Source organism: Hyperoodon ampullatus (genome assembly GCF_949752795.1).
Source record: "Hyperoodon ampullatus genome assembly, chromosome: 16".
In the NCBI taxonomy this organism is placed as follows: domain Eukaryota; kingdom Metazoa; phylum Chordata; class Mammalia; order Artiodactyla; family Ziphiidae; genus Hyperoodon; species Hyperoodon ampullatus.
The window spans coordinates 62,555,800-62,616,747 of NC_136929.1; the positions used below are offsets into that span (position 1 = coordinate 62,555,800).

At 39.3% G+C, this 60,948-nt stretch overlaps 1 protein-coding gene and 1 long non-coding RNA gene across 2 annotated transcripts; both read left to right on the forward strand.

Annotated features, from left to right (window-relative positions):
* The first annotated feature begins 4,586 nt into the window (after positions 1-4,586).
* On the forward strand, positions 4,587-14,965 carry LOC307065110. Its single transcript, XR_013811321.1, has 3 exons — positions 4,587-4,656; positions 13,617-13,667; positions 14,839-14,965. It is a non-coding gene; the product is annotated as an uncharacterized lncRNA (long non-coding RNA).
* Positions 14,966-59,316, forward strand: LOC307065109 (phosphatidylinositol 3,4,5-trisphosphate 3-phosphatase TPTE2-like; the record flags this gene model as incomplete). The annotated part of the gene is made up of 15 exons (XM_079721909.1): positions 14,966-15,000; positions 16,496-16,615; positions 18,098-18,197; positions 18,340-18,403; positions 19,162-19,226; positions 25,433-25,493; positions 26,265-26,346; positions 26,451-26,539; positions 31,545-31,606; positions 33,290-33,370; positions 36,679-36,784; positions 42,587-42,678; positions 53,901-53,999; positions 55,296-55,366; positions 59,077-59,316. Coding segments are annotated over 15 exons (1,254 nt in total), but the record flags the coding sequence as incomplete, so codon positions are not given.
* Between the last annotated feature and the right edge of the window lie 1,632 nt (positions 59,317-60,948).

Below are 60,948 nucleotides of genomic sequence, written 5' to 3' on the forward strand. Positions count from 1 at the left end.
TGTAGCCATTTAAATGACAAAAACCAAGTCAGTCAATTACATGTGATGTCTGACAGTGTAGCTTTTAAACTCTTTAGCCCATATCTGAATGAATTGATTGATATCAGAATCACGAGGAAGCCACCAGCAAAATATGAGATATAAAAGAATCAAGATATATATATAATTAATATACATACGCATATACATATTTCTATAACACAAACACACACATGCTCGCAGACAGACATACAACACAGAGAGAGAGATTGAAATTTGTGAAATTTACTCTGAGGAGCATTCACAGCAATAAGAGTGTGTTTGACACTGTTTCTAAGTCGAGTCATAGTAGGATGTGTAGGGAACTCTGTCTGCTCTGGGTCCAGTTGGAAAAAAGTAGCAAGTCATAAAAGGGCTGCTGCTTTCTCTAAGTGTGCTACCACTACTTACAGGCCTAAGATCATCATTACCACCTTATATAAGGTCTCATTTCTAATAAAAATGACATAGCAGGCTCAGTTTTGTGATATATACATGAATTGTTAAAGATCAACCAGTTCAAAAGTTGTAGAGTAACTGTAGCTATTTGAATGAAAAAAAGTAAGTCTAGAATTACGTGTGGTGTGTGAACCATGTATCTTCTCAATCTTTTAGCACTGCCCGGAATGAATTGACATCAGAAACCGATAAGGATGGCAACAATGAAACGTGAGATATAAATGAATATTAAAGATAAATGTTTTTTACGTACATGTATGCACATGTATTTATATACTCTTATCAATATGAACACACAAACACATAAACATAAATACTATGGAAGAAAAAGAGGTGCAGTTTTCAAATTCATTCTTAGGAGTATCCATGACAATACAGTGTCTTTGACGTTGTTATTAAATCTTCTCACTGTAACACCTGTTAGTAACTTTCTATCTTTTTTGGATCTAGTTGGATAAAAGAGCAACAGGTCATAAGAGGAAGGCTTCCTCCTGCTAATAACTACCAGCCAATTCCTGAGTCATGAACTTTTCTGATAGGTCAAAAACATTTATTACAAATGTATATAGAATCATTTCTGGGCAAAATGAGATATCAGATTTCAAATAATTGATTTACATGTGAATTTTCTAAGAGCCAACCAGTTTATGAGTTCAAGGGTAATTATAGCCCACCTGAACTAAAAAAGTAAAAGTCTAGAAGTCTTGTGGTATCTTATTTTGTCTGTTTTTACTCCTTTAGCACTTCCCCGAGTGAATGGACAGCAGCGTCCTCTGAAGGACTCTCCAATTCAAAGTGAGCTCTGATGAATAAATATGTATGTAATATGTACACACACACATATGTGCATAATATACATATACAGAGAGATTGAGAATTGGGATGTTCACCCTTAGGAGCACCCATGGAAATATAGAGTTCCCTTGATACTGTTTCTAACATCCTCTCATGGTAAGGTTCTATGTGGAATAGTCTTTGTCTTTTGAATTGAGGTAGAAAAAGAGGCACAAGACATAGAGGGAGTCTTCTTACTCGCAGTCTTGAGTGTCAGTTACTGGCAGCCAGACTCTCGGGAAGCTGTCAGATTGCCTGTGCATGAGACTGTCCTGGAGTGGGTGTGGGGAAGATGAAAGCCGTCTGGAGCAAGGAGAATAATAATACGTTGTATCAGCTACCATGTGAGGCTGATAACCCAAATCCAGACCCATGTTCACATCAGATGGAGCCCCTGCCTCAGGCCTGTAGTTACTTGACCCTGTGTGAGGGGCAGGAAAGACGAGCATGCTTCCTGTGGAGCACAGACGTGGTCAGGGAGTTAGATTGGTCAAGAAAGTTGGGTACCTACAAGCTGAAGTTGAATTTGAAATTAATTCCACCCCAAAAGGTTGTTACACATTGGATGAGATTCAGTAGGAAAGAACTGTACTTCAATCTTGAGTCATTACCTTTTTGACAAGTGTAAGATATTCATGAGAAATACATAAAGCCTCATTTCTGGGGAAAATGACCTACCAGGTTTCAAGCAATCGATTTACATGTCAGTTTTTAAAGGGTCATCTAGTTTTATAAGTGAAAGCATTAATTGAAACTAATTTGAACCAGAAAGTTTAACTGAGAAAATTATAGGGTGTCTGACCCTGTGCCTTTTTAATCCTTTAGCACTGCTTTGAGTGAATTGACAACAGGAAGACCTGATGGACCCACCACTGTTGGACCCACCCCGGATACGTGAGACAGAAATAAAGATAGAGAGATGTCAACAAAAAAATACATATGTATAGAAATGCAGGGAGGGAGAGCATGCGAGAGTGAGAGAAAGAGAGAGAGAAAAGGGGAGAGAGGTTGATTCTATTTGGGAGGTTCATTTTTAGGAGTATTCGTGACATAACAGAGTGTCTTTGACATTGTTTCTAAATCTTTTTACTGTAGCCTATGTAAGTATGTTTCTTTCTTTCTTTCTTTTGTATCTAGTTGGATAAAACAGAAACAGGTCATAAGAGTGATGCTTCTTACTCATCTGTTTATCACTCTTAGATGCAGCCGAAACCCCTAGGGAAACTATCCAAATGCTTGTGTATGAGGCTGTACTAAAATGGGCCAAGAAAGGAGAGAAACTTATTTTGCAAGGAGAAAGTTGTACTCCTGAAGGGGTTCAGGAGTCAAGAAATGTGTATAAACTTGATTCATGACTTCCCCCCGCCCCACCCAGGACGAAGATTTTCATTACAAATGTATAAAGCCTCACAGGGGAAAATGAAATACCAGGTTTTAAATAACTGATTAGAATGTTATTTTTAGGACAACTAGGTTATGAATTGTAAAGCAATTGTAGCTAATGTGCATTGAAAAATAAGTCTAGGGAGAGGTGAAGTCTTACCATGTGCATTTATAATCCTTTAGCCATGACCAGAGCCAGGTGGAAAAGGTAACTTGTGTTGAACCCTTCAATGAAAGGTGAGATATAAATATATAGAGATAGTGTAAGGGGGGGTATTGAGATTTGTGAAATTTATTCTGGGGAACATCTGTGGCAATACAGAGTTTCTTCGCCGCTTTATCTAAGGGTTCTGTTTGTTTGTTTTGCCAGCCTCAGTATGTTACTTTCTTTCTTTTTTGGATCTATTTGGGGGGAAAAAAGAACAGGTCATAAAAGGGAGTGTTCTTACCCCTGGTCTGTTTGTTACCCCGAGTTAGGAGCAACCCCTATCTGATACTTTCCCTTAGGAAAGTATCAGATTGCCCATGCATGGGCCAAGAGAGGACAGAAATATAATAGGAGTTAGGAGAAGGTCTGGGTGGATGGAGAGCAGAGGGGAGCCCTCAGCAGAAAAAAGTGGATCTGATAGACCCTGCATGTGTCCCTCACCTTCCAGAGCTCTGCCACCATGTGAGGCTGGTGCCCCAAACCCAACCCCGCCATCACATTGGAGGGAGCCCCTGCCTTGTCTTGACCCTGTCTGAAGGGCAGGAAAGACATCTATGATTCGTGAAGGGTTACTAGGTGTGGTGTAGGGACTTGAGAAGGCAGGAAGTTATAGGACAAGTGAGATGAGTACCTACAAACTCAAGCTGAATTGGAAGTAAATTTAATCACAAAATGGTGTTACACTTGGGGATTAGGTTCGGGAGTAAAGAAATGTACATAAATTTGATTTATTAAGTTTTCCCACAGGACTAAGATTTTTATTACCAACGGATAAAGTTCATTTGTACAGAAAAATTAAATACCAGGTTTAAAATAACTGATTAGAATGTTATTTTTAGGGCAACTAAATTATAAACTGCAGAGTAATTATAGCTAAATTGCATTTAGAAACAAATCTATAAGACGCATGGAGTCTTACTATGTCCACTTTAATCCGTTAGCCCTGACTCATGTGACTTGAGAGGCAGAGGTGAAAGGTGAGATATAAACAGAGAGAGAGGGGAAAAGGGGAGGATATTGAGATTTGTGAAATCCAGTTAGTTATGGAGTCCTTGTCTCAGGCAGTTATTTGAATCCTATTCAAGGAGGAAACAAGATATCCATAATATGTGAAACGTAGGTGGTGCAGGGACCCAGGTTCCAAATAACTAATTGACATAATTTTTTTAGAGTTCAACCAGTTCATAAGTTCTAGAGCAAGTGTATCCAATTTCAGCCAAAAAAAGTGAAGTCGTTTCGTGCTATGTACATTTTTAATCCTTCACAATGACCCAAATAAATTGACATCAAAGGTCTTTGACTACTTTGATATAGCTTGCCTTTTAATTATGGTGCCTTCCAAGGCTGCTGATATAATTTACTTGCATCAGTGCTATCTATGTATTATGAATCTCTATCTTTATAGAAAGAGTGAGACAGAAAGAGAGAAGCAGACACGGAGACAAGAGACATAGGGAGAAACAGAGAGGGAAAGATTTGCAAAATTCAGTCTTGGAAGTATCCATAGGAATACAGAGTTTTCTAGACAATGATTCTAAATTTCTTTCTGTAAGATTGGGTCATCCAGTGAGCTAAGTCGTGGTTCCTTTAGATTTAAGGAATTCTTTTTCTTCAAATAAGTTTCTCACATTACTGTTCCATGTAGCAAATCTCTAATGATATATTTTTGCATTTGTTGGCGGTTAAAGTATGATGGGACTGCTGTCCAAGATCGATGATGGTGAAGAAGACAGTGACTCTCTCAATTCACATTAGTAAGTCAGTTTAAAGTTCGGAGGGAGGGAGCTGTTGATGGCTTTCTTATCTTTTAGAAGATGGGGCTCATGCTGAGGTGAAAAAAAAAGAGCTATGGAAAGATAGCAAAATGTTGGGGAGGGAGGGTATACAATGATTCCATTTGAATTTGCATATAAGTACCATACTTGAAAAAATATTTCCACGTATTCACAAGTAAATGTTCTTCTAGTTTGAAAATGTGAAAATATCCTTAGTAGAGACTAATTTTATGACAAAGTTTCTTTCTAAACAGAGGATTGCTGAATGCTACTTGCTCTTCACTTGTGTTCCTTTCTCATTTTTCTTGGATATGTTCTGATTCCTAGTTTTGTTGATTTTGTCTATGAGCAAATGGGACTGAGAGCCAAAGCAAACATGTTTTGCTGATTAAAGACCGCTTCATGTCCATTGGGATTTTATGAATTTTGACTTGCTCCTGAGTAATCTCATGAGAGTACTTCCTGTTGCACTGATCTGAAGGCATTTTTACCTGTACTCAATGACAAGGACACGATACCTTCTTAAAATCACACACGTCTGACTCTCCCTCCCGCAAACGACTATGTATAAAATAAGCATCAAGGATCTATTGTACAGCCCAGGGAAATATAGCCGTTATTTTGTAATAACTTTAAATAGAATATAATCTATAAAATTATTGAATGACTATGTTGTACACCCAAAACTAATATAATATTGTAAATTAATTGTACTTCCAAAAAAAGCCCATGTGTCTGGACTGCAGAATTATTCCTGCAATTTTTCTTCTGCTACTCTCTTGGTCAGTTACTTAAGCATTCACCGACTTGAATTAATGTTGGGGAGTGAGTATTGCTAAAGAGGCATTGAATTGGTTACTGTTGTAATCTGTTGGTGTCTAGACAAAAACAACGTGAAAACTAAAGGGGCGACTAATGAATACAAATAGTTCTTCAAATTACCCATGAATTTCCATTTTCTGTTTTTTTATCATGGGCCATCAATGAAGAGTTCACGCTGCTACTTAATTAAATGATATGTCTGCCTATTAACTATATATTTTCTGCAATGAGGCTGCCCAGGGCAGGGGCAAAATTTGAATAGACTGAGCAAGGCAAGCATTTCCTTCTTCTTACAAACAAAAAGTGTTAGTTTAGTTTTGTTTTTTAAATTACGAATGCTTATGGTATAGATTTGGGTGGCATTTGCAATACTCCCTGTGTGAGAGACACTGGTGTTTCAGACCAGGGGATGGTATTAGATTTGGAGTAAGACCTGGAATCAGTGCTTGGCTTTGGCATCTAATACGCACTGGACACTTGGCAAAATACTAAACTACTTTAAATTTTAGGTCTTTTATCTGTAAACTGGTAATAATGCTATCTACAATATCTATCTACTGGGTGCTAGGTGTAGTATAATAAAAAACTAAAACTAAATGTGGAGTAATATGTGCACACATATTATTCAGTGTGAATTTAAAACTCCAAAGCACCGTAAATAAATTTTATACTAAAAACCAAAACTAAAGCAACAAAATTTCACTATTAGGAAAATCAGAAAATACAAGCAGTAAAACCTCCCATGAAGAGGCATTCCTAATGTTTAATAGATGCCCTTCAAGGTTCTTTAGGCTTATACATTTTTTGTTTATGGATATGGTATCATACATTGTTTTAAAAATAACCTTATTACTTAGTGACATATCATGACTATATTTCCATACATTTGCATTTGCAACATTATATATTTTTTAATTTCAGATTTTTTATTGTTGCCTGAAGTTCTGCCTATATTTGACTTTAGATTTTTAAATTTGCAACATTCCTTTTGACAGCTGTATAATATTTCATGGTATAGATGTTTAAATTGTCATTCATTTAAATTGTCAGATATTTCTGGACATTTCAGCTGTGACTGATTACAAAAAATGATGAATAACTTTGAGACCAAACCTCTGTATATTTGATTTCTTTATAATACAAATTCTCGGAGGTGGAAATTGTGTGTCAAAAGGAACGTTTGTGAGGCTATTGATTTTGCTACTTTCCACACCAAGATGCAGTGTGCATTTCTTCCCCGTTCACGCTAGCCATCGCTCATCTTTTCAATGTTAGTTAATCTGTTTGTTCTAATGCACATTTGACATTGTTTTTGTTTCTACTTTTTTCATAGAACTTGTATTTCATTGTTTTCAAACTACCTTTGCCCGTTTAAAATTGGGGTATTTATCACTGCCATTGGATAGAAAAGTTAAATATATCCTTTTTATATCATAGATAGGGCAAGTATTTTTTCCCAGGTTGCCTAGCTTTTCACTATATAGAAGCTTATAATCCTCATACAGTTGAGTACATCTGTCCTTTTCTTTATGATTGATGCCTTTAGTGTCAGAAAGTCTTTCTCTACCTAAGATTTTACTATATTCACCGAAATTCATCTATGTTTTGAATTTATTTTCTACATTGAAAGAGAACATCTGCCCAGGATTTATTTTGTATTAAGGTATAAAATGTAGGCGTCTACTTTTCTCCCAGGTGACTACTTAGTTTTCCCAGCATCAAAGTTGCATCCCCCTCCATTGTCCTTACCCTAATTTAATGATCCTTATTGCATTTATCACCTTCTAACTTACTACCTTATTTACTTATTTATTATATTTATGGTCTGCACGAGACAGAATTGAAACATCATGATGGAAGAAAATTTTGTCCATTTTTTTAACTGCTGTATCTCCAGTGCCTCAAACAGTGCCATGGCACATAGTAGGCACTCAGTGAGTTTGGTTGAATGAATGAACCCATTATTGAAAACATTTATATCTTGTTCAAAGATTTTTAAATCCATCTCTATCACGTTGTGAATCTTTATACGCTGGGTCTTTCCAGAATCTATTTTATTTAATCATTTTTCTAGCCTTCTGATTTCAGCATGCTTTTCACACATGATGATATAATTTATAGTGAACTAAAGCATTTTTTAAAAACATAAGGTCCATCCTTTTCCTCTTCCCCTTTTGTTTTTGTAGTCTCAAATTACCTGTTTTTGTTTAGTGAGTTTGTTACCAAACTGTAGATAGCTATAGTTATTTTTCTGCTTTCTTTTTTTGTCTCCCTTTAACCTTTATACTCTAATAAAGTATTTAAAAATCTATCTTGGTAAAGAGTGGCAATTTTCTGGTTCTATTTATCACCTTGCTGAAAGTTTTGTGTATTTCTGTCATTTTGTTTGTGATAGAAGAGTTCCTTTCAACATGTCTTGTAAGGCAGGTCTAGTGTTGATGAACTCCAGCTTCTCTTTGTCTGGGAAAGCATTTATTTCTCCTTCATATCTGAATGATAACTGTGTTATATAGAGTATTCTTGGGTGACTGTTTTTATCTTTCAGTATTTTGAGAATGTCATTCCACTCCCTCTTGGCCTGTAGGGTTTCTGCTGAGAAATCTGCTGATAGCCTAGTAGTGGGGGTTCCCTGGTAGGTTACCATCCTTTTTGCCCTGGCTGATTTTAAAATTCTTTGTCATTCACTTTTAACAGTTTTAATATTATTTGTCTTGGAGAAGGTCTTTTTGCATTGAGGTAATTAGGTGTTCTCTTAGCTTAATGGACTTGTAACTCCAGTTCCTTCCCCAAGTTTGGGATGTTCCCAGCTATTGTTTCTTTAAATAAACTCTCTGCTCCCTTTTCCCTCTCTTCTCCTTCTGGGATATGCACTATCCTAATGTTGTCCTTCCTAAAAGAGATAACTCTCTCAGGATTTCTTCCTTTTAAAAACCTTATTTCTCTTTCCTCTTCTACTTGTATCATTTTTAGATTGCTGTATTCCAGCTTGCTAATTCTCTCTTCCATATTGTCTGCTCTGTTTCCAGTGCTTCTAATGTGTGTTCTTTATCTCATTTATTGAGTTCTTGAGCTCCAGAGTTTCTTTTTGCTTCCTTTTTATTTATTTATTTATTTAAATTATTTTTTATTGACGTATAGTTGATTTACAATGTTGTGTTAAGTTTCTGCTGTACAGCAAAGGGCATCAGTTATTCCTATACATATATATCCACTCTATTGAGTAGAGTTCCCTGTACTACACAGTAGGTTCTTATTAGTTATCTATTTGATATATAGTAGTGTGTATATGTCAATCCCAGTCTCCCAATTGTTTCTTTTTAGAGTTTCAGTCTCTTTGGTAAAATATTCTTTCTGTTCATTCATTTTTATTCCTGAGCTCATTAAACTACCTTTCTGAGTTTTCTTATATCTCATTGAGTTCATGGGCTGTGCCACTGCAGGTGGGGGAGTGGCAGTGAGGTTGTGGTCACCTCGGCGGCTGGAGGGACAGGATGCCAGGCCCCAGTGTTGGTCAGTTTCATGTAGCCATGGGTGCTGGTGTGGTCTGGAGCCTGTAGTCACGTGTGCTGCTTCCCCTGCTGCTACTGTGTTCTCTGAAGCTGTGGGCACAGCTGCTGTGGTCAGAGGGCCAGGATTGCAGGCACTGATTCCACTGTTCCCTCGTTCCATCTCTTCTAAGTGTTCCAATTCACCTGCCTTTAGCTGTACAGGTGTGTGGAGTCCTCTGGCAAACTGTTGTGTTGGACAGTGGCACCTTTGTTGAGTTGTGGGTTTTATTGGTTGTAGATTGAAGGGGAGAGACCAAGGTAGTTTTTCACTCTGTCATGTTTCTGACATCACTGTGAATGTACCATATTTTCTTATCCATTCACCCATTGATGGGCATTTGGATTATTTCCAGTTTTGGCCTGTTATGAGTAATGTGGCTATGAACATTTACGTACAAGTTTTTTGTGTGGACACAACTTTCATTTATCTTTGGTTAGTGCCAAGGAATAGGGTTGCTGATACTTATGGTAAAGTGTCTGTTTAATTGTATGAGAAATAGTTTCCAAAATGGCAGTACCATTTCACATCTCTTCTTATCTTTAGGTTTTCATTTTCTTTCATCAAGTTTTGTAATTTTCAGCACACAGATCCTGCACATATCTTGTTACTTTATAAAAAAGTATTTCATGGGTTTTGGTGCTAATATAAATGGTTCAGTTGCTTACATTTCTACTTTTCAATCATTCATTGCTAGTATATCGAAATATAGTTGAATTTTGTATATTGCCCTTTTATACAATAACTATTAAACTCACTTATTCTGTTAGCTTTTTTGTAGATTCCTTGGGATTTTCTAGGTAGGCAAGCATCTCCTCTACAAATAGTGAGAGTTTTATTTCTTCCTTTTCAATCTATAGGCCTTTTATTTCCATTTCTTGCTTTATTACATTGACTCCAATATAATTTTGAGTGGAAGAAGTGTGAACTGACATCCTAGATTCCTAATCATTGGAAGAAAACATTCAGTCTCACCATTAAGATTGATATCAGCCATAGGTTTTTTGTTTGTTTGTTTGTTTGTTTGTTTTGGGGGGCATAAATGCCCCTTGTCAGGTTAAGGAAGTTTCCTTTTTTCCTAGTTCACTGAAAGTTTTTATCATAAATGGATGTTAAATTTTGTTTAAAAATTTTTTTAACCTCTATTGAGATGATCATATGTTTTATTTTCCTTAGTTTATTGACATGGCGAATTACATTATTTTTAGAATGTTGACCCATCCTTGAATTCCTGGAACAAACACCAAGTGGTCATGAATTTAAAAAATATATATACTGCTGGATTCAATTTATTAATGGTTTGTTAAGGATTTTTGTATCTATATTTATGAGGGATATTGGTAATTTTCTTGTCAGGTAATGTCTTGACTGGTTTTGGTATCAGGGTAATGCTAATCTCCTAAAATGAGTTTGGAAGCAGTCCCTATTCTTCTGTTTTATGGAAGAGTTTGTTTCGATTTGTATCTTCCTTAAAGAATTAAGTAGAATTCTCCAGTGAAGTCAGTTGGGCTTGGACTTTTTTGTTGTTGTTGGAAAGTTTTCAACTACAAGTTCAATTTCTCTACAAGATATATTACCTTTTAAGCTATTCAGGTTATCTATTTTTTCTTGAGCACACTTTAGTAGCTTGTGATTTGCAAACAATATCTCCATTTAATCTAAGTTGTCATATGTGGCACCTTTAAAATTTCTGTAGTGATAACATGCAATTAAATATCTTGTATAGTACTCTCCCACTTCACTGGTTTTATTAAATCGTGGTAAGAAAATGTAGTCTGAATAATTTTTATATTTTAGAGTACCATTAAAGTTTTTTATCTTCTTGTAGGATAAATTTCTTTTAAAATTTCATAGAAATGCTTTAAATATGTTTTATCTGCACAATAGAAACTATATATATATAGTTTTAAAATATATATATATATGTAAATGGATAGCGTTTGACCAGGGACACTCAGATCTTATCCTTGCTACCAACACCCCACTCCAAAGGGAAGTATATCCCTGAGGACCAAGCCGGGCAAAGGACACTCCTAGGTACTTTGGAGGCTCCTCTCTAAGTCCCAGTAAAGAATCCTAATGAGCTAACTTAGGTTGGACTCAGATCTAAAGCCTGACTCTGCTCTCTTCAACCTGAGTTTAATGTAGGAATATAGCCTTGTCTGTTGTGGATAGTTTGGTGGTGGTGGGGGACCCAGAGCCCTGGAGTGAGAGTAGGAAAACCAAAGAATCATCCCAGTGCCTTTAATGCTTTGAGTATGACCGCATGCCTCCCTCCACGATCTGTGCAGAGAAATAAGTGTCCAATGGGAAAGATAGGACCTGCCCCCAATGCAGATCCCACCCCTGTTCAGTACGGTCTTAATAGTATCTTATAGAGTCTACCTTCTATCAGGATAAAATAAGTCTTGGTCATCGTTAATATTTTTTCTTTGAATTCAACTTTGATATTAATATTACAACTTTTCGTGTTTTGAGATTTAACATTTGCATCTGATATCTTTGTCCATCTCTTTATTTTCAAACTATCATTTTAATTTAGTTTTTGTCCTTGTATACAGCCTATAGTGCATTTAGTTTTTAAACTTATCTAAAAGTATTTGTCAGTATTTGGTATGAGAGTAATGTGTTGGTATTTATTATCATTTCAGGTATGTTTGGTTTTATTTGCTATCATTTTACTTTGTTTTCTGTATTAAACACTTCCTTGATATTTTTTCTTTAATTTTTTTTAACATTATGCTATTAGTTGATTTGTTTTTATTCAAGTTTTAATAATATGAAAGTTATAAACCTATTTTTAGAAAACATAATTGTACCTTTGTTTCTCCATCCATATCCAGTTTAAAACTGGACTTGTACCTGGGAAGATAGAAATGCAACATGCTTTTACTTCTGTCTTCTGAGAAACCTAAATTAATGTGGAACAACCCCGCAAATTTAAATCCATACTATTATCGAGAACTTTGTTATTTATCTTGGCTTTTAGAATCATTTGTTTACATTTCCACGTGCTACATTAACAATGATTATTTGGACTTAGTTCTGAATTTGTATGATTTTATTTCTTGACACCTTTTCTCTATAAGGCATCTTCCTTATTCTTGCCTTCTTCATTTTTTTATTCCTTGCTCAGTTGGCTCAAGCACTTCTCTGAGTAATCATTTTTGGGACCATTACATGGTTGCACTGGGTGTTGGAGAGTGTATGTCTGCTGATCCCAAATATGAATAGCACTTTTTCTAAATGTATAATTACTGAGTTACAGTCCTTTCCCAGCAAACTCCACACACATTATTTGAAGCTGCATTTATATAGCACACTCTTTTTTTAAAAAGAAAAAATCTCAATTCTACATTTACTTGGGGTGGGGTAGTTTTGGGAGGCACTGAAAGTGATAGTAGAGCCTAAAGCCACCCCAAGCCATCCTTTTGTGCCCCAATGATTCTGTCGGGCATGGTTCTGTAAATTCACTTTGTCAAGTAAGTTGTGATTTGTTGTAACATTTCTTTGCTACCCAGAGATCTGATAGTCTGTCTGGGATCAGAAAGGGCTTGTATTAAGAGAATGGCAACCTCAGGGGAGGTTCACCTCTTTTGGCCAATCAGTTCCCCATCCACATCGACCTTTTCTCACTAGGCCTGGGCAGAGGTAGTGGGTGCAGATGGAGCAGGGAGAAATTAGAGGGGGTGGGGAGATCTTATAGCTCAGCTTAGCCCAACAGTATCCATCTGTGGCCCGTTGCATTGGGCAGTACCCCAGTTCTATTGGGCATATATCCTCCCTCTTCTCCAGTCTTGGGCACAGTCTGTGAGCATTGCTTTGGGATTAAATCCCACTTGGGGTGGAATTTGGGTCACGTGTTGGAGGCTTCAGCAGGGCAAGAAATTGCTCCTCAATGACTACCTTGTCTCCAGCCCTAGTGTAAAATGAGGCACAACTGCTGGCGCTCTAAAACCGTCTCCTCCTCCTACTAAGGGAAGGAGCCCAGCCTCCAGTGTGTTTCCCCTTTGAAATGTATCTTACTAACAGTCCTCACCCCCAAAGTGCAGTTCCCCCCCCAGCTGTGAGTCTCATTAATGTTTAACTCTCTTATTCATGGGGTGACTTGTTTCAAGAAATGAATATTGGAAGACAAGAGCTTCCCTGAAGTGCCTTATTCTATTGCTGTAGAACAGGTCTGGCCATAGTTTGATGACTTGCCCAGGATCCCACAGCTCACTCATGGGAGAGCTGGAACACACATCTCTTCTACCATTCCCTTCTGTCTCCATGCTCTGTTGCTTTAGTTGATGACCCCAAGCTTAATCTTATCATTAAGTTGGGATTAGAGCTTTACAGTCAAGGGAAAGTTTAGTGTTTTTTTTCACATATATTCTACATAGGAAAGAAAAAAAAAGAATCAGGTGACATTTTTACAGTTATTAGCAAAAAGCATTTTGTTAGGCAACTTCTGGAGACTTTAAAAATTATATTTATAAAGGCCTTTGTTGGTTAAATTCATACTATATGTTAGGAAAAATCTGATACACCTGAAAGCTCTGAAATTTTATTTTTACTTCTTATTGCAGCAGCAGGATTAAGAGAATTGTGTACTTGACTGTATCATCCTTCCCTTTCAGGTATGTGAGACTCTAGAAAAGGAGGTAGTTAAGTGTGTATTACATTTAATATCAATATTTTTTAATGGCAGAGGATCTGGGAGGGGAAAAAAAAGCATTTCCACTGTCAGTATGTGGCTAAATAACCTTTGTGCCCGATTTAATGCAATCTAATTTATCTTGGAATTTTAATTGAAGCTGAACATTAAGAATTGCAAAGAAATGGCATGTACGGAGTCTAATAGCAACATATTACCATGTTTTTTTCTACCTGTCAAAGTAAAAATAATGAAACATGCATTTCAAAATTCTATAGTTATAAGGAAAGTGTTTTAGTAAATACCTTATTCACCTAGAATTACTCCTTAATTCTGGAAACATTTTACTTAGATCTTTCTTCTCTACATGATAGTAAGATTTCATACTATCTTACAGATTCACACAATGTACTTGCTTCCTTTTAAATTGATAATATTTGAATTTGCATTGCAATTGTGAAAAAGTGCTTTAAGATTAATTTATCTTCATAGATGACACAAATAGTACAATCAACTTCTAGAGAATATGTTGAGCATATATAGGAAAAAGGCTTAGGAGTTACTTTAGAGTTCAATTATGTATGTATTCATTGAATTGAATTCCTTCTTACGTGCCCAGAACTGTGCCAGAACCATCCATTGATATGTAATCTTATATTTGTTGATAATCTCACTGATAAGAAGCCTTACTGGTCAAAGAAGTCTTTTAAGGGCTTATGTTAGTCATGCTTTCACTTGTTTTTTATTACTCAATTCTTTAAAAATATCAAGATGAATGAGGTTACTTTATTGTGGGAAATTGGTAGAAGACCCTTCAAAATTCTTAAATTTTAAGAAGAGTTTACAAGTGGAAACATGTCCTTTTAATGTAGTTTGCCTATTCTGTCTTGGATTGTTGGTCTGATGTGTCTTAATATAAAAGGGCATGATATCATGAAGTGGTTTAGTGGGAAGTTTCTTTCCCTAACAACTGCTTCTATTGGGTGAAAGCAGAGTGATTTATGTTGAGATTCTAAGAGCAGTTCTCCCTACCACTGAACGGTTTAACCCAAAATAATGACATTTTGATATCAGATCATGGGGCTGAAGTTAGTCTACCTATAGATGTGAAAACCACTTGATCCTTATTTGGTTTATTTATTTGTTTGTTGTAGAATACTTGGAATTTTGCTGACCTTTGTGGATGTGTCCCTCATCATTACAGACATACTTGTCTCTGATAGCACGATATATATTCCTTTGGAGTATCGTGCAGTTTCTTTAGCTATGGCTTTATTTTTTTTCATGGACGTTTTTCTTCGAGTGTTTATAGAAGGGTAAGTATGATTAATTTTTTAAAAGCACATAGAGCTATTTTGTACTGCTATGAAAAGCATCTCAAGTAATGACCAGGTCAACCCAACTAAATATGCCCCTTTTTATCAAAATAATTCTCCTTGAAGGCATCCTCCACAAGAGAAACAACAGTCCAAATCCCAATTTCTATCAGACTGAGCTTTAATATTACTCTTGCAACTGGCACTCTAGTCTCCAAACCATGTATTCTCGATGGTTCCTTCAACAGGTACAGCTTAAAGGGTTTGCAAAATGGGGCCAGGCAGCTAATATGTCTACATGCACATTATTAAGAGGAATGTGTATGTGAAGTATAACTATTGACATTTTAATTGAGTTCAATGTAAATAAAAGCTGACAGTATATTAAGTACTAGATAATAGATCATGAGCAAACCCTACCTCAGTTAAAATAAAAATTTGTGGTACTTCCCTGGCAGTCCCGTGGTTAGGACTCCATGCTTCCGCTGCAGGGGGCATGGGTTCGACCCCTGGTCGGGAAACTAGGATCCTGCAAGCTGCACGGCCAAAAAAAATTTTTTTAATGAGACATTTAAAAATAAATGAACAAAAACTTGTGTTAAGCTCTATGGGAGAGCGAGTCCCGGACTAAAGTCCCCAGCCTCACTTCATCCAGAGCATTTCGGAACATGCTTGTCTCCTTTCTGGCTGAATTTCTGTCCTCGTGCCTCTGAGCTGAGGACAGTTGCCCACTCCCAGGTTACTCAGAGCCTAAAGGAGCTATCCCTGGACTAGAAGATTTCCCTGGAGCCCCAGTGCCCATGGCTGAAGGAGCTAGTGTTGAGGAGGAGGTGCCAGGGCTGAAAGTTCAGCTTTGCACAGAGGAGGCCACACCAGCTCGCTGGGATTCCACTGTGGGTGCAAAGCCAGGTGATGAGTTTGCAGGCCAAAGTAGTGGACCCGTCTTCCTCTCACAAGCTCCTTTCATGCACTTCTCACAGCCCGTTTCTCTAGGGCTGTGACATGTTCAGCTTCCATTGTCCGATAGCATCGCTCACCATCCCATCTCTCTCTCCCCGCTGTGTCCAGGCAATGCTTGCCTCTTGTTCAATGGTTTGGTTATATCTCTTACTGTACTTATGGCTCTACTTGCCATATTGATGTTTTTGTCCTATATAAGTATAAAATGAGTCTGAATATTTTTTTTCCTTAATCTAGTCTAGTAAATGCACTTTAAGTCATTCATCAACGCTGAATTCCTTTTAAAAAACTATTTATTTATTTTGGCTGCGCTGGTTCTTAGTTGCAGCATGCGGACTCTTACTTGCGGCATGCGCATGGGATCTAGTTCCCTGACCAGGGATCTAACCTGGGCTCCCTGCATTGGGAGCGCAGAGTCTTACCCACTGGACCACCAGGGAAATCCCAAACCGGAAATCTTAAGGGTGCTTTTAAAATATCCCTACCTCTTCTTTGGGGAAGCATAAACTTATATCTTTTTTGTTTTTTGTTACAGGGTACGACGGTATTTTTCCGATATGTTGAACTCCTTAGATGCTTCCATTATTGTGGTGACTCTACTGGTCAATATTGCTTATATTTTCTATGACTTCAAGTTTCTTAAAAATTTCCCCAAGTAAGAAACATATGCTTCCCTTCTCTTAACGTTTTTCTTTCTTAAAAAGTATTTTCTGTGGCTTTCATTTTGTGTAATCTTTTTAACTCTGAATGTGCTAATTCTGTGCTAAATAAGCTGCTTGAAAATGAAACGTTGAGTTAAATTTCTATCTGGAAACTAAAGGATGGTGGTGTTTAGGGACCAGTGAAAGGTGTCCACACTGAGTACCTTTAGTTGAGTGAAGAAGATGACGCCCCCAAAGAAGAAACTGGGGACTTGCCTCTTGTACCTAACTTGAACTTCTCTACCTTTTGAAATTCCCACTAAATTCCCAGTTGCGCTTCAACCACACATTTCTTACACGTGAAATTCCTGGGTTTTTCCTATAACCAAGAGAGTACTGGTGTGAGTTGATGAAAAATTTGAGTGACTCCAATGATGATTCTCTAAAAAGGCACAAATGGAAGAGAAAAACGAGGTGACATGGGTAGAAACACAGAGGTGGAATGTTTGCAGGACAGTTAACATGACGGAAGCTGAGGCAGAGTTAGAACTGTTAGGGGTCAAAGCAAAATGTGTATGAGCCACCGATGGCTTTTTTCTTTCTCCTCCTCTTTCTACTGTGGCAGTGAGAAAAAGAAGAGCAAAAGTGTTCTAGGATGTAGCTGTTGGGTGGCTCACTAGGCTTATTCCTTAGTCAGATAGCTTGCCACTTCCTGCACTCCAGCTTCTCAGGACTTTCCCTCAGGTCCCAACAAAACTTGATGTGATAAGCTTTTGGAGTTTTTGAAAAGAACCCAAACCAGTATGGTCTTCAGACAGGCCACCTCAGCATCACGGAAGAGCTTGTCAGAAATACCAGAAGACAAACACCTCAGGGCCCACTCTAGACCTACTGAATCAGTATGCACACTCAAGCTAGAGAAGCGCTAGCCCAGACCATCAGTTCTTTGCCATCGTGTTTCTTCCTGATGGTAGGAGACACACTTGGGAAGTAACTCATCTGCTATCTGCCTGATGTGTGTTCACAGCTCTAGTGAACCCCTGTTACGCATGGGAGTAACAGAGGGGAATAAGAATTCTGTTTTGATGGGAAAAAGACTGAAAAATGCTTGTCTTAAACCACAGAAGTTAAACCCACAAATTCTGAGAGTCTACCATATGACTTTTTCTTTAAATCAGAGTTTCTCAACAGCAGCACTACTGGTATTTTGGACAGATACATTTTTAGTAAGGGAGCTGTGCTGTGCGTCGGTACTGAGCAGCATCCCTGGCCTCTAACCACTAGATGCAAGTAGCAGCCCCTCACAGGCAGTTGTGACAGCCAAAAATGTCTCTGAACATTGCCAAATATGCCCAGGGTGGGTGGGGTGGGTGGGAGGCTTAGGCCAGGGGGTGGTGTGCAAAATTTTGTCCCTGGTTAAGAGCCACTGCTCTAAACTTAGTCCATACTGACAAGATCCTCTGTTTCTAAAGCAAAAATGAATCTTTTATTGTTAGATTGAGAATTCTTTTACTACCTCTACGACTTACCCTTCTGTCAAGAGCTTTTCATCTGGCTCAGCAAAACAGACATCTTGCAATGCTGACCAGGAGGAGGGTAAGTGGGCAAAATATGTTTATGATTCAGAAAAAATGTTTGTGCTTCAGGAAATCCTGGCAAGGGTTGTAGATATCTATATATTGTTCTTTTTTTATGTTGATTTATGTTTTACAAATGAATGATTGTTTTAAACCCTCAGGTTTCAGAAAACAAACGGCGATACAAGAAGGATGGATTTGACTTAGACCTCACTTACATTACCGGTTTGTGAAGTTTCTCTCTTGATTTGCCTATATTAACATCACATTTTTCTTGTGTGTGAGTAGGTAATTATATGCTAATTTTGTTCTTTCCCTGTCTGAGGCATGTTCTTTTAAAGCATTTTTTATCCATGAAGACATATGCCACTCTGATAGTGTGACATATTTGGAGTTTAACCCTGCAAATGGAAAAATCTTAATTTTCATCTCCATTCAGGGCTACTTGCTTATAGTATAGGAAGTTAAATGGATTTTCAGCTGACTCCATTTGTTTGGTTTAGAATTTATTGAGTTCTAGTAGTTATCCTCGGGCCCAAGGATTTCAGAGAGACCTGTTCTCTTCCTAGAACGCTAGAGATGAAGTCATTGCTTTGTAGGTCTCGGGTTTCTGAGTCAGGGGAACACTGGAAAGCATCCTAGGACTTCTCAACATTGCTCATTTTTCTTTGGTGTTTAAATAAGAAAGAAATTCCCACCACAGGGGGCCCTCCAGACTAAAGTCAACGCAAATCTGTTGCATAAGGCTGGAACCAGCTGAGACTTGGGAACACTGAATGTAATGGTCCAAATAGTGGATACTTTAATATCCAGTATTGGATATTAAAGTTGATTACCCTGAGGGTTAGTTAGCTTTTTTCCTGTCATTCTCAATCCTGAAAGTTCTCTTCTATGAAAGCAGTCTGATTATATATGTAAGTCGAGTTCTCATATATTGTTTCCCATGTATAACATTTGTTAATAGTGACTGTTTTGACTTCCAGAGCGTATTATTGCCATGTCATTCCCATCTTCTGGAAAGCAGTCTTTCTATAGGAATCCCATTAAGGTAAGAGTTTTTATCTAACAAATGCTCACATTTCTCAGTAAACCTAGACTGTGGAATTGTAAGATAATGTTGGCCCAGAGATGACAGTGTTCTCCTAAAAATTTACTCTTTCAGGTAAAACATTACCATGGATTGCTATCAATTAGCTTTCGCTGTGTGATGAATCACCCGCAAACTTAAATGACTTATAAGAGCAAACCTTTACTTTGCTCGTGATAATGTGGTTTGTGAATTTGAGTTGGGCTTAACTGATCAGGGACACGCTTAACTAATTTCAGCAGAGCTAACTCATGCATGTATGGGCAGCAACTGGGCATCTGAGGGTTGGCTAGTCTAAAATGGCCTTGCTGGATGGCTCCAAGTGATGTCTCATTCTGTAACAGGCTAGCTCAGGCTTGTTCACATAAGGCAGTGGCAAGGACCTCACTAGCATCAAGCGAAAGAATGCAGAGGCCCTGGCTCTCAACTAGTATAATGTGGCTTCTACCTTATTCTATTGGACAAGCAAACTACAAACCCAGTTCAGATTCAAGCAGACACAACAGATGCCGTCTCTGGAAGGCAGGAATTGTGGTGAATTGTGGCTGTTTTTCATGGTCTGTCATAGGGAAGAAGATTGAGAATTCTTGAACTAAAATGTGTATTCTTAGATTGAGATCCTAAATTACAGTGGCTCCATACTGCTTTAGGTTCTGTAGATTAAATAAAGTTCAAACATCAGGTGATGCTTACTATGAAATGCCAGTTAAAAGTCATTGTTTAAGAAGTTTGCATATGTGTGCGGGTGTGTATACATTAGTGCAATTTACAGTATTTGTTCTATCTCAAGGAAACTAATTATGTATATGTGTGTATGTCTATATATAAGTATGTGTATATATACTTATACTTTGAGGCATAAAAATTACTGTAAATTGTGGGAATCTCATGTATATCTTGATAAAATTATATATAGGTGTATATACAGCCAACACCCCTATCAAAATATAGACCATTTCTTGCTCTTTTTCAGTCAATACCCCAACACACTGGAGGTAATTACTCTTCTCACTTGTGTCACAACAGATTAGTTCTGCTTTTTCTTGAATTTCACATAAATGGAATCATAGACTACATCTTCTGTAACCAGCTTTTTATGCTTAAAATGAATTCTGTGGGATTTATCTAATATTGTTGGGTGTACAGTAGTTCTTTCTAAATAATATTTATTGCTTCTAGAATACTGATTGAAAGCTCAAGCGTTCAGTTTACTTACAGAAATTATACAATTATACATTGCTTCACAAAGGCAGCAAACACATTACACTTTAAAAAGTCTACTTTACAGAAAATTAAAAATTCTAAATAACAAAAGGTACATCTGAAGAAACAAGTATAAATTTGGCAGCCAGTAATTTTGACAGGAAGTTGTACAGCTTGCATGACTTTAATCTGTGAATATGACCTTCAGTCATTTAGCTCAAGTTCATATTAATTTATTTTTCCAGTATAATTGTGTTTCATACCATTGACATTTGCATACTCTAGAATATGTTAGAAAGAAATGTGTAGTATTCACAAATGTTCAGAAAAGCAAGCAGAAGTTCTGTGAATCTGCCCAGTTCTTCTGAGATGGTCTCACATCAGCTTCCTAAGCATATTCAATCCTACAAAATAGTAAGCTAATGTTTGAACACAATTTCCAAGATAAAGCACATTTTCTCACCAATAGTGAAGTCTTTTTCTCAAGCACCACAAAAGTATACAAAAGAATTTGAGTTTGAACAGATCTCTCAGAACGTGTTTAACCTGATATTTCAACAGACTTAAAATTTCCATGGTTTCACAAGGACCAGATGTTTAATTACTTAGAGGAGAAAGAACCGGCCTTGAAAGATGTGGACTCGATCATTACCAATAGAAAAAGTATCCAATGCATATCTTACAGAAACAGAAAAATAGAATATTGCCCCTCTCAGAATAATGTGTATATAATTATATGTAATATACATTATATATACTATAGAGCATATGTAAGGTAATGTATAGTTGTACATGTAATTATATAATATATAATACATTTCCCTCTTAAAATAGTGTATATTTAAATAAAATGTATATTTTAGTATATATTAAATATGTATTAATATATAATGTGTAATATATAAAATTAGTATATAGTAAATGTAATATATATCATGTTATATATAACTGCGTATAAATTTTATATAGTATAACTATACATTATTCTATTTATAAATATATATTACATATATATCTTATCTCTTATAGAAACAGAAAAATATAACATTTCCCCCTTAGAATAATACATGTATACTCATATATAATATATATTATACAGAATAATATATAATTACATGTATAAATTATAAATTCTATGTATATGTCTTATATAACATGTAAATATATTATTCCATTTATAAATCTATAATCTAAACTCATCTCATAGAAACAGAAAAATATAACATTTTCCCCTTTATAATAATATATTATATTTATATATAATATATTATGTTATATATAATTATCTAATGTATAAGTTATACAACTATATATTACATATCATATAATTATATAACAATAATATATACGTATGCATATATTATGACTATATTAACATCATAAATATATAATACTTAAGTATATAGATATGTAACTTATATAAATTCATAATTTATATATTATATAATTTATATTTTGTATGAATGATATGTAAATTACAATGTATATATCATTTATACAGTATATAAATCTGTTATATATATTATTTGTATATAATGTTATATATGTTATATTACTTTATTTTATATTATATGATATGTATTATGTTACATACATTATATCATATAACATATATCACTATAAAATATGTTACATGTAAATATACATATATTATTCTAAGGGAGCAAATTTTTAATTTTTCTTGTTTCTGTAAAAGATGAACATATATGGAATTTATATTTATAAATATAAATAATATAACTACCATGAAACCCTTTAATTCATATGGTAAATGTTGAAACTATGACCAAAATATGAACACTGCCAGAGCTGTTAGAAAAAGACTAGAAGCCTTTTCACATATGTATAATCTAAGCATCATACTCTCCAAAAAAAAAAAAAAGAATTGTAATTATTACCTTCCAGTTTGAAAACTTTAATCCTAAATTTAAAAAAAAATCTATACAGAAGCCACTGATTTAACCAGATCCTCCCCCGCCCCCCCAAAAAAGTGTTTAGTAAGCAGGACCCAGAAGAGCTGATATTCACAGCTCCTAGAAGAACAACTCTTTCAGGGTTTATCCCATGAAGTACTTTATTTTACAACCTCCTTCACGTGCAAAACTAAAGGTCCATTTGATTACACAGAAATTTCATACAGTGTAAAACTAGAACTGAGTGTGAAATACTGCATGTAAGTATTTCTAAATAGTCTTGTTCCATCGGTTCATCAGTGACTTCTGTGGCTTTATAGTCATTTTCTGTGGAGGATTCTGAGAGAATCTCTCCAGTTCTACTGGAATTGGAGCCCCCTAGTTCTTCTGTTTCATGGCAGTCGGAATCCTACTTGCAGGGCCTCTGTTTTCACTGTCTTCAGAATGTAAATCTGTCTCATCCTGAGACAGGTGAGATTCCTCTATTTGATTCTTTTCCATAGAATTCTCTTCATTTATAGTTAAGGCATCATCAGATTCTTTCTCTTGAATTTCTTTTTTCTGGAATCATTTCTGTTTTTTTTTTTTTTTTTTTTTTGCGATACATGGGCCTCTCACTGTTGTGGCCTCTCCCGTTGCGGAGCACAGGCTCCGGACGCGCAGGCTCAGCAGCCGTGGCTCACGGACCCAGCCGCTCCGCGGCATGTGGAATCTTCCCAGACCGGGGCACGAACCCGCGTCCCCTGCATCGGCAGGCGGACTCTCAACCACTGCGCCACCAGGGAAGCCCCATTTCTGTCGTTCAAGACACTCTTCCTCTTCATCCTCTTCTCTTTGTCTTTCTTCTTCGATGAAGCTGGTTCTTCTGTTTCTTCTGTCATAACTGAAGAAGTGTGACTAGAAGTTGTTTGGTCATCTCTGACTTCACCTTCTTTGTCAAACTTGAGTTTTTTAACCCCATGTCCCTCAGCTCCCAGACCATATTCATTTGGATGTTTATTTTCTATACGGCTCACTGAGGAGCTCCTGATCCAGATGTCAGAGTCACTGTGAATTTTGTCCTCATCATGCTGTAAGTTTGTAAAGCCTCTTTGCTCACTGTGCTCTGAGGCAAAAACCATTCCTCCCTTCCTCCCTCCCTTCTTTCCTTCCTTCCTTCCTTGTTCTCTCCCTTCCTCCCTCTCTCCCTCCCCACCCCATTCTCTCTCTTTTTTATTGTACAAGTTGCAGGAGTACAGCATTAAAATTCAACATCTGTATACACTACAAAGTGATCACCAGCACAAGTCTAGCTGCCGTCTGTCACCATACAGTTGACCCTGTACCTATTTCAGCCACACCCCAAACCCCTTCCCCTCTGGTAACCAGTAATCTGTTCTCTGTATCTGTGTTTGGTTTTGTTCGCTTTTGTTTGTTCATTTGTTTTATTTTTTTAGATTTCACATATGAGTGAAATTGTATGGTGTTTGTCTCTCTCTGCCTGACAATTTCACTTAGCATAATACTTTCAAGGTCCATCCATGTTGTTGCAAATGACAGGACTTCATTCTTTTATGGTTGAGTAGTATTCATTTGTGTGTGTGTGTTTGTGTGCGCGCGCATGCACGCGTATTTATCACATCTTTATTCATTCATCAGTGGACATTTGGGTTGTTTCCATATCTTGGCTGTTGTTAATAGTGCTGCATTGAATATAGGGGTGCATATATCTTTTGGAATTATAGTGTTTTTTTGTGTTCTTTGGCTAAATACCCAGAAGTGGAATAGCTGGGATCATATGGTATTTCTAGTCTTAATTTTGGGGGTAATCTCCATGCTGTTTTCCATAGTGGCTGCTCCAATTTACAGTCCCACCAACAGTGTTTGAGGGTTCCCTTTTCTCCACATCCTCTCCAACATTTGTTATTTCTTACCCTTTTGATAATACCCATTCTAATAAGCATGAAGTGATATCTTATTGTGGTTTCGATGTGCATTTTTGCCTAATGATTAGTGATGCTGAAGATTTTTTGTTGTGCCCATTGGCCCTCTGTATATCTTCTTTGGAAGTTTGTCTATTCAGGTCCTCTACCCATTTTTTAATTGGGTTGTTTTTTTGTTTTGAGGTTGTATAGTTCATATATTTTGGATATTAACCCCTTATTGGATATATAAATTGCAAATATTTTCACCCATTCACTGGGTTGCCTTTTCATTTTGATCATGGTTTTTATCACCGTGCAGAAGCTTTTTAGTTTGATGTAGTCCCATTTGTTGACATTGGCTTTTGTTTCCCTTGCCTTTGGAGTCAGATCCACAAAAACATCACTAAGAGCAATGTCAGTGAAATTACCAGCTATGTTTTCTTCTAGGAATTTTATGTTCTCACATCTTACATTCAAGTCTTTAATCCTTTTTGAGTTAATTTTTGTGTATGGAGTGACATAGTGGTATAGTTTCATTCTTTTGCATGTGGCTGTCCAGTTTTCCCAACACCATATATTAAAGAGACGATCCTTTCTGTATGTTCTTTGCTCCATTATCATAAATTAATTATCCGTATATGTGTGGGTTGTTTTCCGGGCCCTCAATTCTGTTCCATTGATCTATGTGTTTGTTTTTGTGCCAGTACCCTACTGTTCTGATGACTTCAGCTTTGTATCAATAGTATAGTTTAAAATCAGGGAGCATGATAACTCCGGCTTTGTTCTTCTTTCTGAAGATTGGCTATTCAGGATCTTTTGTGGTTCCATACAAATTTTAGAACAAATTACAATTTTCTTAAAGCTTGTTAACCACCTAACTTCCTTCTCTGGTAGCTTTAAACAATGTGTATTTAGAGTAGAGGCTAATCAGTGTAGTCATCCCAACTTTTGTGGGCTATGTGCAAACCATCAGTGGGTTAGATATGACTTGGAATGTATGTACCTTTTTATTCCCTGAGTCTCCCCTGAAAGGTGCTAAGTGACGGACCAGTGAATAAAAGGGTGATACTCATTTTAGGTTAGTCCTAGGAAAAGGCTTATGTTGGTGCCGTGTGGAATATGTAAGGTATGTGTCCATCTTTTTTAGGAAGTTGTACGGTTCCTGGATACCAAGCATCAAAACCACTACCGAGTCTACAATCTCTGCAGTATGTACATGGCTCGATATTTTGCTACTCTAGATAGAAAACAGGTCACTCACTGCATGGAAGAAGTTGATTTAGTTTTTACATTTCATTTAATCATAGGTATTTAGTGGTGGTGGGAAGTGAGTTTTAAAAAGCCTCCATCTTGTGCTGGCTCTGTTTGGTAGGAAAAGAAAGTGCAACAGCACACAGTGCCCTGTGAGGTAGGCAGGAGACTGGGGGCAGAGCCATTTTAGGAGAGTCAGGTCTAGTGGTAGTAGGTTTTGGAAGATATTTGTTTTTTTCCTGCCAGCTTGTGTTTTGAAGGCAATTCAACAAATGCACACTGTAACCCACTAGGAATGAGGTGTGAGGAGACCAGGGTCCTGCATGGGAAAAACCCCCCAAGCCCTATAGCAAACAAATTATAGCCCAGCTGACCCTCTTCCTGTATATTAAGTGGACATTTTCAGGAGGCAAGTATTTTGGCTGGCCGCGTTGGCTTCTGCTCTGTGTAACCTTCTGATAATGCAGTGAGTAGCCTGCTAGAAAAGTACAAGTAAGGCCTATTAAACCCAAATAATTTGGGCTTATGTTACTCAAGATGGACAAAACACTACTCTACTTTTATTTTTGAGACCCTTACGTTTCTTTTAGAGCAGCAGGAGCCAGACAGAAAGCTCCTTTTAAAGGTAGAGGAGGAATTTCTAATAGAAAAGTATAACTTATTTACACCTTGACCATTTACTGTGTTTATTAGGGTTAGAGATATGACCCGTGCATCATTTATTTCAGGTGAAAGAGCTTACGATGCTAAGTACTTCCATGATAGGGTCTGTCGATACATGATTGACGATCACAATGTCCCCTCTTTGAGGTAAGTTTGATGCCAAGCTGGCTGTCAGAAGAGGGCTAAATACACAGGGCTTGATTTTTTGGGAAGTCTTTTCATTCAACTAAAAATCTTTCACTTTGAATCAGTGAGATGGTGGCGTTCTCCAAGGACGTAAAAGAGTGGATGGCTCAAGATGAGGAAAACATCGCAGTGATTCACTGTAAGGGGGGCAAAGGTAAAAAACGTTTTTCTTTTTCTTTCTCTTTTTCTAAAGAAATTTGAAAAAGATATTAAAGTAAACCCACAAGATACGTTCTGCTATTAACCGGTATTAATCATTGTTAACGTTTTTTAATATTAGCGTGAAGACTAAAGGAAGGGAAGGAAAGAGGGAGGAAGGGGGGAGGAAAGGAAGAAAGAGTAAAGAAGAGAAGAAAGTAGGGAGAGAGGAACTGAGGAAGGTTACGTGTGTTTTCCCTTGTTTATTGACTCTTTGGGTTTCTTCATTTTTTTTTTTTTGCGGTATGCGGGCCTCTCGCTGTTGTGGCCTCTCCCGTTGCGGAGCACAGGCTCCGGACGCGCAGGCTCAGCGGCCATGGCTCACGGGCCCAGCCGCTCTGCGGCATGTGGGATCTTCCCAGACCGGGGCACGAACCCGTGTCCCCTGCATCCGCAGGCGGACTCTCAACCACTGCGCCACCAGGGAAGCCCCCTTCATTTTTGATTTGCCAAAATACAAACACTGTTTAACTTTCGAAACCATCAGAGCACTTTTCATTTTATTTAAGGTTGTTCTTAAACTTTGTGAGGACCTTTTAAAGTTAAGAGTGTCAACAGCAATGCCATTTGAAAGACCCAAAATTAGACTGCAGTTTTTACAGTGTAATGATACATAGAAGTTGATTTTGGTGGGGGGAAAATGGGGGTGATTGGAAAGCCAGTTGTCAATTCAACGAATTTAGCTTGAGTCAGGTTTTCTCTCATTCAGATTTAGGCTTTTAATAATCATCTAGGCATATTTCACAATGTTTGACAAATAAGGAATTATGGTTTTGTTGGGCTGTGAAACAGTTTTTTATATTAAATTCCAGGAAAACACACTTTAAAACTGCCTTCTGTGATTGAGTAGAATAAAGTTTGAGTCTTATTTGAAAAGTCGTTTCAAGCTCATGAGTTAGTAGGCAAGTTCCATCTTTAGTTCCACAGGTCAAAATATTCTGTATGTATGGCCATTTACAATATTGTGCCTAAATGAAGAATACAGAGGTTGAACCACGTGGAACTGCCTTTCTTTGGACCATCTTTTACTCTAAAAAAAGGCCATTTAATATGGCTCAACCAAAATATTATAATCTAAGAGTTGGCTTTAGTTTTCTTTTAATCAGGTTAATTCCTTGCTTAAAGGAGGACCTTCATTTCAAATTTAATTTTTTTTTTCTGAGAGCAGACTTCCATTATTCTGTGTTCATGTGTGTTTCATTGCTTTTCCTTTAGGATTGTTTGGAAGGCTAGTGTTCAGTTGGTCTGTACCAGAGCAGCTCCCTTTTTCAAGTTTTCATTCATCTTGGTTTTGCTTCTTTTTGTTGGTTGATGTCTGCACATTACCAGTGATATCATGATAGCCCAAATATTTTGTTATTGATTTTATAGGACTTCTTTAAATAATCTGGGTGCTAATTTTTTGTTAGCAGTTTATATTGCAAATATCTTCTTCCACTGTGTTGTCTTTTAAATTTGATTATGATTTATTTTGTCATATAGAAGTTTTTAATTTTTAATGTAGTGAAGTTTATCATTGTTCTGTGTGTGCGTGGTTCGTGCATTTTGGTCATGTTTAAGAAATCCACCCATACACTGAGGTGGTGAAGATATTCTCCTTATAAAATAGTAAAGTTTTGCTTTGTACATTTAGGTCTTTAATTGGAATTTGGGGAGGGAGATTTTTTTTCCATACGGATAGACAATTCTCCTAAAACCATCTATTACATGCTCATGTAGTCCCCATCAACTTGTAGTCCCTTCTCAGTCATATACCAAGTTTCCATTCGCATTTCGGACTGTCTGTGAATTTTCTATACCACGCTCTTGTAATTTTTATAGCTTTATAATATATCTTGATAAAGACAGAAATCTCTTGACTCTTTGTATATTTAATTTTAGAATTATTTGATCAAGTTCTACGTGAAAATATATTTGGGATTTTGATTGGAACTGCATTGAATCTATAGATGAATTCAGAAGCATGGAGAACTTTGCAATATTGAGCTGTACATGAATGGTTTTCTATTTATTTGAATCATCTGATCTTTTAATAATATTTTATACTTCTCTTCATGATGGTCTTGTATATCTTTTGTTAAATTCATCCCAAGACACATTGCTACTGCAAAAGGAAGCTTTTTTCTATTATATTTGGATTGGTTCCAATTTTTACTATTATAATGCTGCTATGAAATACATTTTTCTTGTTGCACATGTGCCCACATTTCTGTTGAGTGTAGACCTTGGACTAAAATTGTTTTGTCTTAGGATAATGAATCTCAAACTTTCATAAATGATGTCATCTGTTTTCCAAAACAGTTGACAATTTACACTCCACTGGCATTGCATGAAAGTTCCAAGTATTCCACATCCTTAAGCAACACTTGGATTTCTCAGTCATTTTATTTTTAGCTGTTGGGTGGGTGTGTAGTTGTATCTCATTATGGCTTTCATTTGCATTTCTGTGGTTACTAATAAGATTGAGAACGTTTCCATAGGTTTATTATGATATCCTTGGATATTCTTTTTTGTGAAGTATCTGTTTAATTTCCTTGTCTATTTTTCTCCTGGATTGTTTGCTTTTTTCCAATTGACTTGTAGGAATTCATTATATATTCTCCATTTCAACTCTGTGGTTTGTTATATGTATTATACAGTATTCCAAGATACCTTTTCTGCTGTGTGATTTGCCATTTCTCTCTGAGTATCTTTTGGTTAACAGCACTTCTTTTCTAACATAGTCAGTGTACATTGTTCTTTGTCTTCTTAAGGTTAGTGTTGTGTGTCCTAATGAAGAAATCTTTCCCTGAGTTTAAAAAGACATAGTACTGTATTATCTTATATAAGTTTTATTTCGTTTGGAATTGATTTATGTGTGTGGTGTGAGGAAGGGGTCAAGTTTTATCATTTTCCATATGGCTGTCTAATTGTTTCAGCACACTGATTTCATTTCCTTGCCGTTCTGCAGGACATGGGTCTGTTTCTGAACTTTCTAATCTGTTCATTGCTTTTTCATCTACCTGTGTGCTAGTAGTTGTATTGCATTGTGGTCAGAGAACATATGCATTTTTTAAATTCTTTGAGACTTATTTAGACTTGCTTTATCGCCCAGCATTTGGTCAATTTTATCAAATGTTTTCTGTGCACTTGAAAATAAAGTGTATTATGCATTGTCCTGAACAGTGTTCTCTATGTGCCCATTAGGTTGTTTGTTAATTGTTTTATTCAAATCTTCTATATCCTTACTGATATTTTATTTTGGTTTGCTTGAATTCTTTGCAGCATAATTCCTTCCTCCCACCCCCGCCATTTGCTTGGAAGTCATATACTCTTTTTATATTCCTTAGGAATTTCTCTAAAGGTTTCAACCAACATCCCTTATTTAGCTATCAGTTTTTGCTTTTTTCGTAGTGTTGACCTTGTATCTTCCTGAACTCGTTCATTAGTTTTAGGGGTTAGCCTATAGATTTACTTGGACTTTTCTAGTCTGCAAATAATGAGAGTTTGTTTCTTCTGTTTTGATCCCTATACATTTTTTCTTACAATACTGGCTAAGCCATGTAGTAAATAGAAGCAGTGAATAGTAGACATTTTGTTTAGTTCCTGGCTTTAAGAGGAATGTTATCATCATCTCATCATTAATATGATATACCTGGTAGGTATTTTGGTAGATTCCTTTCATCATAGTTAAAAACTTAAAACCTTTGTCCAATAGCAAAAGTTTAGTGAATGAATATATGTTTATGTTTTAAGTTAAAATACTGAAGACAGGTGTAAATCATTTTAATGATTCCTTGCATACCTGACTTGACTGGATGAGAGGGCATCTACTTTGTCTGTGGTTGTGCTTATCCATAGCCACTGGGACATGAATCTGCAAGTTTTTTTTCAAATGGGAATATATAAGGGCTGTAAGACTCAGAGATGTCCTCCAGAATTGAAATGTTAACCATCCATGCTAGAGAGCTAGAGAGCTAGATTGTTAATGGTCAGTAGCCTCCTTTAGCAAGAAGCTTTTACTTATCAGAGCACAGGGTGGTACAAAGTCCTCTTTGGAAGTACTTGGCTTAGAATATTGTTTTTCCAACTATGGGTTGCAAAATAAATTTAGTGGTTCATGTTTTTAAAAGGATAGAATAGAAAATAGAGTGCATCTTAAGGTAGAAGGATAAGTTTGGAATTACATAAAATAAAGTTCAGCATATACTGGCTAAGACAAAAGCTACAGATCATTGTAGAAGAACAGATGCAATGTACTTTTTAACTCACATTTTGTATGGCAGGACAAAAATATAAATTGGAAAAAAACCATGAGACTTTGAGGATAAAATGACATGAAATCAAGGATTTGCTTTAACATGCTGGTGGGGGGGCTGGGGTGCGTGTAGAGAGGGGGAGGGAAAGAAGGATGAGGGAAGAAAAGGAAGAAACAAGTCTAACAATCAATCTGATAATTATCGAATCTTGGAACAGGTATATGGGGGCTCATTATTCTGTTCTTTCTACTTTAAGAGGTCTTGTAGCACACAAAACACTGTAACTAAAATGGAAGGGATAATAGGTATGGTAAATGCTCCGTGGTGTTTTGGGTTCTGTCCATGTTTGATCTTTTATAGTTTCTTTTATTTACATTAGTAGGAAAACAGGGTGTGTAATTAGCTCTTAACTGGTAGGTATCTCTTTAGCTTTAGAGTCCTGGAGCAGAGCTCATTGCCTCTGCCTGTTACTGCAGCCTCCAGGGGTCAAGACTCAGAACAACATACACGTGCACATCCATGCACACAACTAGCACAGAACTCCAGGTAGAGGCTCAGAGCAAGCAGTGTAAGGGCTTTGTGTATCTCTGAATTGAAATATTTTGAGCCAGCACTTTCAGAGTGGAAGAAAATCAATCCAAAATGAACTCTAAATACTTGTGAGCGTAGTTTTATAGCAAGTACTGCCATGAGCAATGGTTCATGAACTAACTTCTTTTCTAGGAAGAACTGGAACTATGGTCTGTGCCTACCTTCTTGCCAGTGAAATATTTGCAACCGCAGAGGTATGAAAGATGCTCCTACCAATGCTGTCTTAGGCTGATTGAATCTGCTAGCTCTGAAACCTCATTGGTGGGATGGTAACATGATTCCTGAGTCATGGTACTTAATGGAGTTGTAATTGGAGAGGTGATTATTAGAAAGCCTGGTTTGGATACTTTCTGGTTTAACTGGCACTAGTTAGTAACTGACCTCAGGGCCTCTTTGGGACGGGATGGAGGGTGAGGTCAGTGAGACGCTCACCTTGGACACAAAATTTAAGGGAATGCCAAAAATCTCAGTAATTAAGTTAAATAATATTCCAGTGCAGCATTGAAAAAAATCTAAGTTAATGCCAAAAAATCCATCGTGGATACAATATGAATATTTTAAATAAAGACAGGACACAGCAGAGTCCAGATTAATGTGAAATGAGTGAGGTCAAGTTGTGAAAGTGCAAAAAAACCCTCAGCAATACAGAAGCTTGACTTGCCTCCCCCAGACCCAGAACTGCTCTGACATAATCCCACCAGCTCCAGGCCTTCCTCCTTTCTCACGAGAATAAGAAGAAGATGGGTTAGGGAAATTTTCTAAAGGACCTTGAACATCCTTGCAAGTGCTAGGGAGGTAAAAGGCATCGTTTTCCAACTCAGAACAAAGTCTCCCCTGGGTGTTATATCTTTGCACAGTCAACATCTGTGGGACCTGTGCCCTCTGGAAATTCCTGAGAAGACTGGATGGGCTGTTGCTATGTCTTGCAGCAGGGTTCCCACTCTGTTTCTGCCACGATCTCGCTGAAAAGTCACCTCTTAGAGGGCACGCTTTCAGCCGTTCTGCTTCTCTCTCAGCCTGCAGCCCAGATAAGAGACGCTGGGGGTTCTGATCTGGGCCCAGCACCCTGATTCCACTGCCTTCTTTATTTCAAATTTGAGACACACAGGTTAGGAAAATGGATGCTCTAGGACAGTGTTTTTCACACTATGGATCAGTTTATCAGTGAGTTGTGAAATCAACTTATTGGGTTGTCACTTGCATTTTTTAAATAAAATGGAATCGATTAGGAAATATCAAAAGGTAAGTATTGTTTGTGAAACTTGTTTCAGTTCTGTGTGTGTGAGAGAGAGAGAGTGCGTGTGTATGTGTGTGTGTGTATCTCCCAGGTTTATGAATGTGGATTGTAGCTTTAAAAATAAAAAGTTTGAGGGACCTCTCTGGAGGTCCAGTGGTCAGGACTGCACGCTTTCACTGCCGAGGGTTGAGTCCCTGGTCAGGGAACTAAGATCCCGTAAGTTGTGTGGCGTGGCCAAAATCAGTAAATATATAAAGTTTGCAGGCTGTTGGTCTGGAGCCCTAGACAGAGCCAGAGGCCAGTGCTCAGGCCTTTGCTGTCTCTGACAGGCTGCATGCATCTCCATGGCAGGTCACTTGGTTTTCTTTTGGTCCTAATCTTCTCCATTTGTAAAATAGAAAGACAGCAAGAAGGACCAGATTATCTCCAAAGTCTTCCAGCTCTAAAGTTGCCCGTCTTTATGCATCTTTGAATGAGAGTAGGCCTTGATGTGGCTTTGTTAATTCTGTTATTTCGGGTATAGCCTCTGCCCAAAGACCGCTGACTTAAGGAAATCATGTGGCCTTAGAAACTTCAAAATGCCTTATACAGGAAAGGGACGTGCAGATGACCCATGCTTGGACTGTCCCCTTTTATATAGGACAGCCTTAATTATTTTGGAGAACGACGAACGGATAAATCCATCAGCAGTAAACATCAGGGAGTAGAAACTCCTTCTCAGGTAAGTGTTCTTTCTTTAAAAGGGGTCACTCTGGGTAATTAGGTTAAGATTGGCATCTATTACCTGGTTTCATTTTAGACTCTCTTCCTTGGGTGATTCCTTAGGTGATCTCCCCTTGGGTGGTCTTCTCCTTGGGTGCCCCGTGACAGGCCTTGATCCCTTCCATAGGCCAGGAGCCCTGCCTCAGGTGTTGCTTGGCTTTGCAAGCACTGAGTTCTCCCCAGAGCACCCTGCTTTCCATTTTAATTGGTTATTGTTTGAAGAGTTCAGGAGTTGATTCCCTTCCCAAGGTAGGAAGGTCCGATTCCTAAGGTTTCAGACCCCTGAAGATGATCTGAAGTCACTAGCCTTTTATTTCCATGTAAAGAGGAACTGAGTCTTTCACAAACCCCTATTAGGGCAATTCAGCCCTTGTAGAACATTGTGTGTGTGTGTGTGTGTGTGTGTGTGTGTGCGCGCACGCATGGGCGTGCACATGTGTAAGGAGAGACAGACAGTGACAGAAAAAGACAGAGACAGAGTCGGTGGGAGGGGGGCTGCACTTCAAAAGAGAAAGGAAAGGGAAAAGTAACATTTTTCAAAAACCTATTTTATACTAGACACTATTGTACTTTTACATATATTGTCTCATTTAATACTCAGACAACCCATGTGACTCATATGTTATTTTTTTTTCCCCTTTGAAAACATTTTATCCTGGACTTTTTCATAAAAAGTCAAGACAGTCATACAATAAACCCCCTTCTATTCATCACACTGCTTCAGCAATCATTTCGTCATGTGGCCAACCATTCATTCCCTCCCCACTCTACACAAACACACACACACACACACACACTTCATTTTCACACTAAACTTGGATTATTTTGAAGGAAATCCCAGACATCAGATCATCTTATCCCCTAAGCATTTTAATATGACATCTAACATAAAGACTCTAAAAAAAAAAAAACCCCTTAAAACCATTGACATATCTAACAATAGTATACCTTAATAGTATCAAATGTCTAGTCCTCGTTTAAATTTCCATAATTATCTTAAAATCTTTTTAAAACTTAGTTTGTTTCAGTCAGGATCCAAACAAGGGCACACGTTTCATTTGGTTGCTATGTCTCCTTAAGTCTCTTTTACTTGATAGGTTTCCCACCTCTCTTTTTTTTTCTTCCTTGTAAATTGTTTATTGCAGAAACCAGGCCATTTATCCTATAGAGTTTACAACATTCTAGACTTTGTTGAATCCTGCTAAGGGTTTTGCATTCATTATCTAATATAATATTCTGAATAACGCAATGAGTGGGCACCATTATGATTCCCATGTTATAGACTGGGAAATCGAGGTTCAGGGAAACTAACTGTTTGAACTAAGAACTCAAATGCAGATCTTTCAGACTCCAAAGCCCATTACTTCCCATCCTGTGCACAGCTTCTCATTCGGATTGCCTTTTGTATACGGCCCCTCAAACCCAAGTGAGAGATGGTTGGGAATTCTTAAGTAAATGTGGATGTGGCCATGAAGGAGAGTTTTCTTTGAGTGAAGTGATGAAAGCTGATACCCTTGGCTTAGTTAGCAGAACACTGTAACTGCTGGCTCTAGACATTTCATTTGGGATCAAAGAACTCAGCCTTATCCATTCATACTTTTCTGCCAAACTCAAGCAACACAAGAAAGTAAAAAAGATAGCCATAGGCTATAAGTAATACATCAACTTATTGAAGCCCAGCTCGAATCATGCCATTTCACGCTCAAAATCCGTAATGGCTTCTGACTGCCAATGGCAACAAATATGTTTTAACCTGGCACTGCCAACCTAGATAGGATTTTTCCAACCGCTTCTCCCACTATGTGCATTCACACGCTCTAAGGCGTTTGGATTGTTTGCCGTTTCCCAGCCTGTTTATACTTTACACCCATGTTCTCACAAGGGCCCCTTGTCCTGGAGTCCCTTTGCCCTCCCAGCCTGAAGTAGTCTCCTGCTTTTTCAGGAGTTCTTATAGCCCTTTGTGTTCCTTTTAGGGACTAAGTTGCTTTACGTTATTTTCCAGCTATTCGAAGTTGTGTCTTCTCTACCCTTTTTGCACGCCCACGTCTTGCCCATCTTTCCACCCTGGCAGCCCGAAGTGCCTCATATAGTATCTCCTTTGTCTGTAGTGAGTGCTTACTAAGTGTATGTTGGTTTTATTAACTTCTGCTACGTGCGCCTGTTGTTTGGGGCTGTAGGGGAAAGAAGCGTGAGAGCTAAAGCAGCTACAGGGCCACGGCAGGTTACAAGCCTTTAGTGGAAGGTCAAGAATCTGGTGGCAGGAGCCAAGGGGACGTTAGATGTAGCTCCTTCAGGCACATCTTCCCTTCCCCATTTCCTCTGCAGTCACGTGCAGGGTCTCTAACTTACTCCAGGACTGGCACACCCTAGCCTGCAGCTGAGTCTCTTCTGATTCACTGGGCTAGCCGTGCAGGGGCCCGGCCTCAGGCTTGAGGGCTGTGTTGGCGAGGCCCCAGGACAGAGTTCCCTGCGTGTGCGGCAGTAATTCTCAGACACCATCCCCTCCTGACCCTGCAGCGTGGCCATTCAATGCACTACATACATTTCATCCACCCCTGAGTTAAGAGCTTGACTGGTCCTTTCCAATGCAGAGGATGGTGGTTAATTTTATTAACACTTCCCAATGGGTGGGGAAGAGTCTATATGAACTTTTCAGTCCGGTTGATTCTGTACCAGAACTCTTCTTAACCTCTAGAAGAAAGGAGAGCCCTTGTGAACAGCTTGCCATAGGAGACGGACTAGGCTAAGAGAATCCCCAGGCTTCCTTGCAAACATGGAATTGGGGGAATGGGACGTGGAGAGATGCTCACTGGCTGGGACTAGAGAAGGATGTGAATGTGCTGCTGGCCCATGGAGCTCTCCCCCGAGCTCTTATGTCTTCCCTTCTCTCATGCCGAGGAGGCTACTGCTCCCCAAAGCACAAACCTTTCTTTAACTCAGCCACAATGAAGCTTCTACCCCAGACCGACCTCTCCCACATTTGCAGTTAATGGCATCTTGCTGTCATGTGGTTCTAGCTGTTTTGTTGGTTCTGCTTAGTTGCTCTCTCAGTCCCAGCAGCCTCTAAGCCACACCTGGCTCCTTTCTTGTTCCTTGCCTGTTGCTCTTCATTCAGTATTTGTTTTCTAAGGTAGATATTTAGTCATGAGGCAACAAATGCCTAGTTACATAATGGCACCCAATCAATGTTTCCTTCATCAATTATTTTCCTTAAACAAATCAGGACTTTTTACCTTCACTTAAATCGAGACTTCTTTTGTATTGCAGAACAGATTTGTTGGATATTTTGCAATGGTGAAAAATACCTACAAGTTGACTCTTCCTCCAGTGAAGAAACTCACGATGAAAACAATCATTATTTATTCAATTCGTGGTAAGTGCTTTATGTATAATTGGAGACTTGGCAGGAGGGCCAATGTTCTTGCTATTCGGGAGGGTTTTCTCATGGTTATGTGCAGAGACAACCCCAACGCATAGCTGTCTTTTTGTGTAGCCTCCGGTACAAACCCCTCCCCCTGGAATTGCCCATCAGCCCAGCGCTGCTGTGGCCACGTTACCACTGCTTAGGTGTCCTCTCCTTTCCCTTCCCATCACCAATCTGGGGGGCTCCATCCCCCCTTCCCTTTCTCCTGTTCTCATTGCTGCTCTGGCCTCAGCCCAGGGTGTCCTTTTCAGAGTAGAACCTCCGAGATCAAAGGGAGGGAAGGTCCCCTGAGACCCGGAGACCACTTCTTTCTCACGCCCGGCTCTGGTTCAGGGTTTGTCTTGGGAGATGCATCCCTGTATCATTTTCTCTCCTACTCCTCTCAGAAACCTTCTTTTTCTCTTGTCTCCTGATCTCTCCCTTTCCCCGCCCTCTTCCCCCATCGTCCCCTCTCCCCCAGCAACCCCATCAGGATGTCTTAAATACCCGAACAGCAAATGAATGTTGTTGCCACAAATTCTTTTGCAAATAACTGCTGAGAACCGCTTTGGGCCAGGCCCCCTGCTCGTGTTTCTTTGCCCTTCAGGAGCCCCTGCGTGTAAGCAGAGGAGAGGAAGGTACACAGATGAAGAGCTGACCACAGTGTTGGACAGCTTCCTAGGAGAACAGCACTTAGGTCTTCCCTACCTGAACCTACAGGAACACAAAAAAGGGTTGGGAGAAACCTGGCCTCTGCGGGGGGGCTCTCTCAGCCCCCTAGCTGTGACCAGTTCTTACCTAGAGTAAAAGTCCTATAAACTTCAAAAGAGCTGACGATGCCTGCTTCGGGAGTGTAAGGAGGAAGAGGGGACCTGCCGTCACCCCGAGAGGCAGAGATATTGGTCAGATCGTCCACCTCTGGCACTTGAAAGAAAAGGAAGGGAGAGGGATGGGCCTCAAGGCCATGTCTCTATTTCTCTGTCACCCGCCTAGCTTCCCTGTACAGCTCACCCTCAGGGAGGTGGAAACAGGGACCCCTCAGTGTGGAGGGGATGGGGCCTCACTCAGTGCCAGAGGCGCAGCAGGAGGTGATGCTCCTGATTCCCTAAAGCAACAGCCAGCTTGTGGAGCGCGAGGCGCGGTGCTGAGTGCCGGGCCTGTCCTGGGCCTGGCTGCGGGGCGAGGGCGCTGGCGTCCACCCGGACAGCCTGTTGCTTTTAGCCCTCTGAGGAGTCCCGCAAAGTAAGATCTAGACATGTATTTTTTAACGCTTCGTCCAATTATTCAGGAATAAGAGAACCCTTTAGAATATATGTAAAAACTGCATAGTCAAAAAAAAGTACAGTTGTTAGTTAAAATATAAAATGCTTTTTTCCAAATTATTTACATATTTCTCCCTTCTTCTCCAAATGCCCGCATCGCCGCCACTTCTTGGCAGGGGTGAGGAATTGTGAGAGTTACCACGAGCAGATTGCATGGGTTTCTGGCTTCCGGAAAGAAACTTCAGCCCAGCAGCGTGGTTTCTGTGGGAAATTTTGGTGTAGATTTCCAAACAAGCGTCGTGCAGGCAGACCCTGGAAACACAGCCTGTTCCAGCAGGAGGCTGCCTGTGTGTGTAAAGGAGCAACTGTGCGAAGGCTTTGTGGGCTGCAGAGTGCTCTAGGAGGTCCGTTCTGACTGTGACGTGTGTGTGTCACGTATGAGGGACAGGGTTGGAGTGGAGCCTCGCTCAGAACACCATCTGCCTTCGGACGTCCCCAGGGTAGAGCCAGGCTTGTCCGGCAGCTGGTGGGTGGGAAGGGACAGCAGTGCCTGGCTCCCCATCGTTTCCTGCAGAAAGTGCAGTGTGAGAGGCCACCCAGGTGGCTGGTGGAGCAGCGTCCTCCTCTAGGTAATTGAAACTCAGCTCTAAAACCAAGTTGGTGGCGTGAGAGCCTGTTTTGTACCTGAGTGTATCCTCTCCCTCAGGGTCCTCTTGGTTAACAGTGGGAATCCAGGCATCCCTCGTTTTATTGCTCTTTGCTTTATTGCGCTTCGCAGACGTTGCACTTGTTCAAAAAAATGAAAGGTTTGTGACAATTCTGAGTTGTCAGATGATGGTGAGCAGTTTTTTTTTTTTTTTTTTTTTTTTTTAGCAATGTGGCAATCAAGTTTTTTTTATTTAATGGTTTGTGTTAGAATTTTATGTATTTATTTATTGGCTGCATTGGGTCTTTGTGGCTGCTCGCGGGCCTTCTGTAGTTGCTACTCTTCGTTGCGGTACACGGGCTACTCGTTGCGGTGGCTTCTCTTGTTGTGGAGCACGGGCTCTAGGTGCGCGGGCTCAGTAGTTGTGGCTCGTGGGCTTAGTTGCTCTGCGGCACGTGGGATCTTCCTGGGCCAGGGTCGAACCCGTGTCGCCTGCATTGGCGGCGGATTCTTAACCACTGCGCCACCAGGGAAGTCCTGATCAAGTATTTTTTAATGAAGTTATGTACATTTTTTTAGACATAATGCCATTGCACACTAAATAGACTGCAGTCTAGTGTAAACATAACTTTTTGTATGCACTGGGAAAGCAAAAAAGTTTGTGTGACTCGCTTTGTTGGGATATTCGCTGTATTGCAGTGGTCTGGAACCGAACACACAGTATCTCCGAGGTAACCCTATAACAGTATCTATACAACCCTCTGTGAGTATTAAACTATTCCAAACGGACAAAAAGGCATTTAGTCTGATGGAGTTTCGATGCATTTCTCTAACGTGAACAATGAAAATAGGAATAGTTTCTCAAACTTCTAAGCTTAAAAATGGTTTTAATAAGTTCTAGCATTTCATATATTGTCCCAGTCTGATATCATATCCGAAGACTGTGAGTTCTATCTTCATTTTTGAATTTTACTTCACCTCTGTGGAGATACTGTTTAGTTAAAACTGTAAAGTGCAGATCTAGAGAACAGAGGAACTAACACAAATTTATAAGTACTGTAGGTGAAAACTGGTGGAGAATTTTATGGGTTTGGTTTCCTCATCTCAGGCTAACATAAAATAGAGGATTTTAAAAGTCGAATTTGAGATCCTCATAGAGGCTTCCGGACAGAAAGTTGTGCCCTTTGCAGCTGTTCTTACGGTGTGGGCCTCGGCTGGCAGAGCCCACTTAAGAAGGCCTGCCTGGTCCGCCAAAATTCTTGCTGCACCCACGTAAATAAGCAGGCCACAGCCAATGACAGCAGCCTTCTTTTGGAAGAAGAATTATCCCCTTTGAGGGAGATCAAGGTGGCGGAGTAGAAGGACGCTGAGCTTACCTCCCCCCATGAACACATCAAAAATACAACTACCTGTGGAGCTACCTGGAGGCTGGCAGAAAGGCCCTTCTACGGCCCAAGCTTTAAAGAAAAATCCGCATGGAGTCTGGTAGGAAGGGAGGAGAAGTGATCTGGTCGACACCTGCACCCTTGGTGGGGCACCCAGACGTGGAGGGGGGTGTCATGGGCTTGGGGAGCCTCCCTGGGGAGCAAGGGGTTTGAGCCACACATTTGGCATTCCAGCCCTGGGGTCTGACACCAGGAGGATGAGTCCCCTTAGCTGTTTTGAAAGCCAGTGGGGCTCAGCGGAGGCTGTACACCACTGAGCCCTCACTCAGAGAGTGAGTGGTTGCTTATACCCCCATCCTGGCAGACGCAGCAGCCTGAACACTCTGACCAGGGAGAAAGCAGCCTTGGCCAGTGCTCGGTCACTGCCCACATTTAGGAGTGAAACTACTCCAGGCCAGGGACTGACACCGCCAGCGGGAAGGAAACCAGCTCAGCAGTGAGGCACCAACCCCTCCGGCCCTGACCCAGCCTCTAACCAAGGGTGCTCAGTGGGGAAAATGTAAAACCAGCACAGAAGTGCAGCCCCAAACCCTTGAGCCCCTGCTGCATCCCAAACCAAGGTGGAGACGGCCGTGTGTCACACACAGGGTCGCACCTGGCTCCGGCTCTAGCCCCTCCATCTCCAGCCCCGCTTCCCACCAAGGTGCTGGCTGCCACCGCACCCCAGGGGCAGATGGGACCTGTGCTCACTTCTCCCACCAAAGCCACTGAGCATACGCAGACTACATAGTCCTGCACAAGGGCACGCCTTCAAGACTGGGATAGGTAACTGATTCACTTAATTTCATAGAGACAGAGAAAGGTAAACAAAATGAGAAGACAAAGGAGTATGTTTCAAATGGAAGAACAGCAACAAAAAAAAAACCCCTAAAGAATAATCTTCCTTTGAGATGATGATCACAGCAGACTGTCAGGAAAAAGTGTGATAGATTCTGAAATGGGCAGTGTCTTCTCTAGGCCTACCTCCAGGGTTACCTTCACCTCTCATGGTCTTTAAGCTATTTTACAACTCTAAGTGGTAGAAAACTGATAATAATGCAAATAATTTTTGTACATAAAAATGCAGATTAGTTAGTTGTGTCTAGCAGAATGCAACTGATTATTGACCTGTTTTGTATTTATTTGTAAATTCATTTCATCATTCCTTATCTGCCCATAAATGTGCAGTACTTTGAAACAGCTGTAGCATTTGACTTGTTCCTTAGTAATAAGTTAAAATGTTTGACGTGTTAAAAAATGCATGTACAGGACAGTGCTGTGGCATACAACAATTTCTATAAAACAAAAGGAGAATATATTTGTTCGTGTGTATATACATATATAAAACCTCTGGTAGAATATATATTCATATTTGATTATATATGCATAAAAAACTAGAAACTAGTAATAGGGGTTATCTGTTTGGGGCTGGAGAACTAAACAGGTGGGAGATAGGGAAAATGGAGACTTTTCACTTCATGCCTTTTATACCTTTTATTTGTAAATCGTGCAAATATACTTAAATTATTTAAAAAGTTTTAAATTGTATGGGAATTAGTTTAAGCTCATAAAGCAATGCCCTTTTCCTGTCACGTGAGAAGTGTCTGACTTCGTCTAGCTCTACGTTTTCACTGACTTCTGGTTGACCTCCGTCGAAGTTCCGCAGGGGGGTGGGACAGAGGGAACTGAGGCAGAGAAAGCCTGATTCCTCAGGACACGTTGTGTCAGTGAGAACAAGGTTAAATGAGCACAGAACAAACTGAATGTAACAGTTAAGAGTGATGGATACATGACTTTATGAGAATATTTGTTTTAGTTCTGTACCTCTAGTTCTGTGCGTATTTAAGTGAAATATGCAGGGTGGAAGGGAAAGCTGGAAAAATTATTTGGAGGCTTGAGAAACCAGCCCTTTCATGAAATGCTGAAGTAAGTGGGTCAATTAAATTGAAAAAAGAAAGGTGAAGAAACCATTTGTCTGTAAATATATGCTGAACATAGCAGGAACATTGGGATACAGCTATCCTATATTTTCCATAAACTGGATTTAAACTAGCGCAAGAGGAATTTAGACTATTTATTATTGAGAAACATCACAATTAGAAGTCTGAAGAAAGCAACACATCAACAAGAAAGGTTGCACATCCCCTTCCCTAATTTTTTTTTTGTTCTATGAAGGTGAAGTGATGGGATTCTAAATCTTAGAAGCTGAACAATGTCTTTTTTTTTTTTTTTTTTCCTCCAGCCTCATAAATTCTGCTTTAGGGGACAGAACTGAACTTGAAGCCTTGTCTTTCAAAGACAAAATCCATGCAAGAGCCCAAATGATTCATATTGACACACTGTTAGCTGGGATAATTTTTTCTCTTTTTAATCCATATTGTTAATTGGTGAGACATTTTGATCTTTGCTCTAACCAGCCTAACTTTTTAATTTCATTCAGGTGTTGGAGAAGGCAATGGAAATGATCTAAAAGTACAAATAATAATGCAAGGACAGCCTGTCTTCTTCTGTTCTGCTTCCAAAAACTGTAGGGTAAGAGAAAGCATAGAAACTGAAAATTCTAGTGTTTGTTTTAAATCTCAGTGTCAAATCAGCATGTGGCCCTCCCCAAACCATCCCTCACCACAGGGAGAGGCTGTGTTGCTTTCTGGTTACCATCCAACTTGGTGTCCCTGGGTTTGGATTTGAGTCAAGAGTTAAATTTATTGTTCAAAATAGTGTTCAGGGGAAATAGTTTTCCAGAATATATTTTCAGTTCAGAGTGGTGCTTTGCCTTTCACTTTTCCACAAATGCCAAGCATGTTCCCAGGAATCTATCAGAGTTTTAAATTCATGGATCTGTCACTTTTAGCCATATTCTCTTCTTCTTGGTCATTTTTATTATATGGCACTGATTCTGAAATTTTAATGTGCATGAAAATCACCTAGAGACTGGTAAAGATGCAGATTCCTAAGTTATACCCCCAAAGTGTGATTCAGGAAATGTGGAAAGGGGCCCAGGAAACTCTACACTTGGCAATGTCTCAAGTGATTCTAACTCAGCTATCCTATGGGACTGCACAGTGAGAAGCAGCGCAGGGGTGTATGGATCGGGGAGGAATGTCTTTGGGACCAAATAGTCAGTTTTCTCAAAGGCTGAAGAAAAGGTTAAGACTACAAACCTTTCCTGGAGCAACAGGAAAGCTTCCTTCATGGGTAAGAAATATAAACTTTTATTTTTTATTTTTTTTTGCGGTACGCGGGCCTCTCACTGTTGTGGCCTCTCCCGTTGCGGAGCACAGGCTCCGGACGCGCAGGCTCAGCGGCCATGGCTCACGGGCCCAGCCGCTCCGCGGCACGTGGGATCTTCCCGGACCGGGGCACGAACCCACGTCCCCTGCATCGGCAGGCGGACTCTCAACCACTGCGCCACCAGGAAAGCCCAGAAATATAAACTTTTAAGATTCTTTCTCAGGCTTTGGTCTCTAGTTCTCCTATTACCTCTCCTCTTCCTTCTTTTTACTCCCCTGACCCCCGGGAGGGGGCACTCCCCCCAGGCCTCATCCCTGGCTTTCTGTTCTTATCTCCACACATACTCTATTCTTGGTTCTACACATCCATTCCCCTCCTTTAAACTATAATATCTTCTTTCATTCACTTGACACATATGTATGAGCCCCATACACGGGGTGGACGCAGGAGCTGCAGTGTGGGCATTCTTTACCCCAGCAATTCAAACACAGTTGTCAATCCAAATTTATCCAATGAACTTTTCATCTGCTTCTGCAAATGGCACCAGCATTCTCTTACTCATACTTTCAAATCTGGTATCATCTATGATTCTCTCTCTTTTTTTTTTTTTTTTTTTGGCGGTACGCGGACCTCTCACTACTGTGACCCACCCGTTGCAGAGCACAGGCTCCGGATGCGCAGGCTCAGCGGCCATGGCTGACGGGCCCAGCCGCTCTGCGGCATGTGGGATCTTCCCGGCCCGGGGCACGAACCCGCGTCCCCTGCATCGGCAGGCGGACTTTCAACCACTGCGCCACCAGGGAAGCCCTTTGATTCTCTCTTTGCCCGTGGCCCCTAAATCTAGTCAGTCACCAATTCCTGCTGATGAGACCACTGGAATCTCTCTTCACTCGCTCCCTTCCTGTCCCCATTGCCACTACCCGGTGTAGGACCTCATTTGCTCATGCCTAGACTTCTCCAGTGGTCTCCTTACCTTAGCTTTCTCCTTATACAGGGCAGTATATAGGGTCCTGCAATATGCATCCTGAAATACTGCTGTCAGTGTAAAAAGCTGTAGCTAGAGCAGAAGACACACTGTGTACCCACGGTCAAAGCTAGTTAATATCTTTGGCGCAATATCCTTTCTTTTTTCTGGCTGTGAGGCATGCGGGATCTTAGTTTCCCAACCAGGGATTGAACCCATGCCCCCTGCAGTGGAAGCGTGGAGTCTTAACCACTGGACCACCAGGGAAGTCCTTTTGGCTCAGTATTCTTATCTGTAAAATAAAGGTTACATCTCAAGTGTTGTGAGGATTGAATTAGATAATATATGTGAAGTTGCTTTGTGAGTTATACATCACTAAATAAATGTTAGATGTGATCATTACCAGCCCAACTTTATCACCTAGGAAATGCTCCACTCTAATCTTCAACAACTTCATTCCTATTTTCCTGGGTCTTGAATTCTCAAGATAGAGCCCTATCATACCTGAGCTTATTCGCATTAGTAACGTGGCCTGCTGTCTCCATGCCAGGTAGACTGGGTCCCCTCTGGCCCTTGGAACACAACACACTAATTTCTGTTTCCTGTTTTTGCTGGTCTTTCCCCTCTTTCCCCTCCTCCAGCCCTGCCCTCCCAGTCCCTTGTCTGAACTGGATTCTCTTTACAGAGCTCCTCTTTTTTAAAAATTGAAGTATAATTGACATACAATATTATATTAGTTTCAGGGGTACAGCATAGTGATCTGACATTTATATACATTATGAGATGATCACCGATAAGTTTAGTTACCATCTGTCACCATTTAAAGTTATTACAACATTCTTGACTATATTCCCTATTCTGTATATTACATCCCCATGACTTATTTATAACTGGAAGTTTGTACCTCTTATTCCCCTTCACCTATTTCACCCATCCTCCTATCCCCTGCCAACCACCAGTTTGTTCTTTGTATCTATGAGTCAGCTTCTGTTTTATGTTCATTTGTTTTTTAGATTCTACATGTAAGTGAAATCATGCAGTATTTGTCTTTCTTTGACTTAATACACTTAGCATAATACCTTCTGAGTCCATCCATATTGTCACAAATGAAAGATTTCCTTCTTGTATGGATAATATTCATATATACATACATGTGCATATATATATATATACAGACACATATATACCTCACATTTTCTTTGTTGATGGACTTAGGTTGCTTCCATATCTTGGCTATTGTAAATCATGCTACAGTGAACATAGGGGTGCATATATCTTTTCAAATTAGTGTTGTTGTTGATGGTTTTTTTTGGATAAATACCCTGAAGTGGAATTGTTCAATCATGTGGTAGTTCTATTTTTAATTTTTTGAGGAACCTCCATACTGTTTTCCATAGTGGCTGCACCATTTTACATTCCCACCAACAGTGAAAGAGGGTTTCTTTTTTTCCACACCTTCACCAATGTTATTTTTTGTCCTTTTGATAATAGTCATTCTGACAGGTATGAGGTGATGTTCTGGTTTTGAATTGCATTTCCCTGATGATTAGTAATGATGAGCATTTTTTCATGTGCCTGTTGGCCGTCTGTATGTCTTCTTTAGAAAAATGTCTGCTCTAGGTCCTCTGCCCATTTTTCAATTGGATTGTTTCTTGTTTTGATGTTTCTTTTTTAAGTTTTATGAGTTATTTTTATATTCTGGATATTAACGTCTATTGGATACATAATTTACAAGTATCTTCTCCCATTCAATAGATTATCTTTCCATTTTATTGCAGGATTCCTTCACTGTGCAAAAGCATTTTAGTTTGATGTCCCACTTGTTTATTTTTGCTTTTGTTGCCCTTGCCTGAGGAGACGGATCCATAAAGGTATTGCTAAGATCAAAGTCAAAGAGCTGACTGCCTATGCTTTCTTCTAGGAGCTTTATGGTTTCAGGTCTTACATTCAAATTTTTAATCCATTTTAACTTTATTGTCATATGTGGTGTAAGGTAGTGGTCCAGATTCATTCTTTTGCATGTAACTGTCCAGTTTTTCCAACACTGCTTATTGAAGAGATTGTCTTTTCCACTTTGTATATTCTTGTCATCTCTGTTGTAGATTAATTGACCATAAGTGTGTGGATTTATTTCTGGCCTCTCTATTCTGTTCCATTGATCTATGTATCTGTTTTTGTTCCAGTAACATACTGTTTTGAATACTATAACTCTGTGATATAGTTTGAAGTCAGAAAAACGGATACCTCCAGTTTTGTTCTTTTAAAGATTACTGTGGCTATTTGGGGTCTTTTGTGGTTCCACACAAATTTTAGGATTCTAGTTCTGTGAAAAATGCTCTTGGTATTTTGATAGGGATTACATTGAATTTGTATATTGCTTTGGGTAGTAGCATGGACATGTTAACAATATGAATTCTTCCAATCCATAAGCACAGTATACCTTTCCATTTAATTGTGTCACATTTACGTCTTTCATCGACATAGTTTTCAGAGTGCAGGTCTTTCACTTCCGTGGTTAAACTTATTCCTAAGTATTTTATTCTTTTTGATGCAATTTTACTTATTTTTTATTTATTTAAACTTTTTTATTTATTTATTTTTGGCTGTGTTGGGTCTTCGTTTCTGTGCGAGGGCTTTCTCTAGTTGCGGCGAGTGGGGGCCGCTCTTCATCGTGGTGCGTGGGCCTCTCACTGTCGCGGCCTTCTCTTGTTGCAGAGCACAGGCTCCAAACGCGCAGGCTCAGTAGCTGTGGCGCATGGGCTTAGTTGCTCCGCGGCATGTGGGATCTTCCCAGACCAGGGCTCAAACCCGTGTCCCCTGCATTGGCAGGCAGATTCTTAACCATTGTGCCACCAGGGAACTCCCACGGCCTTTGTTTTTAAAAATTGGTTTTATTTTTGGGGATTTTTAAATTGAATTATAGTTGATGGACAATATTATATAAGTTACAGATGTACAACATAGTGATTCACAATTTTTAAAGGTTATACTTCATTCACAGTTATAAAATATTGGCTATATTCCCTGTGTTATACAGTATATCTTTGTAGCTTATTTATTTTATACATAATTTGTACCTCTTAGTCCCCTACCCCTATCTTGCCCCTCCCCCCGTCCATCTCCCCACTGGGAGCCACTAGTTTGTTTTATATCTGTGAGTCTGTTTCTTTTGTTATATTCCCTAGTTTGTTTTATTCTTTATATTCCACATATAAAGGATATCATACGGTATTTGTCCTACTCTGACTTATTTCACTTAGCATAATACCCTCAAAGTCCATCCATGTTGTTGCAAATAGCAAATTGTTCTTTTTTATGGCTGAGTAGTATTCCACTGTGTGATATATATGTGTGTGTTTGTGCGTATATATATATCTATATATCTATATATATATCTATATATATAAAGTATATGTTTATCTATCACACAGTGGAATACTACTCATATGCCACATCTTCTTTATCCATTCATCTGTTGATGGACATTTAGGTTGCTTCCATATCTTGGCAATTGTAAATAATGCTGCTATAAACTTTGGAGTGCATGTATGTTTTCGAATTAGTGGGAGTTTTTTCTGTATACATACCCAGGAGTGGATTGCTTGGTCACATGATAGTTCTATTTTTTGGTTTTTTGAGAAGCCTCCATACTGTTTGCCACAGTCGCTGCACCAATTTACTTTCCCACCAACAGTGTATGAAGGGTCCCTTTTCTCCACATCCTTGCCAACATTGGTTGTCCTTTTTTTTTTTAATCTTTATTGGAGTATAATTGCTTCACAATTCTGCGTCAGTTTCTGTTGCACAACAAAGCAAATCAGCCATATGCATACACATCCCCATATCCCCTCCCTCTTGAGCCTCCCTCCCACCCCCCCATCCCACCCCGTAGGTCATCGCAAAGTACCGAGCTGATCTCCCTGTGTTATGCTGCTCCTTCCCACCAGCCAACTGTTTTACATTCAGTAGTGTATGTATGTCGATGCTACTCTCATTTCGCCTCAGCTTTGCCCTCCCACCCCATGTTCTCAAGTCCATTTTCTATGTCTACCTCTTTTTTTTTTTTTTTTTTTTTTTTTTTTTTTGCGGTACACGGGCCTCTCACTGTTGTGGCCTCTCCCGCTGCGGAGCACAGGCTCTGGGCGCGCAGGCTCAGCAGCCATGGCTCACGGGCCTAGCCGCTCCGCGTCATGTGGGATCTTCCCAGACCGGGGCACGAACCCGTGTCCCCTGCCTCGGCAGGCAGACTCTCAACCACTGTGCCACCAGGGAAGCCCCTATGTCTACCTCTTTATTCCTGCCCTGCAACTAGGTTCATCAGTACCATATACATATATTTTTTAGATTCCATATATATGTGTTAGCATACGGTATTTGTTTTTCTCTTTCTGACTGACTTCACTCTGTACAACAGACTCTAGGTCCATCCACCTCACTACAAATAACTCAATTTCGTTTCTGTTCATGACTGAGTAATATTCCATGGTATATATGTGCCACATCTTCTTTATCCATTCAGTTCATCTGTCAGTGGACATTTAGGTTGGTTCCATGTTCTGGCTATTGTAAATAGTGCTGCAATGAACATTGTGGTACGTCTTTTTTTTTTTTTGGCTGTGTTGGGTCTTTGCTGTGCATGGGCTTTCTTTAGTTGCAGTGAGCAGGGGCTACCCTTCGTTGCAGTGCACGGGCTCTCTTTGCGGTGGCTTCTCGTGTTGCAGAGCAAGGTCTCTAGGCGCCTGGGCTTCAGGAGTTGTGGCTTGTGGGCTCTGGAGCGCAGGCTCAGTAGTTGTGGCGCACGAACTTAGTTGCTCCACGGCATGTGGGATCTTCCCGGACCAGGGCTCGAACCCATGTCCCCTGCAGTGGCAAGCGGATTCTTAACCACTGTGCCACCAGGGAAGCCCCATGTCTCTTTTTGAATTATGGTTTTCTCAGGGTATATGCCCAGTAGTGGGATTGCTGGGTCATATGGTAGTTCTATTTGTAATTTTTTAAGGAACCTCCGTACTGTTCTCCATAGTGGCTGTATCCATTTACATTCCCACCTACAGTGCATGAGGGTTCCCTTTTCACCACACTCTTTCCAGCATTTATTGTTTCTAGATTTTTTGATAATGGCCATTTTGACTGGCATGAGGTGACCTCATTGTAGTTTTGATTTGCATCTCTCTAATAATTAGTGATGTTGAGCATCTTTTCATGTGCCTCTTGGCCATCTGTATGTCTTTCTTGTGAAATGTCTATTTAGGTCTGCCGCCCATTTTTTAACTGCACTGTTGTTGTTTGTTTGTTTGTTTGTTTTTTACGGTACGCGGGCCTCTCACTGCTGTGGCCTCTCCTGTTGCAGAGCACAGGCTCCGGACGCACAGGCTCAGCCGCTGTGGCTCACGGGCCCAGCCACTCTGCGGCATGTGGGATCCTCCTGGACCGGGGCACAAACCCGCGTCCCCTGCATTGGCAGGTGGACTCTCAACCACTGCGCCACCAGGGAAGCCCTGTTTTTTTGATATTGAACTCCTTGAGCTGTTTGTATATTTTGGAGGTTAATCCTTTGTCCATTGTTTCATTTGCAAATATTTTCTCCCATTCTGAGGGTTGTCTTTTCATCTTGTTTATGGTTTCCTTTGCTGTGCAAAAGCTTTTAAGTTTAATTAAGTCCCATTTGTTTTTTTTTGTTTTTATTTCCGTTACTCTAAGAGGTGGGTCCAAAAAGATCTTGCTGTGGTTCATGACTGTCAGAGTGTTTTTCCTATGTTTTCCTCTAAGCGTTTATAGTGTCTGGTCTTACATTTAAGTCTTTAATCCATTTGGCGTTTATTTTTGTGTATGGTGTTAGGTAGTGTTCTAATTTCAGTCTTTTATATGTAGCTGTCCAGTTTTCCCAGCACCACTTATTGAAGAGGCTTGTCTTCTTTTTGATGATAGCCATTCTGACAGGTTTGAGGTGATATCTCATTGTGGTTTTAATTTGCATTTATCTGATGATTAACAACGTTGAGCATCTTTTCATGTGCCTGTTGGTCATCTGCACGTCCTCTCTGGAAAAATCTCTATTCAGGTCTTCTGCCCATTTTTTAATTGCCTTTTTTTTTTTTAATGTTGAGTTGTAGGAGCTGCTTATATATTTTGGATATTAACCCCTTATCAGTCATATCATTTGCAAATATTTTTCCCCATTCAGTAGGTTGTCTCTTCATTTTGTCATTGGTTTCCATTGCTATGTAAAAGCTTATATGCTTAATTAGGTCCCATTTATTTTTGCTTTTGTTTCATTTGATTTAGGAGACAGATCCAAAGAATTATTGCTCTAATTTACATCAAAGAGTGCTCTGCTTACGTTTTCCTCTAGGAGTTTTATAGTATCCAGTCTTACATTTAGGTCTTTAATCCATTTTGAGTTTTTGTACATGGTGTTAGAGAATGTTCTTTTACATGTGGCTGTCCTACAGCCTTTGTTTTAAAGTCTGTTTTGTATAATATAAGTATTGCTACCCCACATTTTTGTTTCTATTTGCATGGAATATTTTTTTGTATCCCTTCACTTTCAGTCTGTGTGTGTCTTTAGATCAGAAGTGAATCTCTTGTAGGCAGCCTATAGATGGGTCTTGTTTTTTTTTTTTTAATCCATCAGTCACCCTATGTCTTTTGATTGAAGAATTTACATTTAAAGTGATTATTGATAGTTTGTACTCAATACCATTTTGTGAATTATTTTCTGGTTGTTTTTGCAGTTCTTCTATGTTCCTTCTTCTCTCGCTGTCTTCCTTTGGAATTTGATAACTTTCTTTAGCATTATGTTTGAATTCCTTTTTCTAATTTTTCTCAATATTAGGTTTTTGGTTTGTGGTTAATTTGAGGTTCGTGTATAGCAGCCTATGTGTATAGCAGTCTATTTTAAGTTGATTACTTAAGTTCTACATTTTTACTCCCCCCACTCCATGTTTTATGTTTTTGATACATTTTACATCTTTTGATTTTGTATACCTACTAATTATTGTAGTTATAGTTGATTTTACAACTTTTGTCTTTAAACTTTATAACCTTTGTAAGTGGTTGATCCACTGCCTTTACTCTACATTTGCTTTTACCAGGGAGATTTTTCCTTTCACATGTTTTCTGATTTCTAGTAATGGCCTTTTCTTTCTTTCTTAAAGAAGTCCTTTTAACATTTCTTGTACGACTGGTTCAGTGGTGAACTCCTGTAGTTTCTGCTTGTCAGGGAAACTTTATACCTCCTTCAATTCTGTACAATAACCTTGCCGGATAGAGTATTCTTGGTTGTAAGTTTTTCCCTCTCAGTACTTTGAATATATTGTGCCACTCGCTTATGGCCTGTAAAGTTTCTGCTGAAAAATCAGCTGATAGTCTTATAGGGATTCCCTTGTACATCACTAGTTGTTTTTCCATTCTTTTGCACCTAATATGCTCTTGACTCCATCTACTGTATTGTTCCTTTCAGTAATTGTATTCTTCAGCTCTGATTGGTTCTTTTTTATATCTCTTTGTTGAAGTTCTCACTGTGTTCATTCTTCTTCCAAGTTTGGTGTGTATCTTTATGGGTATTTGAACACTATCAGGTTGATGACTTATGTCCATTTCGTTGGTTCTTATCCTGAAGTTTTGTCTTGTTCTTTCATTTGGAACATATTCCTGTCTCCTCATTTGTTTCTGTGTATTAGGTAGATTAGCTACATCTTCTGGTTTTGAAGAAGGTTTTGTAGGTGGTTTCCTGTGGGGCCCAGAAGAGCAATCCCTGCTAGTCACCAGAGCCAGGGATGTTTTCTGTGTGGGCTGCATGTGCCCGTCCTGTTGTGTGGTGCCACAGTTGCTGCAGTCACACTGGTGGAAGGGGCTGGCCCCCAAGCCAGCTGCCTGTGTGGCCTGGCCCCAGCTGCTGCACATTCACTGGTGGACAAGGCTGGCCCCAGTGTGGCTGGCTGTGGGGCCCAACCACAACAGTTGCAGGTACAGTTGTGAGTGGGATTGGCTCCCACCCTGGGAGGAGGGGGACTATAACCAGCCAAGGACTCCCGCTGGATATGGCAGGGTGGCAGCTGCTTTGGAGGGGTGCCAGCTGGGAGGAGCTGCTTTGGGCAGGAAAGGTCTGCAGGGGAATGCTGGTGTTGGGGTGAGTGGTGGTAGCAAGGTAGATGGCAAATGTTTTGAAATGGCACCTGCCAGTGCTGGGCCAGCCTAGGTAGAAGGAGAATTTTTTAAATGATGCCCACCAGCACTTTGTTGCCCAGAGGCGTTTCTTCCCCCCCTTTGGCACTCACCCTCAAGTTCATGAATGTACTTCACATACGGCCTGGGCACTTTGCAAAGTGCTGCCTCTGTCCTGGGACTCAAAGTGAGTGAATTTGTGTGTGTGCCCTTTAAGAGCAGAGTCTTGGTTTCCTACAGCTCTCCTGGATACAAGCCCTGCTGGTTTTCAAAACCAGATGTTCTGGGGGCTCATTGTCCTGGTGCAGGTCCCCAGGGCTGGGGTGCCTGATGTGGGGCTCAAACCCCTCTCTCCTTAGGGAGAACCTCCGTGTTCTTGAGGTCCCCTCCCACTTGGGGGTAGCTGTGTTGGGGGTATGGGTCCTGCTGAGACCACATCTCTGCCCTCCTCCTGTCTCAATGTGTTTTTTTCTTTATATCCTTAGTTGTAGGAGAGCTGTTCTGCTAGTCTTCAGGTCTTTCTCAAGGAGAGCTGTTGCACACGCAGCTGTAGTTGTGGAGTGTCCGTGGCAGCATCTTCCTACTCCACCATCTGGATCCCGCCTCAGTGCTCCTCTTCATTTATACAAATCCTTCCACGCCCATCTCAGTTTCTACCTCCTCGGTGACACTTTCTCACTCTACGCCTGGTAGCCTCCCTGAAGCACACAGCTGCACCCTTACTCTTCATCATACAGCTTAACACGTAGTTCTATGCTATTCTGCTATCGTTCCTGATGTGTTTTACTCCCTGAAGCATCAACGGAGTCTTCACTTTCTTTTGTATTTTTCACAGGGCCTAGCACAGACCTTTCTCAGTGTGGGGGTCATTATCATACAAGGGTGTATCCGTAACAAATAATCAGTATAGCTTCAGAGTCGTTCATTCCAGAAACTTGGCCTACCTTTGGTCACTCCATCCAGCAGTCTGCTACTGACAAGGCCTAGGATCCCATCAGCAAACACATTTTTGATAAAATGTGAGCAACAAGGCATTGCTTTTTAAATACGCCTACTAGCTTTAAAATTGAGCTTCTTATATATTCCCAACATATGAAAATTAGGTGACACACATTCAACACTCATGTTTACTTGGTTAAAGTCTAATAGAAAATTGAATACCTTGCTTTTCAAGTGTTCCACCATAACCCTCAACCACGATGGCCTGTTAAAAATGTTAGCAGTATTGCAACTTTATAGAAATAAATATTAACATTTATACATGTAGTCATTGGGCTATGAGACCAAGAGTACGTGATTAAATAGAAGAAGCCTCAGTAAGTGAACGTGAACTTCACTGTTGTCTCATTATCAGTTAAGTTTATAGTTCTGAATTCCATGTGTTCATCCACAGATGGTTCATGATGCTGAAACAGACAGAGTAATAATTAATCTATCCAACTGTCCACCTCTGTATGATGAGGTGAAAGTGAAATTTCTCTCTTCTTCTTCGGTGAGTAATCAAGAAACAATCTATGCTGCTAATCTTGTCTAGTCTTCTGAATGATTCTGGTTTGGGATTTCCTTTGCTACAATTCCCAACAAGGGAGATGACAGGAGATGTCAACCCCTAGTCAGGGATGGGGAGAAAAAACAAGTCAGATTTCTATATCGAATTTTTTTGTAAAAAGAAAATATGTAATTAAATATATTTTTGCTCATTTGTTTTCTAAATTATATACAATTTGCATGTATTAATTTTCAAATAAGAAAAAAATACAAAAACCCAGATGTTAAAAACAAAAAAAAACCCCAATGTATAAAGTACATAGCAGTGATATTTTTGGTTTGTATCTTTAAAACACATTGCTCCCCATAACTTATAAAATACGTTAAAGTGAGGGAGATTTTGCTTTCCTCTCAATTGATGTATAATTCATTTAAAGTAGCATATTTAATCCAATATTTATGAAAAATAATATCTGCCATTGTCATTACAGTATAATTGATGTTACCATTTATCAAATGTTTGTCTGATTATTCTGTATATAGCAAATTTCTAAGCCCCAATAGTTTCATTTTCCTATTAAATCATCAACCAGATCCGCCAACGTATAACTGTGTTTGCTCAATTTAAAGCTTATTTCCTGTGCCCTCCTGCATCCCCTGCTTTCTCCCTGTTGGCGGAGAATTTACTAAGTTTGAAATGGTACATGTGTTGAAGCAAGTGGCTGGGATAGCTCCCCTTGAATAACGGAGCCAGTCTGAATTCTCTGAATCAGTGGTCTCTAAGCAGAAGCACTGGTGTAGGGGCACTAGCTAAGGGGATGTTGGTGATACCTGGCCTTTGTGATTGTCAAGGGTCATGAGATGAAAGCACTTTCAGAAATCTTAGGTATTTCTATCATCATCAATCGTGGTTAATTATCCAATGTAGCTGCTCCTTGTAGGAACGGATGATATTATTGGGGCAGAAATAAACATAGGTACTTAGTAGATTCCGTTTAGCACTATCCGAACGAGATTAAAAGACCAGTGTCTAAATTTATAAATATCTATCATAGAGAAAATACATGTCCTTAAAAATTTTGCTAGAAATGGCGAGAGAAAGGAACAGCAATCTCTCAAAGTCTCTGTCTTGGTGTCTTGAGTATAATGTTGACGGTAAGTGCTGCATATTCAATAGCTGCAGTTATTTGATGAATGTACAGATGAATAAAGGAAGGGATTTTAATCCCTTTGGAAAGATTATTTTTCACAGTAAAATGGAAACTAAGAACTAATTTTTGTTTTTACCATGTCTTTTTAGGCTCTTCCTAAATACTATGACAACTGTCCATTTTTCTTTTGGTTCCATACATCATTTATACAAAATAACAGGTATGGCTATGGTATAATCCAGTAGAAACAGCTTAGTCTCGAATGTTTATGTAAGAGGTAATGACAAGTCTTTTGCTAATTGCCATAAGCCCAATTTATAGAAACCAAAAAATCCTTGAGTCACTGTTCTTCATTGCCTTCCTTATTGTGATCTGATTATTTAAAAAATATGGCTATTTTTTTAACATCTTTATTGGAGTATAATTGTCTTACAATGTTGTGTTAGTTTCTGCTGTATAACAAAGTGAATCAGCTATATGTATACATATATCCCCATACCCCCTCCCTCTTGCGTCTCCCTCCCACCATCCCTATCCCACCCCTCGAGGTGGACACAAAGCACCGAGCTGATCTCCCTGTGCTATGCAGCTGCTTCCCACTAGCTAGCTATTTTACACCTGGTAGTATATACAAATCCATGCCACTCTCTCACTTCTTCCCAGCTTACCCTTCCCATTCCCCGTGTCCTCAAGTCCATTCTCTATGTCTGTCTTTATTCCTGCCCTGTCCCTAGGTTCATCAGAACCAATTTTTTAGATTCCATATATATGTGTTAGCATACAGTATTTGTTTTTCTCTTTCTGACTTACTTCACTCTGTATTATAGACTGTAGGTCCATCCACCTCACTACAGATAACTCAATTTCATTTCTTTTTATGGCTGAGTAATATTCCATTACATATATGTGCCACATCTTCTTTATCCATTCACCTGTTGATGGACACTTAAGGTTGCTTCCATGTCTTGACTATTGTAAACAGAGCTGCAATGAACATTGTGGTACATGACTCTTTTTGAATTATGGTTTTCCTCAGGGTATATGCCCAGTAGTGGGATTGCTGGGTCATATGGTAGTTCTATTTGTAGTTTTTTAAGGAACCTCCATACTGTTCTCCATAGTGGCTGTACCAATTTACATTCCCACCAACAGTGCAAGAGGGTTCCCTTTTCTCCACACCCTCTCCAGCATTTATTTTTGGTAGATTTTTTGATCATGGCCATTCTGACTGGTGTGAGGTGACACCTCATTGTTATTTTGATTTGCATTTCTCTAATGATTAGTGATGCTGAGCATTCTTTCATGTGTTTGTTGCCACTGTGTATATCTTCTTTGGAGAAATGTCTTTTTAGGTCTTCTGCCCATGTTTGGATTAGGTTGTTTGTTTTTTTGATATTGAGCTTCATTTTTCATATTGAGCTTGTATATTTTGGAGATTAATCCTCTGCCAGTTGCTTCATTGGCAAATATTTTCTCCCATTCTGAGGGTTGTCTTTTCAACTTGTTTATGGTTTCCTTTGCTGTGCAAAAGCTTTGAAGTTTCATTAGGTTCCATTTTTTGTTTGTTTTTATTTCCATTTCTCTAGAAGGTGGGTCAAAAAGGATCTTGCTGTGATTTATGTCATAGTGTTCTTCCTATGTTTTCCTCTAAGAGTTTTATAGTGCCTGGCCTTACATTTAGGTTTCAAATCCATTTTGAGTTCATTTTTGTGTATGGTGTTAGGAAGTGTTCTAATTTCATTCTTTGACACGTGGCTGTCCAGTTTTCCCAGCACCACTTATGGAAGAGGCTGTCTTTCCTCCATTGTAGATTCTTGCCTCCTTTATCAAAGATAAGGTGACCACATGTGTGTGAGTTTATCTCTGGGCTTTCTACCCTGTTCCATTGATCTGTATTTCTGTTTTTGTGTGAGTACCATACTGTCTTAATTACTATAGCCTTGTCATATAGTCTGAAGTCAGGGAGCCAGATTCCTCCAGCTCCGTTTTTATTTCTCAAGATTACTTTGGCTATTTGGGGTCTTTTGTGTTTCCATACAAACTGTGAAATTTTTTGCTCTAGTTTTGTGAAAACTGCCATTGGTAGTTTGATAATTGCATTGAATCTGTAGATTGCTTTGGGTAGTATACTCATTTTCACAATGTTGATCCTTCCAACCCAAGAACATGGTATATCTCTCCATCTGTTTGTATCCTCTTTAATTTCTTTCATCAGTGTCTTACATTTTTCTGCATACAGGTCTTTTGTCTCCTTAGGTAGGTTTATCCCTAGGTATTTTATTCTTTTTGTTTGCAGTGGTGAATGGGAGTGTTTCCTTAATTTCTCTTTCAGATTTTTCATCCCTAGTGTATAGGAATCAAGACATTGCTGTGAATTTTGGATCCTGCTACTTTACCAAATTCATTGACTAGCTCTAGTAGTTTTCTGGTAGCATCTTTAGGATTCTCAATGTATAGTATCATGTCATCTGCAAATAGTGACAGTTTTACTTCTTTTCCGATTTGGATTCCTTTTCTTCTCTGATTGTAAAAATATGGCTATTCTTGAGACCCACTGTTGCATTATCCTCAAGGTCCATGCCATAGGACTGTGTTATAAAACATACTAGAAGCAGATCTTGAGTGTGGCAACAAATCCCTCCCATGAAAGTTTAATATGAGTGTGTTCAGTACCTTGAATATGGCAGGTCCTCAGTATGTGTGGATTTACTGATGACTGACCAACACCAAATTCTGTGCCACAGGAAGGTGTCATCCAGGGAGACTTCAGCTAGTTTAAAAGCGAGTTGACACACTTACATCTAGGGCAGAAGTTATAAGACACAGTAAGTATCAGTGAGGACAGCTTTTAAAAAATCAGTAATAGTCTCCCATTTAAAACTGATTTTCTTATAACTAAATCGGGTAATCTATTTTTAAAAAGTAATTGATTTGAAGAGTATTCCAAAGAACCTCTATCGTATCTGAAACTCATTCCTAAATCTAGAAGTTCTCCATGTCTTCTATTCTGTGGTGCTGAAAATTTGAGGTTGGTATCACCATACCATTCAATACAAAAGGAAAGATAACATTCAAAAAACCATACAGAAGAGTTTTGAAGAAGTGGTTATGATTGTATGTGGCACGAATTGACAGTTCCCATGACATACAATCCTAGCCTTTTCTTCAAATGTAGACTGCATCTAATCCCACCTCAAGTCCACTAAGGTGCTGGTAAATAAAAACCTAGACTAAACACCTACAATGCACACACATTTAGTGGATATTGATAGGGTGAACTTTGGATTTGATGGAACATTTTTACCAATTTTGTCCCCTGGATGTATCCAGACAGAAAACTGCGACTTATAACATGAGCGAAGTCCCTCACATAGACATCGAGGTGGAACTTCATTTGGTACTACTTCTCAAAAGTGGTTCTTGCTAAAGGGCACAGTTTTTTCCTTTAAAACACCATGTTCATAGTAGAGAAGCAACATGCTAGATCACTTTTTTTTCTCCTCACTTTTATACTTTCTGAAGATTTAACGTGTGAATGTCCATACTCCTTGGTAAAGCTGTTTTTATTATGCGACTTAATTTACCCAAAATGCCAACTTCATCATTTAAAAGACACTTGTTATTACTGGGTTTTAATATACATCTAGTCTGCTTTATCACATATAGAAATTAAATGTAGATGTTCATTCCATAAAAGGCACTATTAAAAGGATCAGTGATACGTTCTTACTGAAGGTCATGATATTTTTGTGTCTTAAGAGAGAAAGTGGGAGAGCTGGTCTTTGAAAGCTAATTAGATGCAGAGGAGGGGTCGAGACTGATGGTGGCCAGCAAGGCTTTTTTTTTTTTTAAAGCTCTAACAAGGGTGTCCTACAGCATGGCTTTTCTGTTAGCCCTACAATAAAATGTAATTTTTTTTTTCTATTCTAGGCTTTATCTTTCAAGAAGTGAATTGGATAATCCCCACAAACCAAAAACATGGAAAATTTACCATCCAGAGTTTGCAGTCGAGGTCTATTTTGATGACGTGACCAACTGTAGTTCCCCTTCTGGCTAGAATCATGTTCTTCCCAATCCTTGCTACCTATTAAACCTATTTCCTTGCTGATATATTTACATATATATATACATATGTCCTTGAGAACTGTATTAAATATATACAAGGGAGAATGTCAATGGCAATCGTTTTTTTGAAAGAAGTCACAGTTTTCATTTGTATTGAGATAAATTTGAAACAGTACACAGGAACGTCAGTTGTCACTGAAGGACTCAGAAATAAAACTTTCCTATCAAAGTAACATATTTATAAATTGTGATTACCCCCAATACTGTGGGTTTATTTACTTATATATTTTTGGACAAGTATTCATTCCCTGCTTTCTTTTTTATTTTTTTATTTTTTTTATTTTTTGCTTTATAACAAATTTTTTTTTTTTTTTTTTTTTTTTTTTTTGCGGTACGCGGGCCTCTCACTGCCGTGGCCTCTCCCGCCGCGGAGCACAGGCTCCGGACGCTCAGGCCCAGCGGCCATGGCTCACGGGCCCAGCCACTCCGCGGCACGTGGGATCCTCCCGGACCGGGGCACGAACCCGTATCCCCTGCATCGGCAGGCGGACCCCCAACCACCGCGCCACCAGGGAAGCCCTATAACAAATTTAATCAGTTATACATATACATATGTTCCCATATCCCCTCCCTTTTGCGTCTCCCTCCCACCCTCCCTATCCCACCCCTCCAGGCGGTCACAAAGCACCGAGCTGATCTCCCTGTGCTATGCGGCTGCTTCCCACTAGCTATCTACCTTACGTTTGGTAGTGTATATATGTCCATGCCACTCTTTCACTTTGTCACAGCTTACCCTTCCCCCTCCCAATATCCTCAAGTCCATTGTCTAGTAGGTCTGTGTCTTTATTCCTGTCTTACCCCTATGTTCTTCATGACATTTTTTTTTCTTAAATTCCATATATATGTGTCAGCATACAGTATTTGTCTTTCTCTTTCTGACTTACTTCACTCTGTATGACAGACTCCAGGTCCATCCACCTCATTACAAATAGCTCAATTTCATTTCTTTTTATGGCTGAGTAATATTCCGTTGTATATATGTGCCACATCTTCTTTACCCATTCATCCGATAATGGACACTTAGGTTGTTTCCATCTCCGGGCTATTGTAAATAGGGCTGCTATGAACATTTTGGTACATGACTCTTTTTGAATTAAGGTTTTCTCAGGGTATATGCCCAGTAGTGGGATTGCTGGGTCATATGGTAGTTCTATTTGTAGTTTTTTAAGGAACCTCCATACCGTTCTCCATAGTGGCTGTACCAATTTACATTCCCACCAGCAGTGCAAGAGTGTTCCCTTTTTTCCACACCCTCTCCAGCATTTATTGTTTCTAGATTTTTTGATGATGGCCATTCTGACTGGTGTGAGATGATATCTCATTGTAGTTTTGATTTGCATTTCTCTAATGAGTAAAGATGTTGAGCATCCTTTCATGTGTTTCTTGGCAGTCTGTATATCTTCTGTGGAGAAATGTCTATTTAGGTCTTCTGCCCATTTTTGGATTGGGTTGTTTGTTTTTTTGTTATTGAGCTGCATGAGCTGCTTATAAATTTTGGAGATTAATCCTTTGTCAGTTGCTTCATTTGCAAATATTTTCTCCCATTCTGAGGGTTGTCTTTTGGTCTTGTTTATGGTTTCCTTTGCTGTGCAAAAGCTTTGAAGTTTCATTAGGTCCCATGTGTTTATTTTTGTCTTTATTTCCATTTCTCTAGGAGGTGGGTCCAAAAGGATCTTG